Source organism: Lepisosteus oculatus, chromosome 13, assembly GCF_040954835.1.
Source record: "Lepisosteus oculatus isolate fLepOcu1 chromosome 13, fLepOcu1.hap2, whole genome shotgun sequence".
Lineage (NCBI taxonomy): Eukaryota > Metazoa > Chordata > Actinopteri > Semionotiformes > Lepisosteidae > Lepisosteus > Lepisosteus oculatus.
The window spans coordinates 29,420,013-29,492,101 of NC_090708.1; the positions used below are offsets into that span (position 1 = coordinate 29,420,013).

A 72,089-nucleotide genomic window follows, 5' to 3' on the forward strand; every position below is an offset into this window, starting at 1 on the left:
CTCGGCCTCGCGCTTTGAACAAAGTCCAAGTCCTTTTGCAGACAACAGCAGTTGTCACGTGATTGTCTCTGAGGATGCGCGAAAATGGCCAAGGAGAGCCCAGAACTGAGCTTGCGCTCCCTTTTTGATCAAGACCCAGATGTGTGCTGATTGGTTGAGAGTTTGGCGGGCATTGTAGACCCACGTGGTATTACCACGCCCTGCCAGTCCCTGATTGGTTGGTCAAGGTGAGATATGAGTCACTTAGTCCTGACACTTAGGAATGCAATCCAGATGTCCAACTCGCACTCCCTAGACAGATAGGCGCCAATGGCTGACCATTGATCATGATAGCCAGGCTTAGCTAAGTGCATCCCCCTTTGGGAGCTGGTTTCTTATCACAAGAAAACATCTTAAATCAGCTTGCATGAATTCTTTCTCTGTGGCTGCACCACAGAGATGGAGGGTGAGATGGGGCCTCTTTTAGGAGCATACCTACGCTTAATTCTGTCTTATTAACAAGCATTGGCGCTACACTGTATACAGTACAGTTTGCATACGGTAATATGTTTATGTTCCTAAATCAATCTCTTTTATGAGCATGTGAAAGGCATGGTGAATCGATTCTCAAAAATTACTGTACTTTGCACGATTGGAAACAAATGCGTGATTGCGAAATGCTGTGGTGTTACTTTTACAAAGACGGTCAATGAAAAAAAGAATGTGGACCAGGGCAATACTTTGAGTTTACACTTACAGCTTGTCCAAGGTCATTCATTATTAATACTATTAGTAATATCTTCGTTAAAGACTTTGATGGCGACAGCTCAAACATGAGAAGTTGAGCTTTATTAGCTCCACCTTGCGGAAATTCCGGATACTATTATTTTGCTAGCGGAATTTACCGGTAACTCACGGTAGACTGCGTACAGCGTACCGGAAAATAATGCGGTATCGCCCGCGCATTTTGAATGGCTGCATCTGTACATTTTATATTAATGTAGTTTTCTCATTTATAATCACCACATGTATTTCACGCAAAAATGTTCTTAACATCCCATTGCGAAAAAGTAAAACCTCAAAACGTCAAGGTTGGTTTGTGAACACGTTGCTATAAAGAATAGACACATTTTCTTATAGCGATACCATTAATAAAAAAACATTTTTCTTAATAATATTCTTAGTGGTCTGTTGGTGAGTCAAACGCAGACACCGGTGCACATTTTCACCACGTTTTAACAGCTGTGAAATTTAGACACTGTTGTATGTCTTAAAATAATATAGATTTTAACATTTTAACGGTCTAAAACATTATCTAAAAATGTTTCTTAAAATAATTTCTGCAGCTCAGTACGTGCACGCCCCATGATACCTAAGGTTAATTGTTTTATGGGGGGGCCATGTGTGTTTCTTAGAGGAGAATGTTTATAGGAGTGGGGTATAAGAACCAGCAGTGTAACAGGCGAAGTTTTGGCTGAATTCCAATTCTTTCAGTCTCGTGTTATCGACTAACTTGTCAGAATGGATCACACCGATCAATTTCAACAGTCTGAAGATAGTCTATTTACAAATTTAACACTGCTCCATTTGATAGACGAAGACGAGGACTTAACGAATTACAGTTGTATGTATATCTGGCTTATTGTGAGATAAAATTACAATGTCACGGTGCATGTCTCATGTTGACGTGTTGTTAGCTATAGTTGCAAAACGTTGTATAATATTTGTATTCTATGCGGTATTGAATTATTATAATGGAATAACCAGGGCCATGTGCCCGTGACTGTATGTATCCATTCATTTCCATTAGCACCGAAAACAACAACTGTAAAAAGACCAGTTACGGCGCAACCCAACGCTGTGAGTAATTATGACAATGTTTTGAATAACGCTCTACGACCATGTGGGTCTTAAAGACACATGGGTACTTTCTCCACATCAATACACATGTGTGTCTATTTCACAGAAGCGGGTAAAGGGACAAGTCGGTACACTTTTAAAAAACCTCGTTTGGGGTTTACAATACCCCCTCAAAACCTTGTGGAGACACATGCAGATGTTCACGTTATACCAGAGAGTGCGGAGCATATTACTAGATCGCCTGGGAGAAAAAGTCTGTATTAAGGATTGTCTGCGTCGTGTTATAAAACATTCTTTTAGCATGCACATTTAAAGGTGTCTATAATAAAAATTCCCACCGTTTTCTATTTTTGGGTAATTTGTGGTGTTGAGTTCTTTCACTAATGGTATTTTCCCTCTTCATGCAGAACCCAACCCTTCAAAAAATAAACTGCGACACAACGCTAAGACGTTAAATGAAATAACAAACTCAAAATGTCTCAAATCAACAAACAAAGGTTAATATCATTTAAGTGTGGTCAAGATGTGTTATGATCCACTTACTGCAACAGTTACTTCTTTTGTTAGAATGTTAATTTGTTGAAAGATCCTAGTTCAAATAGTTTTCTGTTTGGGGTTATTAAAAAGCCTTATTTTAAAACTGCTTAGCCTTTAAAGTTAAAAGCGACTGATCTGTGCCGTGTGTCTATATGCCGTTAACCATACCGCTTGACCCAGAAGCGCCACCACAGTCTTAAAGGAGACCGGTGTAACAACATGTCCGTGTAACTTATTCCATTTACCCACAGCCCTTTGTGTAAGGATGCGCCACATTTGTGGCGTTTTTTATCCTAGTTATCGTAGTTTTCTGATTTTTGACCATTTAGTTTGCATTGATTGGTGTGTTGAAAAGTCTTTTATTTTTATCAAAGTGTAGTTTTCTGATTTTGAGATATGGTACACTGGCGTCGTATTAAAAAGTGTTTTATTTTTAGCCTTAGATCTGGGGTATAGAGTGGGTAAAATTTACGAATCATTATCACAGACCACCATTGTGAGAAACTCCAATGAATTGTTCAGGTACTTATTTATGCCATATCATGAGGTGTCAGCCTGGGAGTTTATCTATGAAAACACCACCTGTGTTACGTGGAAACACACTAAAGACCACTATACAGGCCATTCAAACACTGACATTTTCATCGCTAGCTTTACAACAGCCTATGCCCGCTTGGAGTTATACAACCTACTAAATGCTTTGCAAGGCCGCTGTCTGTACCACGACACAGATTCCGTTATCTTTGTGAGCCGGGAGGGTACGTGGAATCCGGGGCTGGGTGACTATTTGGGTGAGCTGACCAGCAAAATCAAAGCTGGACAACACATCACCGAGTTTGTATCAACAGGACCCAAGTCATACGGGTACAAGCTGTCTGGTGGGAAAGCCTGTTTAAAGGTGAAAGTTATTATGCTCAATGTGAACAATTGTCAAAAAGTTAACTTTGAGAGTCTGCGGGACTTGGTTTTTGACTATGGCGTTAACCCTTATGCAGAGTGCTGGGAATTTAAACACATTTCTATTCAACAGCCGGTGATTGTGCGAGTTAAAAAGAATTGGCACATTGAGAAAACCCAGAAGGTGGTGGACGACAAGTGGGTGCTGCAAGAAAATTTGACATCGTTGCCCTACGGATATTAACACAATGGATGTCAGGTTAAAACACCATTTTTCATGCATTTTGTCCGGACCCTCGAATTGCAGTAAAAGTTATTTTATAAAACAACTCTTGGAGAATGGTGATACCTTTGTAAGAAAACCGGCTCAGAGACGCCAAATATGTAATCATAGCCACTCAGGGACGCCATAAATGTAACGTTGCCAGAGCCAAAATGTAAATGTAGTGGCTCTCTGAAGGCACCGGTTCTGTAGGGTTTGGGCATTTACTGAGACAATTATTAATTGTAGCAGTAAATCACAAAGTTTATTATTTTGATGGCTTAAGAATCCAACCATGCGATATAACTCAAACAACGCACACACACAGGTACTAATACACGAGATGCATTTATTAATACATAAAATATGCATATAAACTAACAGATCTTATCGAGAGGGTTATCAGAATACAAAAGATATATATTCAGTCAGTTACAAAGTGTTACACATATCAAGAGGACATACGTTCAGTATATCATTCATTAAGACCGTTTCATAAATGAACTTGGTTATAACTTCTACATTAGATACTCAAAACAAGTACATAACTTTTAGGAATTAAATTGATATCAACTGGTTGGGATAACAATTGAATTCTCGAGCTGTAATGCATTGAAGTTGAATACTCATCCAATCTTTGGGGATTCAGATCTCCTGCGGGCACAAAGAAACAGTTGCAGGCTGTTGCTGTCCAATCTGCGCTCTCTGGCTCGGTGCCAGGATGTGCTGTGTGGCTTGTGACGGTGCGCTGCTGATGCTCACTGTTGGCTTTAACTAGCAAAGTTTGTGCACAGGAGAAAAGATGACTGTGGGTCCCAGCAAGTCAGGAAGAGGACCGGTTCGTTCCTGATGAAGAGCTAGTTCTGAATAGTGATTCAGCTGTCCACAGTTCCGACCTGTTCATGGGGCTTGCAGCAGGTGCTAACGTTGGGTGGATCCTCTGGTTACTCTCTGGCAACCTCTGCTCTAGACTCTTAGAACAAAGGAAAGTTCTGGCTCTCGGACACACTGGCCGTTCCGTGGTTATCCGGGCTGAGTCTCAGGATGGTCAGGAGGCGCGCTGTGAGAATGTCCTGCCCTTGGGAGCCTTCTGCTCCTGGGCCGTCCTGCCCTGGAATCCTCCTTTGAATTCCCTTTAGAACAGTCCACAGAATCCTCTCCAGAATCTTACTGAATCTCACTTCTGAATCTTACTGAATCTCTCAGGCTCTCTGTGTTGCCTGTTTTTACCTGGAAGAACTTCAGCTCGTTGATTGGCTGAAAGTTCCATGGGCATCAGAGTCCCACGTGGGTTACTCGGCCCTACCAGTCCCTGATTGGTTGATCAAGGTGAGATATGAGTCACTTACTCCTGACACTTAGGAATGCAGTCCAGATGTCCATCTGTCACTCCCTAGACAGATAGGCGCCAATGGATGACCATTGATCATGATAGCCAGGCTTAGCTTAGTGCATCCCCCTTTGGGAGCTGTCCTTATCAAAGGAACCTTAAATCAGCCTGCATGAATAGTTTCTCTGTGGCTGCACCACAGAGATGAACAGAGAAATGAGGCCTAATTTGGGAAAGCTCAGAAACACTTAATTCTGCCTTACTAATAAGCCTCGCCGCTACACCTTTATGACTTGTAAACCCGAAAACATGGTCTGGTGTTACAGCTGCTGGCAATCTCTATACGCTGAGTTGCTTGTGAAATTTCCATACATTCAGTTTATAGAAGGACTACAGACGTCATTTTCCGACGACCAGCTACTGCCACCGGATAGAGTAAATTTTGATTATAGTTGATGATTTGATGAAGTCTGCGTGTGAAAATAATGAGATCGAAACAGCTTTTACCAAATACGTACACCACCGAAACCTCAGCATCATGTATATCGTCCAAAATGTGTTTTATCAAGGCTGGAAAAGTAGAACCATAGCGTTAAATATAAAGTACATGGTGCTGTTTAAAAAACCTAGAGATAAACTACAGTCTTTTACCCCCCGATGTACCCACCGCTTACTTTCTTCTTCTTCTTTTTCACAGCCTTAGTCCCAGACTGTCCTGGGGTCAGCTGCTTTGGTTGCTCTTCTCCACTTGTCTCTGTCGAGCACATCTTCCTCACTCACTTCACATACCTCCATATCTTTTCTCACACAATCTATCCATCTCTTTCTAGGCCTGCCTCTTCCTCTGTTACCTTCCACCTCAAATTCCATTACCCTCTTTGTTACTTCCTCAACGTCCCTCCTCATGATATGTCCATACCACCGTAACCTCGCCTCTCGCATCTTCTAAACCACATCCACCACCCTACATAGTCTACGGATTTCTTCATTTCTGATCTTATCCTTCATTGAAATCTGCAGAATCCATGTCAACATCCTCATTTCAGTTTGTTTCATCAAGTTCTCTTCCCTCTTTCCAACTGCCAAGCATTCAGCTCCATATAGTAGTACAGGTCTAATCACAGTCTTGTACATTTCGCACTTTAACTTTCTGGGAATTTTCCTGTCACAGATTATTCCAGTTATTTCTCTCCACTTGTTCCATCCAGCTTTCACTCTTTGTTTTACTGCCTCCAGTGTTTCTCCTCCCTTTACCAGTTTTGATCCAAAGTATTTAAAGCCATCAACTTGTTTCAGTTTTCCTCCATTTGTCTCCTCAACATTGGTCATAGTATCTCCTCTTCTCTCCATTACCATTATTTCAGATTTTTCTGCATTCATTTTCAGTCCACCCTTTTCCAGACTCCTCTGCCATTTGAACACTTTCTCCTGTAGTTCTACTTCTGAATCTGCCATCAGTGCCACATCATCAGCAAAGATGAGTTCCCAAGGCACTTCTGTTCTTACCTCCTCTGTCAGTGTGTCAATAATGTTTATGAAAAGGAAAGGACTTAGTGCTGATCCTTGCTGTACTCCAACTGTGATTTCAAACTCTTTTGTCTCTCCCTGTTGTGTTATCATCTTCGTAGTTGCATCTCTGTAGGTTGCTTGAACTAACTTCACCATGCTTTCTGGTACTCTTTTCTTCCTCAAGCACCAATACACCACCTCTCTGGGCACACAGTCATATGTCTTCTCCAAGTCCAGAAAGGCCACATACAGCTTTTTCCCTTTCTCTAGTGTCTTCTCCTGTAACTGTCTCATCACAAAAATGGCATCTGTTGTGCTTTTCCCCACTGAGAATCCAAATTGTGAGTTGTGGATCCTGACTATCTTCCTGAGTCTCTTGTCCAGAATTTTTTCCAGGATTTTCAATCCATGTTCCAGAAGTTTTATTCCTCTATAGTTTTAACACTCCATTGGGTCTCCTTTCTCCTTTTAGATGGTAACCATACTGCTTTTTGTCCATTCTTCTGGAATTCTCTCTTCCTTTGCAATATTGTTTAGCAATCTCGTCAGCCACTGAATCCCCTCTTCATTGAGGTTCTTAAAGTGTTCTGCTGCTATTTCTGATGGTCCAGTTGCTTTGCCCACTTTCATCTCTTTGATAGCTTCTGTCACTTCCTTAACTGAAATTTCTTGGATTGGTCCACACACTACGTCTGCCTCCACTAGGTTCTCCCTCTCATTTTCTACATTTAACAGATTTGTGAAGTACTCCAGCCATCTTTGCTTGATCTGTTCTTCTTTAATCAAGACTCTGCCTACTCCATCCTTGAGTACTGCCACACAGATAATATCTTTTTTCTGTCTTTCTCTATGTTTAGCAATCTTGTAGATTTGGTCCTCTCCTTCATTTGTTTCAAGTTTCTCATACCATTCTTTCCAGGCTCTTTCCTTTGTTCTTGCTATACTTCTTTTTGCTACCTTCTTTAGTCTCTTATATTCTTGTAATTCTCCAGTGCCATCTTTCAGTGCCTTGTATGCTTTTTTCTTTTCCTTCAGTGTTTCCTGAACTTCCATACCCCACCACCACTCTTCATTTTCCCTCGGTCTGCCTCCTCTTGTCTTTCCACAAACCCTGGTAGCAGCCTCTTCTAGGATGTGGCTCATCTCAGTCCACTCTTCTTCAACTGAAGGCTCCTCTGTTTCCTCTGTGTTGTTTTTCATTTCTCTCACCAGCCTGTTGAAATCTACTTTGTTTTCTCTCAGTTTCCACACTTTTGTTCGTGCTGGGTGTTTCCTCTGCCTTATTCTTCGCTCCTTCAATATTGTGATGTCCATCACCAGTAGCCTGTGTTGTCTGGTAACAGCCTCATAGGGCAGGACTTTAGCATCTTGGACTTTCGCTCTATCAATTCTTCTCACTAATATGTAATCTATTTGGGTATCATGGCCTCCACTCCTGTATGTCACCTTTTGCTCATAATCCTTCGTGAACCCTGTGTTCACTGCAAACAATTCAAGAGCTTGGAGTGTTTCTAGTAGCCTTCCTCCTTCTTCATTTCTCTCTCCTAGCCCTCTCTGACCATGTTCATCTGGATAATCTGGGAATTTCTCTCCTAAATGTGCATTGAAGTCTCCTCCAATTACCACCATTTCATTTCCTGGGATTCTGCTAATCACTTCTTCGAGATCTTCCAAAAAGCTATTCTTTTCCTCCTGTGGTCTTCCTACCTGTGGTGCATATACAGAGATGATATTCCATAACCCACTCTCAAAAGCCACCTGTACATTGATCCTGTCTGAGTGTCTAACCACCCTCACTATCTTGTCTGCTAGGTCTTTGCACACTATCACACCCACTCCATTCATTTTGGTACTCTTTCCAGCATATAGAATCTTGTATCCCTCTCCTAGGTGTCTTGAGCTGTTTTCTTTCCACTTGGTTTCTTGCACACACAAGATCTCCACTTTTCTCCTTGCCATAGTTTCAACCAATTCTCTCCCTCTCCCTGTCATGGTGCCAACATTCCAACTCCCCACTCTCATTGACTTAACATTCCTTCCACGCCCCTTCACCTTGTTTCTTTTCTGTAGCCCCCACTCTACAGTTTTCCCCACAGTAGCATAATTTCCATTAGTACCCTGTTGGGGCACAGCACTAATGGCCGACGTTGTTAACCCGGGCCCCGGCCGATCCGGTATGTGCTTTGTGTTCTTTGCAACCATGGTTTTGGCAAGATGGTTTTACGTCAGATGCCCTTCCTGACACAACCCTTTTAGTCGCCTCTTACGATAAGCAGGGATACCCAGGAGGTATTCTGATCCCCCTCCCGAGGGATGATGTACCCACGGCTTATGTATTTAAAAAATCTAAAAGTCGGTGATCTCGCAACCATAGACTCAGTCGAAAAACACTTTCGTCATGTCTTCACGCGTTCAGAGAAACCTGACTCTCTTACATTTTCTGGTAAAAGCCGCCCCCAATCAGTGGAAAGCTATTCTCTGTTGGGCTTCAAATGATCTTGTACAGACCATAGCTGAAATCGCCTTGAATACCTTGAAAGGGAACATACCGTTATCTGCAAAGCAGTTTGGGACACTGAAGAGAAAGCGTAAGCTTATAAAGACTTTGAGTAGAAAGGTTCTTTCTCTTAAAAGAAAGAGACTGTTGGTGATAATAATGGAGCACGCTGAAAAAATGTACCTGGTACCTCAGAAACAGCTCGATCGACTCAGAGAGCAGTCTGGCCTCGAAAGCGATGTAAGAAAAATAACAACTCGCCGGTTGGATGATGAAATGAGAGACACACTTCAGAACTCACATCTGGCCGAATATGAAAAAGTGAAATTGTACAGTCAGGTGTTACAACGGTATTTGACATTAGTACGCCAGGAGACTTCCGAAAAGGGGACTTTAACTGTTGTACCACCAGAAAATGCACCCACCGAGCTATCACGCACGTTAGCAAAACAGCCGTCATCGAGCGACGCTGACATTGGGTATATTTTGGACAGCGTGTCTCAGCGGTTCGAGAGAAATGCTGAGATAATGTTAAAGACTATGGCCCGCAATGAACCATTAATAGCCTGGAATGAAAAAGGGGAATTTTTGTACAAGGGGGCACCCGTTGATGGCTCTCACATGATTGATCTTGTCAGGGCTCTCATGCAGCAGTAAGCAGTTGCGGTTGGTAAGAAGCCAAAAGGTTGGGATGTGTTAATGGAGGCTATGGCAGAAATCAACGTGCCGGGCACCTTGCTAGCCAAAGCTGATAACCGAGAGCTACTTGAAAAACTCAAGGCTGCCCCGCTGGGGTGTGAAGCATCGGTCAAAACTTTAAAACAACCGGTAGAGTTGTCGACGCCTGACCCGGTCTCTAAGATAACCGCAGAAAGGAGATGATCATTAATACCTAGACCCACATGGTTGACTTTGTAAATTTTTTTCTGTGGGTATGTGTGTTTGTGATAAATGACTTGAAATGTATGTTAAAAAGCGTGCGCAATATAGTTAAAAATGTTTGTAAGAAAATGGCTTGGATGTAACGTATTAAAAAAAGCTTGAGCGATATAACCGCGAATGTATAATAAAAATATTGTATTGATTTTAAATCATATTTTGTGTTCTTTTTAAAATAATAACCACACAGACAATGAAATAGTTCGATTTCATTTTTATTTTAGACGGTTGATTAACATTTATGACATGTTTTAAACTGTAAACACCCACATAATCGAACATTCGTATTTTCAAACGGCTTAAAAGGGTACCAGGGTCTCCGTCTCACATGTCGTCGGTTTTTCAGAAACATTTCAACCATCCGGTTATTCTGGATTGCATTCGTAGAATAAAGTTCTAAAATGTTTCTAAAAGATAAGCCTTTACATCTATGGTATAGAAAAAAGACGCAATGTAGTCCGCAGGTCACCGCAAAAGAATCTTGCAATTGTCTGTTGTTGTAAAATATGGAATTAGCATTTCTGTTTAAGAAATCAATAATATTCTTGGGAAAGAAAAGGCTTCGGGTGAAGTCGAAATATTCTGCTCCCTGGTCATCGGGTTAAGTAAATAGCAAGCCAGTGTTCACCGGGGCGGTCGTGTGGGTGAGTATTAACTATTAAACTCAGAGGGCGCCGCGCCAGTCTCTCGCTCGGTAGGGCATCACTGGGGAACACGCCTAGAAAACTGTCTCGGGTGTAGAGGTCTCGAGTTAGAATGTCTTCCAGCTGTTTGGTGTTCATCTTTATGTGCAGGTTGTGTGGCCTCCCGTGCTTTTTAGCTGAAGTCGTAAATGACTCGATGTCTCATATCAAGCTCTATAACGTTGTCGAACAGCGCGTACACATCCATGTTAATTGTAGTGGGTAGGGGTAGCGCAAAGTATTTCAGCTCTCAGATTACCCGTTTGATAAGTGAATAATAACCTGTGCACTCGTCGTCGGGGCTGAGATTGAAAGCGAACAATGTGCAACCGCGCGCATACTCCTCACGGTCCACCAGAAGTGGTTTGTCTTTCAGATGCTTCCTAGATGTTTCCACCAAATTAAAATATTCACGGATGCAATGCCAATTCTGGAAGTCTGGTTGAAGCGGTTTAGTGGGGATTTGTTCACTGTCGGCGTAGAGAGCCAGAACGTTAACATTGTAGTGTTTAAAATTGAAGGGGTTTTGTGTAAAACTGCCGCTGCATGCGGCGTTGTCCACAAACCCCAAAATTACCACTTTGGGTAACTGCCCGAGAAAGAGGTTTTCTTGCTTACACACATGGCTCCCTGCAGGCAGACTGAAGACTTTCATCTGTACGCGGTCTATGGGGTATTTAGTGTTGGCCGTCAGGAGTGCATCGGCGTGTCCCAGTCTGACCCCCGGTGACACTCTGACTCTTTTCACAAACAAAGATGCAGAGAGTACACTCAGTTTGTGTTCTCCGACATTGTTCACTGAGCAGAAAGCATCTCTGTTGCATGTGAGTTTTATTTTCAGGTCAACGCCATTTAGTAGTAGTTTGTCCTGAAAAAACAGGTCTGTGTGAATGTGACCCAGGAGCTCCAGTTTTCGGCTTTGCGTCATGTATGATGCTCTTTTTCGGAACCCCTGATTGGGTCCATCCAAAATTGTGGACTCGTGTTGCCCGCTGTGTCTTTGTAAAAGAGCCCTGTTGAATACTGAAACTTCAGCGTCTCTTCACTGTAGTTCAGGACAGACTCTATAAAGGCTCTGTAAGGATAAGAGTTGTTGCTCTGGCTGATCAACTGGTCTCCTACGGGGATAGCAACCTGGCTGAAGATGGCAGCGATCGGGTAATTCACCAGACTCACACAGGCTGCCGCATCAATGTCCTGACCGTCTGCTTCTGTTATTTTACAGGTCAAATAGAGCAGCGTTGCCTGCGATGTAGAACTCCAGAGGGGCGTTTTCTGTTAGGGCTGTGAGGGGTGGAACTTCTATGTAAAAGCTTTTCTTGATGCTTGTTTGGGCAGGCGCTAATTCAAATATGTCCAGCTCCGACTTTGCGCATTCTGCAGACCCGCCGTAAAATATGTCTTGTTTCGTATCTCATTGATTGTGGTGTGTCACGGCCCTCTTCTTGGTCGACCTGAAGCTTTTATGAGGTTACTGTCTTCTCCTAACCATTCTTTTATCAGGTTTCAGAGGCCCCCGATGGTGTGATGATGATGTCTGTCTTTTTCTCTTACACCTCTGCGGATATATGCTAGACCCGAACCTTCCTGGTGATTTGCAGCCACCTTAGACATGACTGTGCTTGTAACGTTGCTAACCACGTCTTTGACGATGTTTTTAGCCGCCGATGCCATGTGCGGCTTAGCTATTTCAAACCCTTGTTTCAGAAAAGGCACGGCTTTTCTAAATAGTGCTCTGAAATTACCCCCTGTATCCGCGCCGTACTGAACCCGTAGCCCAGAAAATCCTGGTAATCCATAACCAGCCTGTTGTTTGTAGTAGTGCGTATACAAAGAAGGATCCCCGTAGCTCTTGATGACCGTCATCCTTTTAGATGTTTGTCGCTTTCACAGGTCTGAAATGCAGCTTCAATGGTGAAGTTGTTAAAATGATCGATGCTCACCGGCACATAATAGGGTTTGTCGTACAATACTGTGACGAATTCACCATCCACGCCTCTGAAGGGCACACAATGTAAAAGGGGTGCGTAGACGTCGGCTATTAACTGGTGTTCATTGATGTAGGTGTATATATACATGGTGTTAAACCCGCCAGTCATACCGACGGGGTGCGGTGATTTTACACTTCCAACACCCGATTTAAAACCCAACATCCTTGCCAGACGGTTATGCACATGTATAACAAACCGGTTATCACTAACAATCTTTACCGACTGGCTAATGGGGTTGTATTTAAGACTTACAGTTGTTAACTTGGATTTTTCCACAGCCCGTTTCATTTCATGCAAGAGCTGCTCGATGTTGCTATAGTACCCTCTCGGTACAGTACATGTCAATATAGTCTTGAGCTCTTTGCTGATGAACAGAAAAACTTTGTCTTCATCAAATGTGTTTTGCGTATGCGGATAGTGTAGCTTGACCAGGCCCACTTCCCAGCTCCCATCCAGGTCAATCACCTTTGCCAGATGCTCTGTGAAGCAAGCGCTGGTGTTCTTTGGAAACATCTTTGAGGATGAATTACTGGCCAGCATAACATAGAAGCCATTGGGGTTCATTTTTCACCACCTCTATATGTCTCTGACCTCAGAAGCCTTTACCCAACTATTGAATTTATCGCTCCAGCCGCGCCACTTTACCAAAAGCTTTTTGTTTTTGCCACGACCCCTGGCTACTAAAATCTTTTGGATGTGGTAGATGTTCTCAACATTGGGGTTTATCTTCTGTAGCTCTTCTGCATAGAAGGAGCCCTTAATGTCATCGCCTGCATAATCCTCCAGTTTGTAATAGGGTCTCAGAGCCGAGGTCCGCTCTTTGACAATGAAAATTTCATCTGTGAAGGTCTGTTCATATCCCTTCTCAAACACTTCCTTTATTTTGGACACCCATTGACAATATTCACATTTTGCTAGCTTATTCACATTTATTCATGCTATTCATTTATTATTAATATTTTAATACATAACATACTGTGATATACAAAACCAGTAAAAATGGCAATGTGGCATACATATTATTTATTATATTTTACTATTATAGAAAGAGTTTTTATTTGTTAAAGATACAATTGGGCATTGGCCACGAATCAAATCCAAAACCTTTTAGCTCACAGGCAAAAATTCTACCACTGAACAAAATCAGTGAACCAAAACAAAATTGCTTTGGTTATATTTAAATTATTAAATAATAAATTAAACTATAAGTTTTTCATTTCCTATTGCAACAATCACAACAACAAAATATAGTGAAATAACCATAAAATAACCAAAGTGAATGAGTTAAAGAATTGGATACCAGATGTTTACAAAGAAAGTGGAATACCCTACTTCAACAAGCTAAATACATACTTTATATTTACAGTCGTTAATTACTTTTGTTAATGTACAGAAATGTATTTCTATTTCCAGCTACTGTATCTAAATTTGCATTTAATTACATGGTTCTATATTAAGTGGATTTAAGAAACTAAGGCAACAATTAAATTAAGCTTATGTGTCACTAACATCGAATGCACCACAAGTGCCACCTAATGATATTTTCTTTACTTTTGATTTGCAATCTGAGTGGCTACATCTGTAAACCAGAAATTACATATGGAAACTAAGAAGAAGTACGTTTAAGATGCTTTGAGTACAGTGATTCTTTAAAGAGAAGGAAATGGAGGTCTGGAACAAGCTATCCAGCCACACTGTTGAGGCTGATACTATGCCCTCTTTCAACAAAAGGCTGAATGAGATCCTAAGATCATCCTAAACCAGCTAGATGGGTTGTGTATAACCCTTCTTAACCTTACATCTATTTTCTAACCACTTCTTCCAATTTAGGGTCACAGGGGAGTCAGTCTATCTCAGGACAGGTACACAAACACAAACCATCTCACATCTGGGGCCAATTGTCCCAGAAGCCAGTTAATCTACCAGTAGGTTTTCAAGCTGTGGGAGGAAACCAGAGCTCTTGGAGAAAATCCACATGAATATGGGGACAACATACAGACTCTACACATGTAGCACTCAAGATCTTGGGTTGAACCCACTGCCCAAGCACTGGAAGGCAGGCGTACTAACCACTGCAGCATTGTTTCTGAACTTGTTTTCTTATAAGTCATGATTGTGATCACAATAAACTACAACTCTAACAGACTTGTTGAAGTCCACTTACTGTGCATTGATCTATGATTTATATATATAGATTAAAATGAATATATTAAAGTTTGGAGCAATGTTTTTTTTCTAGCAATATAAAAGCCAAATAGATTTCATGCTTTTGTGTTTTATTTTTAATACTTGGTCTCATAGGGAATCAAGAATCATTGTAGAAAAAACAAACAGTGCTTTATTTTAATGTTATGTACTGTATATACAACAACACAATACAGCTTCCAGCCCCATGATGCTAACTCTAATATTTGGCAAGCCAATGACAACAATTTTTACTCATATTGGTCTGCAAGAGGGCATGTCACTTTGTCCTGCAATAGCAAACACCTGCCAAAAGCAAAGCCAGTGATGCAATGATCAACTCTTTCACACAAAGTGCAGATAAATCAGTACCCTTAAGTCTCCCACTACTTTCCACAGAGTGATATTACACATATGTCACACACAACCTGTTTACTGTATTTCAAAGCTGTTTGCACACAGCCATTTGCATGTCCTTCTTGAGACTGGTTGACATCCTCTTATTCCACTGAGACCCAGCATACACAACATGTCCACATGTGGGTGTAGATCTTAGCTGCAGTGAGCTCACATACCGTAGGCTGCTCTGCCAGCATTTCAACATCTTTGAGGTTTCCGTTTACCATCTCTACTTTTTTTTATTTCATTCATAATCCCTTGGCACTGACACTGCTATTTCTGTCCAGTTTTACTTAATTAGAATACAATGACTAAGGTTCACCAAGGTAGGTTGACATGTTAATCAAATAAATCACATTGTACAGTATAGTTATATTATGAAAATAAATGTAAACAGTATATCCTAAATATGGCAGTGAACTTAATTTTGTACTATATGTCTTTATAAGTCACATCTCTAAATATAGGAAGTCAGATGGTTCAGTGCATCAGCCATTGTAAAATTCTAAAGCTTGCAATAATTCTGTTTGTGCAAAATATATGCATATTAACTTCAGGTTTCAAATCACCAGATCATATCTCATACTTTTAAATCAAATCATATTTTTTCAGTGTTGTGCTTTAAAATGATAAAAATAACAATTTTATAATAAGCAAAATAATCAGACTTGCCTCATCCATTCTCCACAGTTTTATGAAAGTGAAGATGATGCCCAGAGTGTTTTATACTTTCAAATTAATTGTTCTTATTAAGAAATGCTGTTCAAAATAGAACAAAATGCACTATGTACAGTACTTTACTGTACTTCAAATCGCTGTCAAAGAAATTTCAGTTGAAACCTACTAGGATTTGTTTAACAGATTTCAACAAGAAAAAGTGAGCTTTAAAAAAATTGCTACCGATGTTTTAGATACAGCATATATCAACAAGTATGTCTTCAATATACAATTTAAAGAATTTTAAGTTGGAAACTGTGTCAATGTGTGAGGTGCATAGAAATACATAGAGGTTAATCATATTTGGAAAGGTAGAAAGACAAATGTCAGTGGTCAGTATCACACCCAAAGAATGGAATTAATCTCAGTTTATTCCTTTACAAGTCATCACTTTAACCTCTGTATAGATGCCTATACATGTTATACATGTATTGGTTTATATCTGCATGTAGAAAATCTTAGTATTAATGTACTGTAGCTTGTAATTTATGTTTAAACCATTTTAGAGAAAATGTAATTCTGAATTTAATGAATGGCTTTTCATCATATTACATCATAATTATGTTGTAACACACTTGCTAATAATATGTTCAGGTGTTGAGGTAAACACAATATTAACTCAGTCTTGCAGTGTGTTAGATTATGTTATTAATGTAAAAGTTAAAAGTAAAACTTTTTAATAAACTTTTATTTACATTTCATGGTAAATGTATATAAAAGCCTGTCTGTCCATATCTTTTCTCTTCTTCTCTGTCTTAGGTTTACTGCCATTGAAATGTAAGGCAGCATAATTCAGCATGTTTGCATCCTCATTCTGAAAAAAAGAATGAAACACTCTGTGACATTATGTGAATTAACAGAAAACTGGTGATGACATATACAGTATGCTAAACTAATTGTCAAAAAAGATACTCTTACAGTACAAAATAAAATATCTATATATATATTGTGCTAAATTATTTAGTAAAAAAAGGGAACTTAAATTCTTATTTATAAATTCATAATTTATAAGTTGTCGTTTTACCTTTGTGTTACTTGATCTTTCTCTCATGTGCTCATTGTGAGACAGGTCAGGCTGGTCATCTACAGACAGAGACAAAATTTGAGATTGAGAGAAATTAGATTCTTTCTGTGGTGATGAGAAGATTAATAGTTAATCAATAACCATCCACTGAAAAATAAGTTTAAATAAAATACAGTAGTTCATTAATGATTCTCTTTATTGTTATTATTATTATTATTGTTACTATTGTTCTTACAACATTTCAATAAAAAGCATCTAACAAAGTAACAAGTAAGTTTTTAAGAAACAAAAATGATTACATTGAAACAAGTGGTTTATTTGAAGTCTCTTAGCTTTGAGAGAAACTAATTACAGTACAGATGCAGCCATTCAAAATGCGCGGTAAAAACCCGCGGTACAGTAACCTACCCACAAGCCACCGCGGGGCACCGGAGGGCACCGCAGGGCAAGTGATTGGCTGGCCAAAATGACCGACAGGGGCACTCGTGGTGCATTGGTTGGTAGTGAAAAGATTTAATCATTTAATGTCTTTACTGTGCACATTTTAATCCGCTTAGTTTTGAATATTTATATGGATTTTACCACTAAAGGGAAATTTTAGTAGCTGAGCATAAAAAGAAGAGGAGCATAACGCATCTGAAGGTCATAAACGATATTAATTTAGGAACATAAACATTACTGTATGTATGTAAACTGTACTGTGTATGGCTGGTCTTGGTAGTTTAAAGAAAAAATACACACCAGTCTTCCATTTCTCCCGAAACATTTTAAGCATGAAAGTTTTATGAAACGGTACCCAAATATGCGATTGCTGTATAGAATGAATTTTAATTAAAAAAATTATTTAACACGAACATTAAGCTGTTTACATCTTCCGCCTGAGAACAGTCACCCGTTGCTACCCAACGCAGAAACACAGCCACTAACTAGCAAAGAGAGGACATTAGCTACCCAATATGATAAAGAAATAAATGATTATTTTGTTTATTTCTTTTGCACATTTATTTGAACATTTCCATCGATTGTACAAGCACTTGGAAACTGTCCAATCGCTAGTTCATCAGGCATTTTCTTTTACGCTGCGGGCATTCTCCCGGTCTGTGTCTTCTAGGATATAATGCCAGTGCTTTTTTGTTAAATTTGTGTTTCCAATAACGCCACAGCAAACTCTTGTTTTTATGTCCACTATAACAGATCTCCTTTGCTTTTAACTGAGCATTTAATAATTTCCTAAAATGAAAATGATTTACTTTATTTCCCTCACGGGATCAATAAAAGTATCTATCATCTGTCTAAACTATGGGACAGAATTCTGGGGTCTCCCCATACCAGAGATTATGGTAGGGCTTCAGAATGGTGATTGGCTGACACCATCTGACACCCCTCTGATTGGAAAAAAAGGACATGCTGGTTTGCTATACATACTGTACCAGGAAGAGGATTTCTTTCTATTCAAAACGTGTATTTTAAAAGTTTAAGAAGTAAAAACCTTACAGCGTACACAGATTTCTAAACTGATCAGGATCGTTTTCTTTGTCTTATGCATAATAATGTTCACCGCTCTGTCCAGCAAATTAATAATAAACTTTATTTTATATAGCGTTTTAAACGAATAAGTAATTAGATTGCTCATAAACCTAATCACTTGCTTTTTCTTTTTATTTAGGCTCAGATTTCAACTATAGATCGTATTATTAATAACCATAATAAAAACCAACCAACAAAAACAACCATATAAACATAATACCAACAAAAAACATAGATAACAACCACAATACAAAATCAAATAATCAAACCATTTTACTCTCGCAAAGTCCTCCAATTATCATAATCCCGCCCCTTATGCAAAACCAAACCTTCCTCCCAACCCGACCACCACTGCATCACACAGCTGCCAGGGCACCTCACCGTGTCAGGCCACCACTGCGTCACAAATATTTCAGCGCCATATATTTCATGGATATTATGGAATATAATGGATGGATATCTTAGTTATGGATATCTTAAAATTAATATGGTTAATAATAGTAAACTGTAACATGCTGTAACAAGATCGGTTAAACTGCGAAGAAAATGCTTTCAGAGAAAATGTTTCAGGTGTGAAGAACATAGATCTCCAATGCAATTTAAACCAAACCTGTTCCCACACACCCTGCCCCCACTACCATTAGAATACCATTATTCTACCATTAGAATATACACAAACATTTTAGCGTTTCATTCTGAGCAGAAGACCCTCACACCTGAAGAGTGCTGGCTGTGACGAATTAAACCGGTTTTACAGGTTTCAATCACAGACCATGTGACATGGGACTCAGTATAGTAACACACAGCGCCACTGGATTTGATAATACCTAACCAAAATCCGCAATATGGAAACAGAACCTGTGTAATTGTTGATAGATGATGTACTCGTAACATTTTTACAAGACGAACTACAACATTTAAAAAATGACTTGTATGTACTTGATATCTCTAATCAATCCACGGGTTCCAGCACAAAACGAAACTAAAACGCATACCGTTTCGCACTTCTTATTAGTTGCTCAAAAGTAATTTGACCGTATCAAATGCATAATATAAACCTAGAAACATATACGTGAGCAGTACTTAAGCACTGTAGTATCGGTTTTAAGACATACCTCTCAAATACTGTAAATCAAGTTAAAAATATCTCAAGCCCGATTCTGGTCGTAATTAAACCATGTTTCGTGTATGTTTTCTTTTTCATCTTGAAATAACTCAATTCTAAATACCTTTTTCACTGTTAACATCTTGCAGCAACTTTGCGACAAAATATACACTCTGACAGTTCATCCTGCTACCAACATTAAATAAAACAAATCTTAAGATTTCTATATTTATGTCTTTATTTAGTGGTTTCATTAGTGACAAAGGCTAAACTTTCTTGGGAAAATGTATTTTATGTGTTGCGGAAAAAACTGACTTGCTTTAACAAAATATGTTTACAAATCCTTTCACCTGCCATTTTCGTAGTTAGAAATTATGGAACGCTCTGTTAAAAGCAAGGGAGTTTTTATGTCCGTTGCAGTTCTTTTTCAACATGAATATAATTATATCGTTATTAATTTCTTGCGATACGCGATTCCATATTATATTCCCTTTTAATCAAATTCTAAAAGTATGCTTGTTGACTCCGGTATCACGTTAGTTAAAGACTTCAAAGCTTACAATGTTTAGGGAGAAATGGAATACTGGTGTGTTTTTTTTTTCTTTAAAGTACCGAGACCAGCCATATACTGTATGTTTATGTTAAGATTTCCCTTCAGTGGTAAAATTAGATATGAATATTCAATACTTAAACGGGCACAGTTAAGACATTAAATATACATATACATATTGTATACAGTACAGTTTGCATACGGTAATATGTTTATGTTACGCGATTAAAAAATAAATAAATATAACTGAAAGGTCCAGCACCAGCTGGGTTCAAACACACAACCTGCCAGTTGGTAGTCACACACCTAGACCAGTAGGCTACAAGACAGCTCGCATGAACAGGTAGGCGAAACAGCCCTACACAGCCCTGCCGCAGTACACGGATATAATCATACCATTATTAAATTCTTGAGATACGCGATTCCATATTATATTCCCTTTTAATCAAATTCTAAAAGTATGCTTGTTGACTCCGGTATCACGTTAGTTAAAGACTTCGAAGCTTACAATGTTTAGGGAGAAATTGAATACTGGTGTATATATTTTTCTTTTCATGATAGGTGTCGCATTTTAAATCATTTTCGTAGTTAGAAATTATGAAACGCCCTGTTAAAAGCAAGGACGTTTTTATGCCCGTTGAAGTAAAACAAAATGCCTGACAAAGTATGGCTTGGACAGATTCCACGTGCTTGTACAAATGTGCTAAAGAAATTATACTTTGAGTATACAGCTTGTCCAAAGTCATCCGTTATTAATACTATTAGTAATATCTTCAGTAAAGGCTTTGATGCATTAATATTTCTGATAAAGGTAGGTTGTGTACTTTTGTCCAACTGAGCAATCTTGCTTTCATAAAATATACCAACATTTTAATGACTGTTGATTAACATCCTGTAATACACACTTCAAAATTAAAGGCTCAAATGCTGTACATGAGAGGTTAAGCTCCCCCTGGCGGTTTTACAAGGCGACGCCGGATAGTTAGTCACGTGACACACGTGAACCGCGTGATACCCCGGTGGGCGTGTCGCGGTATGCCGCGAAATACCTCACCCATTTTGAATGGCTGCATCTGTACATTTATACTGAAGAACAAATATTACAACCACATCCAAGTTCATAATCTCTGGAGAAATCAATTTTTCTGTTGAAGTGTATCTGAAGATTTCATCTAGGAATTTGTATTAAAAGCAAAAGTGAAGACTGACTGATCTTTTCTCTGTTTTTTTATCAAATGGCAAATCAGAAATACAATTACAGTCACAAACACAATACTTGTTGCCATCAAAACAATGGTGATGTACATATTTGTGGACTCATGAACAGATGCTGAAAAAAGGGTGTTGAAATAGGACATAAATAGATTAAGAAGTTTCAGTTAGCTTATATGAAAGTTAATTCTGATTCAAATAAGGAGTATTCTAGTTTACGTATATTATATAATGCACTTCTGGTGTTTTGTTCTGATGGAAAAAAGCTAGACTTTATTTTGCCATATAAATATCAAAATATTCAGTCAAGATTTATGCCATGATGGGAAAAATATATACAACTCACAATTAAGGTTAATAACTACAATTAAACATGTATCTACATATTGTAATAATATGCACTTTCTAATGTTCAAAAATGTTAAAGTGATATTTAGTTTTTTATACAACAGCCTACCTGTAATCTCTAGCGTTGTCCCATTTCCAAACAGGATCTCCCCACATGTGGCCACAGCACAGTAGTGTCCCAATAGTAGTCCCAGAATCAGAGTGCCTGATGTTCTTCTTAGGGAGATAATAGTCACAGCACTGTGTAGGAAGCTGAGCCTCAGAGCTTCTCTCACACTTATCACTCCTGTTTTCATGGGTGAAAATTATTCCTGGAAGGGATTCTTCTGAGCCATGCCTGAAACAATAAACATTTTGCTCTCCTGCACAGATCTCAGTGTGTATTGTACACTGCAGGGTCACATCATCTCCTGTCAGGACTAGAACTGATGCAGGCTTCTGCAAAACACTCCTATTCCTTGACTTTGATCCTAGATCCATGGAAATGACATACTTATGTTGTGTATAAGTTCTGAAGTTAGAAAATCAAAAACAGCATTGCAATCACATGGCTGAACACTAAACCAAAAGACATTTTTAAGTGCAAATAACCTGATGAAAGACATTAGGCATTATACTGTGGGTTATTTAGAAAAGCTGTATCATGCATGAGAAGGAAAGTAAATCAGACTTGGCTTGATTATAAGATGTTGAAAAAAGAATTTAAAAAAATGTTGATAAAACTAAATAATAAAGAATAGCCCAATAGAGTCACCTGTTCTTTTTTGACCTCATCAACAATTTTAGACTTTTAAAATTAAGTTAGATCTGAAATTGAATGAATAATTATTAACCGGGACACTTTATATTAATGCTTTAGAACTTGTAAAAAAAATTAATGTTTTAAGATTAAAAGCTCCCCCAAAATACTGAGATGTGAACATGGACTTTACCCCTTAGAATTAGCACAGTTCCATTCCCGAAAATCATGTGGTTGAAACTGAGTGCTTCACAGTAATATGTCCCAACATCAAGAGGTTCAGTTCTTGAAATAATGAGGCTACATTTGTTTTTTATCTTATTAATCTTGAAATGTGGATCATTCTCTAATTCCTCAAAGAGTCTGACATCATTTTAATTAGAAAAAGCAATAGCTATATGGATAGGGGCTACTCCAAAGGGTTGCTTAAATCAGAAAAGTTAGTACAAAACATTCCAGTGTGACCAAATCTTCAAGTCTTGCTGTCTCTGAGAGATACGGCTGGGTGATGACATTCTCAGACATTGCATCTGTTGTAAAAACATATATGGCAATTACAAAGATCAATTTGGACAAAAAGATAGTTTGTTAAATAATCCTACTTTGCTTGATGTGTAAAAATACTGTATTGCAACATACAGATAATTGTTAATGACAATATTAGTAGTTATAAATTAACATTGTCTCCACTAACGGACTTTGAAGAGAAGCATTAGAGTCTTTTCTTCAGTCAATGAAATATTGAAATAAAGAGAATAATATTTAGAATATTATCAGATCTTAATGTATGTTCGGACCAATATAGAAAGCTCAAATGAAATAATCTAAAGCTCTAATGAAGTAGTTTTTAATCAATTGCATAATACGCCACCACCTAATACAGCAATATATATCAGATAAGAAATGTGTATTTCAGATAAGCAATGATTTGAAAGACTGGAATATAAAATATTGCGGTAATCTAGTAGAGGTGTAATTATTAGGATTAATTATTAATTATTAGTTATTTAGGAGATTTCAAGTTTTATTTTCTAAATATGTTGTAAAGGGATTTTTTCACTCTAAATAGGAAATTCAATGATTTGTTTAAATGCTGGGGGGTTGTGTCTGCCACTGTGGGCATGTAAACAGGCACTTCCAATGCTCCAGACATGTTCTGATAAGCTGATGGGTGTAGTGTGCTTTCACGAGGCACCAGTTCTTAAGGGTTTGGGCATTTACTGGGACAAATATTAATTGTAGCAGTAAATCACAAAATGATTCTTTTAATGGCTTTAGAATCCAACCATGCGATATAACTCAAACAACACACACACACAGGTACTAATACACGAGGATACATTTATTAATAAATAGAATATGCATGTAAACCTAACAGATCTTATCATGAGGGTTATCAGAATACAAAAGATATATAGTCAGTCAGTTACAAAGAGTTACATATATCAAGAGGACATACGTTCGGTATATCATTCATTTAGACCGTTTAGTAAATGAACTTGTTTACAACTTCTACATTAGATACTCAAAACAAGTACATAACTTAGGAATTAAATTGATATCAACTGGTTGGGATAACAATTGAATTCTTGAGCAGTAATGCAGTGAAGTTGAATTCTCATTCAATCTCTGGGGATTCAGATCTCCTGTGGGCTCAAAGAAACAGTTGCAGGCTTCTAAGTTGTCCAATCTGCGCTCTCTGGCTCCATGCCAGGATGTGCTGTGCAGCTTGCGACGGTGCGTTGCTGATGCTCTGTGCTGCTCTCTGAAGACCAGCTAGTTAGTTTTGGCTGAAACTAGCAAAGTTTGTGCACAGGAAAAAAGATGACTGTGTGCCCCAGCAGGTCAGGAAGAGAACCGGTTCGTTCCTGATGAAGCGCTAGTTCTGAATAGTGATCAGCTGTCCACAGTTCCAACCTGTTCACGAGGCTTGCTGCTGATGCTAACCTCGGGTGGATCGTCTGGTTACTCTCTGGCAACCTCCGCTCTCGACTCTTAGAACAAAGGAAAGTTTTGGCACTCGGACACACTGGCCGTTCCGTGGTTGTCCGGGATGAGTCTCAGGATGGTCAAGAGGCGCGCTGCATGAATGTCCTGCCTTTGGGAGCCTTCTGCTCCTGTGCCATCCTGCCCTGGAATTCTCCTTTGAATTCCCTTTAGAATTGTCCGAAATAGTCTCTCAGGCCCTCTGAGTTGCCTGCTTTTACCTGGAGGAACTTCAGCTCGTTGATTGGCTGAAAGTTCCATGGGCATCAGAGTCCCACGTGGGTTACTCGGCCCTACCAGTCCCTGATTGGTTGATCAAGGTGAGATATGAGTCACTTACTCCTGACACTTAGGAATGCAGTCCAGATGTCCATCTGGCACTCCGTAGACAGATAGGTGCCAATGGATGATCATTGATCATGATAGCCAGGCTTAGCTTAGTGCATCCCCATTTGGGAGCTGTCCCTTATCAAAGGAAACCTTAAATCAGCCTGCATGAATAGTTTCTCTGTGGCTGCACCACCGAGATGAAGAGAGAGATGGGGCCTCATTTGGGAAAGCACAGCAACACTTAATTCTGGTGGGTAGCTGCCTCAGCATGTGTAGGCTGCAAAGGAACAAGTAATAGGTTTATTCCATGCTGAAAAAAAGAAGAAAGAGAACACAACGTTTCGGCCGTGGAGCCTTCTTCAGGTGTGAGAGAGACAGGGCAGTAGGCAAAGGTAAAGTAGCGGGAGAACAAAGGTTGGGAGGGAGGAGGAGTGAGAGTCGGGAGCAGGGGACAGAAAGAGAGGCCAATCAAGAGGTGTGAAGTCAGAATGGGTGCAGAGAGGTGTGAAATGAAACTTCCAATGAATGGAGAAAATTTAAAAGAACAGTAGTCTGTCGTTAAGAGAAGGGAGAATGTGTGATCCTAGCTGCAGAATAATTTTAGTTTCGGTGGTCTTTCTGATGTATGAGTTTGGAAAACCGTCTTTGAGAACACAGACAGAGAGATTAGAGTGGTCGTGGCCGTCAGAGGTGAAATGAGAAACAATGGGCTTGGAGAGATCTTTAATCTTCACAGCCCTGACGTGTTCTCTGAAGCGGTCTCCGAGTCTCCTTCCTGTTTCTCCAATGTAGATAGCTGGGCATTTAATGCAAGAGATACAGTAAATAAGGTTGCTGGAGGTACAAGATGCTGTCTGGGTGATCCGGAATTGTCCTGAGGGGCCTTGAATGAGTGTGGTGGTGGCTGTGTACTTGCAGGTGATACAGCAAGCTCTGTTGCAAGGGAAAGTGTCTGGTGTGGATGGTTGTTGAGGGCGGTCAAGGGAGCTGTGAACAAGGAGGTTCACATTGGAGAAAAGAGACAGAGAGATCAGTGTGATCATGGCTGTCTGAGGTTAAAAATAGAAACTATGGTGTAATTAAAAACTATTTCTCCAAGCCCATAGTTTCTCATTTAACCTCAGACGACCATTATCGCACTTATCTCTCTGTCTCTGTTCTCAAAGAAGGGTTTCAACTCCCATAGCAGAAAGGCCCTCTTTCTCCCCTCTCCCAGCTTTTGATCTTCTGTGCTATTTTATCTTTGCTGTCTGCCCTGTCTTTCTAGAGACTAGAGCAAGCACAGGGAAAATCCAAAGGCAAGGTTGAGACAAAGCGAAGCTAGGAATCCAGAGAGTGTAACACAAGGTAGGTTATACAAAGCTTGAAAACTCAACTGAAGCTCCAGGCAAAACTATATAACAGAGCCCCGGGCAAGGTCAAAACAGATTTTAAATGGGCTGATCCACTTGAGAAGAATGTAGTAGCAAATGGCACACAGGTGGAACAGGTTTCCAGTCTGTTTGTGTACCATGGCAACCGGCTGACTGACAGGTGAGTAGAACCATCATCAGTTACCATGGTAAGGCTAGCTTCCTTTGCAGTGCTCCAGTGGAAGAGAATATGGCAGTAATTAATTCATCTTGAAATGGCTCTTTCCTCCCTGGAGACAGGCACAACATCCAGAACACTCAATTACATTGGTTTCACTGGACCTGGGAAAACACTGTCTGTCCATCTCAGTCCTCTTCTTACCAGGCCTAGCATCACTCTCAGTAAAACTCAAGGCAGCGTAAATCAGCACTTCTGTGACCTGTTCTAAAAATGAGAAAAAGGGGTTACACATACTGTAAATCAGATAATGCCTAACTTTATGTAATTTAACTGCACTTAATTTACACATTTAATCTACTAATGTTCTATATTCTTTTTGTTGTTGTTGTCTACTCTATGTTTAATGAAGTTTTGTCCAAGTGGCAGAAAAAAAGAAAGGGAAAACATTTTCAGCTCATTTATGGTTTAGTCACATGTGAAGGGTTTCAAATGATAAATAATTATTCAATAATTCAACTAAAAAACTATTTTGTATGAATTAACACATGTACTTCAAACCTCTTACTGTATGTTAGAAATTGAGTAATTTAATTATTGTTTTCAGAGATTGCTGTTGTACCTGTTTGTAATTTGAGCTTTCTCTCGTGTGCTGATTGAAAAATACAGTGCTAATAAAGCACCTTGAATTGAATTGAATTGGGGGGGGGGGGAGGGTGAGCGAGAGAGAGCACAGCCAGGACAGGCAAATAAGATACACTCCATAGACATTCACAACAGCAACATATCATAAAACATTTGCACATGTTGTTAAATTATTACTTGTTTTTCAGGAAGTTAAAAAAACACTTGAATTACTTATCCAGCCTCTCGAAATAAAATTATTTTTCAAGCAATGCAACTAATGTCGGGCAACGTGTTTTTTTTAATCCAACGCTGACAGCCACATCTTAAATCTTGTCAGTCAGCTCTTTTTTTTCTATTTGAATTGTGGATAACAAATGGTCTCAAAGTCACCGAGCTCACAGAGCTTCAACAACAGATGACAATTTCCTTACTCCTTCCTTAGTCTTCCTGAAATGGTCAGATTATGAGTGAATAAAAGCATTTTATTAAAAACACGTTTGCGCTTGTTTGGGAGCTATATAATGTATTTTTCATATGTAAGATGTAATGATGTGTTCCTGCTTACACATCGCACGACTTTAAAAGCTAGAAAAACAGTTTTCGATTCACATTATCTGGCAAGCCTTGTTTTGTCAAAGGACAGCACACTCTCTCTCGCTTGCCCTAAACAGACAATACACAGGTGGGAGGGCAAGCAAGAGAGAGAGAGAGAGGGGGTGGTGGGTGATATGTGAATATGATAATGTGAATTCCATCAAGTCAGGCACCTGTGAATTTGCAGTATTCCCAGAAAGAGCTGCATCCCATCCACTGCCTCCAGAAAGCTTATGCAAAAGTGAAGGAATTAAATATGGAATTAATATGGAATTAAACCGGTTTCACAGGTATTTTCAAAGTAGAAGGGGGCAAGATTTCCAGTGAAAGACACCCCCCCTCCAAAACCCAGTAAGTACAGTACTTACTAGTTAAGAAAGCTAGGTGTTAGCATAAATTATTAGTAATCAATAATATTAAATTTAGCACTGTAATAAATTGTGCTAATAATAAATTCTATTCTACTCTGAGAATGTAGGGGGAGGAAGAATGCCCGTGGTCTTTTCACTTACTGCAATATTATGGACACTCAATTGACTTTAAAAAAAAAACAGCTTTTTTTGACAGCTTGTACAGCACCCCACCGCGCCCACGCGCCAGCATTATATTCTCATGTACGGGTAGAATATGTTCATTGTCTTCCAATTAAAAAAGGGTTCCTTTCGCCGTAGTCGGGAGACATTAGAAGCTTGCCACGCCCGGACTGTTACACCAACGTATTAGCATGTTAAAGCAATTTCATTGAGGAGCCTAGCTTTCTTAACTAGTAAGTACTGTACTTACTGGGTTTTGGAGGGGGGGGTGTCTTTTGCTGGAAATCTCGCCCCCTTCTACATTGAAAATACCTGTGAAACTGGTTTAATTCGGCACAGCCAGCACTCCCAGAGAGAGGGGGGTTGTACTTACAGTGCATCGGTATAGATGGGAAAGCCAGAGCCGACCGCTACGCTGCCCCCATGTTTGTGGTGCTTATCATTCTCAGTGCATAACAAGGAAAGTTAATAAACAAACATAATCTCATGCTTAAATAGTCAAGTCTAGCCATGTGTGAGTCTAGTCTCACAGAGCTTCAACAGCAGATGACAACTTGTGAGTTAGATTAAGAATGAATAAAAGCATTTAATTAATAACGCGTTTGCGTTTGTCTGGGTGCTGACAAAGTAAAAAACAATTACTTTTTGACAATGAAGAACTGTGTGTGTGTCTCTCTTTCTGCTGGCGTTTGTAATCGTTTTTATTTTTAAATACATTTTAGCAAAGTAATGTACCATAAAAGTATTGTGAGACATATTTGGGTTAACATGTTCAGTGTTCAGTGTGTGGTAATTTGTTTTGTGTTAGTGAATTGTTATTTAATCTCTGACCCAGGGAAAAGTGTGGTCTGGACGGCTGAGGAGAGAATGCGGGCTCGTGCTGTTTCCGTTATTCTTTTTGTCTTCTTCTGGCTTGGTTGGATAGTTTTTGTTTTTGTTTTATCAATAAAGTTTGAAAATCGGCCAGTGAAAGCTTTGTTGTCCTTCACATGAATGCCTGAAACATTGTACCGAACCCAGGATTTTACAGTATTTTTTATTTAAAATTCCAATAACAGCAACATACAGTTTACATAATATGTTGATGTTCCAAAATTAATATCGTTTATGACCTTTATGACCTTAGTTATGCTCTTCGTTAATGTCTAAGCCGGAACACATCATTATATCTCATTTTGTATTTCTTTAAAAAAAAATCGGTGAACATTATTACGCAGAAGACAAAGATAGCGATTTACATTGCATTGTGCATTGTGCTGCTGTAATACAGTTTTATATATTACAAGTATAAACAGTATCAGCTTTATTTATGGGTTTTAAAGGCGATTTAAACATGATTTAAATCAATGTAAATGTTTATATTGCAACGCATAGGTGACTATTCATTGTTATTAAAATGACTTAAATTCAATCATGTTGTGATATTTAGAAATATAAATTTGTTTGGTGCGAGTGAAGATTTATTTAAAATCTGACCCAGGGAAACATTTTATTTTTTTAAAGAAATGTTTGTTAAAAAATGAAGTTATGGCTCCAGCTGGATTCAAACACCCAACGTGTGATGTGGGAGTCAGGAACCTAACCCACAGCGCCACCGGCAAGGTCACAAGAGGAGTGTTGAAAAAGCCCTACAGAAACATTATCAACAGACATCATACAGCATGTACTATTCTTGTGTTGCGGTACATGAATATAATTATATTGTTATTAATTTCTTTAGATACGCGATTCCATATTATATTCCCTTTTAGAATTCCCAAATTCTAAAAGTATGCTTGTTGACTCTGGTATCACGTTAGTTAAAGACTTCGATGCTTAAAATGTTTAGGGAGAAATGGAATACTGGTGTGTATTTTTTCTTTAAAGTACCGGGACCAGCCATATACTGTATGTTTATGTTCCAAAATTAATATCGTTTATGGCCTTTACACGCGTTACAGTATGCTCCTATTCTTTTTAAGCTCAGCTACTAAGATTTCCCTTCAGCTGTAAAATTCCATATAAATATTCAATACTAAAACCGGCACAGTAAAGACATTTAAATCTTTCTGCGACCAACCAACACACCACGAGTGCCTGTAGCCAATCACCTCATGTACGTTACTGTGCCGCGCACTTTGAATGGCTGCATCTGTATCTTTGGAGAAAGCTGAAAACAGAATGAGAAAAATTAGCCTCTATGCACAGTAACAACAGCAAAACGAATTATATACAGTGTCAATTTCCTAATGTAAAATATTATTTTTAATACTGAGTTATTTATGATTCATCTGCGCATTGTTTTCCAACACTAATGAGTCTCGTGACTTGGCACGTGGCTTGCGGTGATGTCAGTAAAGATTCTTGTATTCTTCCAGTACATTTGCATTTAGCCACTGTAGATCTTACAAATGACAAATTGGCTGTGCATGCAGGCATGTTGTAGGAGCAGGACTGGATGTCTCATTCTCTTAGACAAGTCTAAAAATATTTGGAAATTTCAAATTTCTGTGGGGAAACAGTAAAAACTCTATATATATCTATAAATACTGTATGTTAAGAAACCAAAATACCTTGTAGTAAAACATTTAATTGAAACCTCTAAGTACTAAAAGATGGCATAAACTTAAAGTGAAAGATCAAAAGTTACAACAAAAAGATTTATCAGACTTTATTTTGATTACAGATTTTATTCATCATGTGTAGGTAAATTCAAAACTGACCTGTTTTGTGCTTCTTCATCAGGCTGTAGGCTAGGAATGTGATTAAAACCACTAACACAATGTTTGTTGTAAACAAAACTAGGGTGAAATAGTTAAGTGTGACTTCACGACCAACCCCTGCTGTTAAAAAGCCAGTGAGTTATGTAAGAGAAAGAGAGTGTTAAATGATAGAGAAGAAAATATATGGAAGACAGAGAACTGCAAAATGTATTGAAGTCTTGACCAATATTGTAAATATTAATAACAATAGCAGGTCAGTGTAGACTGGATATTTTGTCTTCAGTAAACTGTCTCACTTGTAAACTGAAATCTGAATAGAAACATTTGTATCGTTCCTCATCAACAGTGCAATATTTCATATTATTTAATTCAAAGAGACAATTTACTTTTGTTCTTCAAATATCTTCGAACAGGCAATAAAAATGATTTGGTACAATATCTTCATAAGTTTTTTTTATTATTTCATTTTTTACTGATTTATTAGCTGAATATGATGATAATAATTGCTTTCTTTATTGTATTTTTACCAAGCTACTTTTTAGATTTGTGGAAAGATGTTTCCTGTTTTGTAATTTCATCAGGGTAGAAACTGATGTTTTCAGTGTTTTTTCCATAAGGATCATGTCCCTTTTCTGATTTACTCAACATTAAATTCAGACACTCTTATTTTAGTAATACACATTACATACACAATGAAAAAAAAGAGAAACTATTTCTGAATCTAACCATTTTAATACAGTTAGTTTAATGATCCATTTTCTATTACTATCATTTATATAATGAGAGTTTTAATTATAAATATGAATATTAGTAAATAAGAGTAATAACAAGCTACCTGTTATCTCCAGAACTGTCCCATTCCCAAACACTATCTCTCAGCATGTGACCACAGCACAAAAGTAAATCCCAGCATCAGAGGGGCTGAGGTTTCTCTTGGGGAGGTTACAGACACAGTTCTGTGCTGGAAGCTTAGCTTTAGAGCTCCCCTCACACTGATCACTCCTGTTTCCATGAGTGTAAATTACTCCTGGGAGGGATTCTCCTGAACCAATCTTTAACCAATGAACATCAGGCTCTCCTTCACAGGTCTCAATGTGTACTGTACACTGGATAGTCACTTCATCTCCTGGCCTGACTGGGACAGATACAGGCTGCTGCACAACATTCTAGCTCACTGATTCTGATCCTAAAATAAACATTTATCCATTTGTATTATCAACGGAAAGTTTACTAAACATTTTTCAAATATACAGATGCAGCCATTCAAAATGCGCGGGCGATACCGCATTATTTTGCGGTGCGCTTTACGCAGTCTACCGTGAGTTACCGGTAAATACCGCTAGTTACCGTAAATTCTCCTATAATACCGCAAGCAAAATAATAGTATCCGGAATTTCCGCAAGATGGAGCTAATAAAGCTCAACCTCTCACGTTTGAGCTGTCACCATCAAAGTCTTTAACGAAGATGTTACTAATAGTATTAATAATAAATGACCTTGGACAACCTGTAAACTCAAAGTATTGCCCTGGTCCACATTCTTTTTTTCATTGACCGTCTTTGTAAAAGTAACACCACAGCATTTCGCAATAACGCATTTGTTTCCAATCATGGAAAGTACAGTAATTTTTGAGAATCGATTCACCATCCCTTTCATATGCTCATAAAAGAGATTGATTTAGGAACATAAACATATTACCGTATGCAAACTGTACTGTATACAGTATGTATATGTATATTTAATGTCTTAACTGTGCCCATTTAAGTATTGAATATTTATATGGAATTTAACCACTGAAGGGAAATCTTAGTACCTGAGCATAAAAAGAATAGGAGCATACTGTAACGCATGTGAAGGCCATAAACAATATAAATCTTGGAACTTAAACATACAGTATATGGCTGGTCTCGGTACTTTAAAGAAAACATACACACCAGTATTCCATTCCTCCGTAAACATTTTAAGCATCGAAGTCTTAAACTAACGTGATACCGGAGTCAACAAACATACTTTCAGAATTTGATTAAAAGGGAATATAATGTGGAATCGCGTACCTAAAGAAATTAATAACAATATAATTATATTCATGTTGCAAAAAAACTGCAACGGACATAAAAACTCCCTTGCTTTTAACAGAACGTTCCATAATTTCTAAAATTATTTAAACTGCGACACCTATCATTCAACCAGAGCTCGAAATATCACAAGGATCCCCAAGAGCACAGCAAAGACTGTATTAAAAGAATCGCGTATCTAAAGAAATTAATAAGATATAATTATATTAGTGTACTGCAACAGGGCTGTGTAGGGCTGTTTCGCCTTTCTCTTCACGCGACTTCCCTTGTAGCCCACTGGTCTATGTGCCTGTTTACCAACTCACAGGTTGTGTGTTCAAATCCAGCTGGCGCTGTGACTTTTCATTTAACAAACATTTCTTCTATAAAATAGAATAGCAATATTATGGACAATCAATTGACTTTTATATTTCAAAATATCACAACATGATCGAATCTAAGTCATTTTTGATAACAATGAATAGTCACCTTCTTCCCTAATGACAACGGTCCCTGCTTCTGCTTCCTGCTTCTATTGTGTGTGTGTGTGGGGGGGAATCCCTTCAGATCTCCCTTCAGATTGAAAAGGTTATTAATCATATCTTCGGTGTCGCATCTTACCAGTGCAGCTGATCTTTTGCTGCCTGGGTGGGTCAGCTATCACAAAGCTTTAGAGAACCTAACATTTCTATTATCAACAAATTGTAAATTTTTAATAGAGTGAATTTTTATAGAGAAATGGAGGCTGGACAGTATGCGTTACAATATAAACATTTATATTGATTTAAATCGCGTTTTGATTTAAATCGCAAACACGTGTTTAATTAGATGTGTTTTTTTAATCATAATCAGACAAATGCAACATAAATTGATACAGTATCTTTGTCTTCTAAGTATCTTAATAAACTTTCAGCATAGCTTTCTCCCCGTTTAGATTTATTTTTCTTGGGATTTTGGGATCAAACGTGGAAGGATTAGATTGTAATCGTTTTTATTTTTCAAATTCATTTTAGAAAAGTGTAATCTATACCTGCCCAGACTGTACGTTTACTTCACTGTGGAACAGCTGCACTGGTCGGCGGCCTTCCTAAACCCCATCCTGACCACTTTCATTCCTGTCCTGCTCTTCCCCGCGCACCCCAGCTGGGCGCTCTTCGGCCTCTGTCCCGGAAGAATGTATATTTAGATATTTACACCCGGAGCGACACCAAGGGAGCGTCTGCATTTATAACTTAGTTTTTAAAATTAGTCAAGCAATATGAAGCATCTCCTTTTACTTTAAGTCCCTTAAATACATTGAGCACAGCTTTCTCACCACTTAGATTACTTTTTGATACCATCCTTACACAAAGCAGAAACTTCTTGTATTTTCCGATGACATACAGTACAAGTGGAAAGATTACAGATTTTAATCGTCTTTAATTTTGTTACGTTATAAGTTTTAGGAACGTTTAATCTATACAAACACCACAAAACTATTCTCAATTGTATTTCTGAATGTTATGTTCCACCTACAGTAGTTCACTGCTTTAAATACATCGAATTAAGAAAGTTAGGTGTAGCACTTTAGATCTTTTTTTTCTGAACCAGGGAAAATCTGATCATGTTTCTCTATAACAATAATAAAAAACGTTATTTTACATATCACCTTTAAAAGTGTTATCTCAAAGCAATACAGTAGATGTAAACCACAGATTACAAAGTAAATGCCCAGACAAACACAAACGCGTTTTTAATAAAATGCTTTTATTCATTCAGCAGAGAGAGAGAGAGAAATCCAGCAGAGAGAGAGACACACACACAGGTTTTCATTGACAAAAAGTAATTGTTTTTTTTTACATTCCTCTTGTCTAACAGGAATGTTTTGTTTGTGGACAGACTATCCACAAACGTGAGACGGTCTTTATCAGACTCACAGTCCCAAATGTCCCCAGCCCTGGTCAACAATCCTAGGAAGAACACAAAACAGCATGTTAATAAAATTGTTACAATTTAGTTCGGTCAGTTCTTCCTCCCAGAATTTATAGATCGATCAGTTCCTGCTTTGGGACGGGCTTAGCAGTTTTCCAAATGTAGTCTTTCAGCGAATGCCAAACCATCTCTATTGGATTTAGATCTGGGGATTCGGCTGGAGTTTTCACCCAGTTCACTCTTTCTGCTACAAGCCTCGCCTTTGCTGCTGTGTGTTTCGGATCGTTGTCTTGAAAGAGACGGTGCCTTGATCCAAAGTGCTCCCTGATATATGGGGCGGCATGGTGTGTGACCACGACTTCCTCGAAGATAAGAAGTGGTCCCGGGCCTCTTCTAGATATACCCCCCCAGACGTGAACCTTCAGTGGATGTTTGGGCTTTGGCTTGTCCACATATCTCCCCTTTTTGCAAAATGACATTGTTGAGAACTGTTCCAGAGCCACTGTTGTTTCGTCGGTGAAAAGTACATCCTGAAATGCCTCCCCCTGTTCAATCCATTGGAGCACTTGTTTGAGTCTTTCCTTTTTGTTTTTTAGCCTTATCATGGGGCATGTGTTGGTTTTTCTGTATCTCCATCCAAGCCTCCTGCGCATCTTTCAAAAACGAAAATGTCCATCGAAGCCAAATGCTGTACAATGTCCCGTGTTGACTTCCCATTTCTTTTCATCTTCATTATTTGTTGTGAGAGAGTCTTCATGATTTTGGCCATTGTCCGTCTCCTTACCAAAGCGATACAGTGGTGCAGCTTGAATTCTGTACCTATATACTGTATGGTATGGTACAGATAAAACATACACCATACCGATGAGCTAATACCAGGACACCAGGTATTATGATGCATTAGCAAGTTAAAACATTTGCATCGAAAACATGGGCGTAACAGCTGTCTCTTTTTCTGATCACTAGCTCTCTGGATACACGTCTCACCTGTCCTGTTCTTTGTTTTCCTAATTTGATGATTATGCCTGCTGCGATCCACTCCTACCCTCACATTTAAAGAAGACTATTTTAAATTTCTTGGCGCGGTTCATTGTGCAATTAACCCTTGTATGTGCTGTCCTTAAGTTGATATCACATAAAGGTTATACTGCTATTTCCTTAGATACGCGATTAAAAAAAATACAAAAATTTTTGAATCCCCGGCGGAACACATTCCATAAGAATCAACGCTTTTATATATCACATTTAAAGGTGGCTTCTCAAAACGCTTTACAGGATAAAAACAACAATAACAGCAACAACAACAATATTGTATTTCATTGCACTTTGAAAACCAAGTAATAACTTAACTATATGTGCAAACGTTTTATGATATGTCGCTGTTGTGAATGTCTGTGGAGTGTATCTTATTTGCCTGTCTGTCCTGGCTCTCTCTCTTGCCCTCCCCCCCTCTCTCCCTCAATTCAATTCAATTCAAGGTGCTTTATTAGCATGACAGATGGGTACAATCAGTGTTGGGTATTTACTTTGCTTTGAGATTCCACTTTTAAAGGTGATATATAAAATCAAGGCTTTAACTTGCTTTAACTCCTCAATTCTGAGTTCTCGTGTCTGTCCTATCCGAACCCGAAAGTATTACAATATGTATCTTTATAGCAGGTGGTGTACAACTTTTTAGCATAGATTACACTTTTATAAAATGTTTTTAAAAAATAAAAATGATTACAATCTAATCTTTCCACGTTTGATCCCAAGATCCCAAGAAAAATAAATCTAAACGGGGAGAAAGTTATGCTGAAAGTTTATTAAGATACTTAGAAGACAAAGATATCAATTTATGTTGCATTTGTCTGATTGTGAATCAAAAAACACATATATTTAAACACGCATTTACGATTTAAATCAAAACGCGATTTAAATCAATATAAATGTTTATATTGTAACGCATAGGTGACTATTCATTGTTATTAAAATGACTTAAATTCGATCATGTTGTGATATTTAGAAATATAAATTTGTTTGGTGCGAGTGAGGTTTTATTTAATCTTTGACCAAGGGAAACGTTTCATTTTTTCAAAGAAATGTTTGTTAAAAAAAGATGTCATGGCTCCAGTGGGATTCAATCACAAACCGTGTGACGTGGGAGTCAAGAACCTAACCCACAGCGCCACCGGTAAGGTCACATGCAGAGTGCTGAAAAAGCACTACAGAAACATTATCAATAGACAATGTACAGTGTGTACTATTCTTGTGTTGCGGTACTTGAATATAATTATATCGTTATTAATTTCTTTAAATACGCGATTCCATATTATATTCCCTTTTAATCAAATTCTAAAAGTATGCTTGTTGACTCCGGTATCTCGTTAGTTAAAGACTTCGATGCTTAAAATGTTTAGGGAGAAATAGACTACTGGTGTGTATTTTTTCTTTTAAGTACCGAGACCAGCCATATACTGTATGTTTATTTTCCAAAATTAATATTGTTTATGGCCTTCACACGCGTTACAGTATGCTCCTATTCTTTTTATGCTCAGCTACTAAGATTTCCCTTCAGTGGTAAAATTCCATATAAATATTCAATACTAAAACGGGCACAGTAAAGACGTTTACTGTAAATCTTTCTACGACAGACCAATGGACCACGAGTGCCCCTGTCGGTCAACCAATTACGCATCGCGGTACCACGCGTCATCGTGCATCATAATGCGCGACGCCGTAGCCAATTACCTCCGGTACATGTCTGTACCGCGCACTTTGAATGGCTGCATCTGTAAATACCGAACAAATAACATAATGGATTCACTCCTGTATTATACAGTGTTATTATATTCTATCAGATACTCATGAACATGAAAATATAAACATGTTCTGCCATTCAGTCCTGTGTAGCGGCGAGGCTTAATAATAATGCAGAATTAAGTGTTTCTGAGCTTCCCAAATGAGGCCCCATTTCTCTGTTCATCTCTGTGGTGCAGCCACAGAGAAACTATTCATGCAAGATGTTTTCTTTTGATAAGGACAGGTCCCACAGGGGGATGCACTTAGCTAAGCCTGGCTATCATGATCAATGGTCATCCATCTGTTTAGGGAGTGCCAGTTGGACATCTGGACTGCATTACTAAGTGTCAGGAGTAAGTGACTCATATCTCACCTTGATCAACCAATCAGGGACCGGTAGGGCCGAGTAACCCACGTGGGACTCTGATGCCCATGGAACTTTCAGCCAATCAATGAGCTGAAGTTCCTCCAGGTAAAAACAGGCAAAACAGAGAGCCTGAGAGATTCAGATTCAGATTCAGATTCAACAATTCTAAAGGGAATTCAAAGGAGAATTCCAGGGCAGGACAGCCTAGGAGCAGAAGGCTCCCAAGGGCAGGACATTCTCGCAGCGTGCCTCCCGACCATCCTGAGACTCAGCCCGGACAACCACGGAACGGCCAGTGTGTCCGAGTGCCAAAACTTTCCTTTGTTCTAAGAGTCTAGAGTGGAGGTTGCCAGAGAGTAACCAGCAGCAGGCCTCGTGAACAGGTCGGAACTGTGGACAGCTGAATCACTATTCAGAACTAACTCTTCATCAGGAACGAACCGGTCCTCTTCCTGACTTGCTGCGACCCACAGTCATCTTTTCTCGTGTGCACAAACTGTGCTAGTTAAACAACACCAACTAGCCGGTCAGTGAGCATCAGCAGCGCACCGTCACAAGCCGCACTGCACAGCCTGGCACAGAGCCAGAGAGCGCGGATTGGACAGCAACAGCCTGCAACTGTTTCTTTGTGCCCGCAGGAGATCTGAATCCCCAAAGATTGGATGAGTATTCAACTTCAATGCATTACAGCTCGAGAATTCAATTGTTATCCCAACCAGTTGATATCAATTTAATTCCTAAGAGTTATGTACTTGTTTGAGTATCTAATGTAGAAGTTGTAACCAAGTTCACTTTACGAAACGGTCTTAATGAATGATATACTGAACGTATGTCCTCTTGATATATGTAACACTTTGTAACTGACTGAATATATACCTTTTGTATTCTGATAACCCTATCGATAAGATCTGTTAGGTTTACATGCATATTCTATGTATTAATAAATGTATCCTCGTGTATTAGTACCTGTGTGTGCGCGTTGTTTGAGTTATGTCGCATGGTTGGATTCTAAAGCCACCAAAAGAATCAACTTTGTGATTTACTGCTACAATTAATAATTGTCTCAGTAAATGCCCAAACCCTACAGAACTGGTGCCTTCAGAGAGCCACTATGATTACATATTTGGCGTCCCTGAACCGGTTGTCCCTACACCTGTATGCATAAAACACATTCATATCTGAAACATATCACTGAACATAAAGGAAGAAGTTAAACCATTTCTTTTACCTGTAAGTATCAGAAAAGTTCTATTCCCAAACTGGATTAAGTTTACGTAGATGACTCCACAATAATAAACTGCAACATATCCTGGTTCAATGTTTGAAAGTGTTAGATTGAAGCTGGTCTTACTCTTCTGTGCTGTAAAATGGGGCTTATCTTTAAATTCTTCATGAAACACAGTGCCTTCAGAATTGGAAATGGAATGTACCATGTTCTGAGGAGCTTGTCCGAAGGACTGCTTAAACCAAATCCAGTGAGCCATCTTATCTTGTTGTGGAAAATAGCACTCCGTTGTGACAGAGTCTCCTAGTCGCACTGAAGATTTGAGAGGAGGCTGAGAGATGTCTTCCATCAGAGAGACTACTTTTAAAACATAAAATATTTTTTGTGGCTCACACATAGAACTTAACATAACAGAAAAATTACAATTCACCCACTGCGCAAACATAAACAGACAAATAATATTCTTAAGACCTTAAAGTATATGGTAAATGTACTTCATGTGTTAATACATAGTTTTTATATGTCTCTTTAATTCATGGTAAATTAATGAATAATATTTGGTCATAAAGGTGCCTATAATTCATCATAACCAAAATAAACAATGTCAATTAGTTTTCAATAATATTTTCATTGTGCAATGCCCGTTTCTTTATTTGTCAAACAAATTTTCAATTATAAAGTTTAAAAACAAAATCTTATTTTAAATACATTATTTTTTAATAAAAGTATACTTTTGTTAATTAAAATTTTATAGTTTTGTCCCAGAGAAACAAAACAACTCTAATAATTCAAATTAATAGAAATAAAATCACAACATCCCAAAATCTTTATGTAAAAAATAAAGTTTAAAAAATGTTTGTTACTATTTGACACTAAATAGCTTTTCTCTGTTACAAAACACCAGACTTACAAACTTTTGAGAAAAGCAGAAGAGTTGTGCACAGTCTGTCCATCACAGTGGTTCCTCCGTTTTTGGTTGTTCTTACACTCTGCTTACTGGCAGTATGGGATTGCAGACCACCTGACACACACACTTCTCTGGTAACTGCTTGGGAGGGTAGCACACACGTCGTCTGTGCGGGGATGTATATGGTCAATTACTTAAATGTGTAGGGGTAAGTGGAAACATGCCCACAGATATTTTTGTATGTGTTATATAATACCTTCAGGTATGTCAAAGCAGACACTAAACTCATCCAAAAAAAGCACAGATTTTTTGTCTAAGGTGGGTTACAATTTTAACGATACTGTACATATAATTTAAATTCAAATAGGTATAAAGATTTGAGTTTGTTTTAGATATTTGAATAATGTACTGCAGGAGTTCCTATAATAGAGAAAGTGATAAGTCAAATGTGTCTGACAGTAAGTGTAAGTAACACAAATACAGTATTGCACAGGGAGAGCAACACATCCTTAGATTCTATGTGTGGTATGCTGATGGCTTTTGAAGTTTCTCACTCCTTGTCCTTTGGAGTTTTTACAAGGGTTTGTTTTTGTCATTTAGTTGAATTCCTTCCTGGGTGAGATAGGCCTACCATGTTCAAAAAGCAGTTCAAAGGTATTACAGATGCAGCCATTTAAAGTGCGCGGCACAAACACGTACCGCAGGCATTTGACTGCGTCAAGACGCGTCTTCGCACGTCATAACACGTCATACTGCGGTACGTGATTAGTTGACCGACAGGGGCACTCGTGGTGCATTAGTTGGTCATGGAGAGATTTAAATGTCTTTACTGTGAACATTTTAGTATTGAATATTAATATGGAATTTTACTAGTGAAGGGAAATTTTAGTAGCTGAGCATAAAAAGAATAGGAGCATAACATGTGTGAAGGCCATATACGATATTAATTTTGGAACATAAACATACAGTATTACAGTCTGTAAATTGTATATGGCTGGTCTCTGTACTTTAAAGAAAGAATACACACCAGTATTCCATTTCTCTCTAAACGTTTTAAGCATCAAAGTCTTTAACTAACGTGTGAAATAACATACGTATAAAAAGTGGTAGTTCAAGCTTTCTGCGAATACGCTCGATACCGGAGTAAACAAGCATACTTTTAGAATTTGATTAATAAGGAATATAATATGGAATCGCGTATCTAAAGAAATTAATAACAATATAATTATATTCATGTACTGCAACACCTACAGTAGTACTGCATATGTACACTGTATGCATCAGTGAAAAACAGGAGGTTTAAAAAAAGAGAATTAGCTCACTGATACTGTAGTTTTCTGTGGAGGCTGTGAACATTCTCACAAGTCGTGGTCTGCGCCAAGCACATTTACTGGCCTATTGTGTTTTAAAGAAGATATAAGTTTTTAAAATACATTTCAGAAAAGTGTAATCCATACTGAAAAGCTGTATTTATTCAATTCAAGCATGGTAAAAAAATGGCTTAAAATGACATAGTGAAGGCTGAGATGTGATTGAGATGTCCTTGTCCCATGTCTGCCTCCATGCCTCCATGGCATGATTGCTTAAGTAACTGACTTGAGGTTGAGTCTTTAAACCCAGCTGTTGCCATCAGTTTCCTTTTAACAAATAAAAATGTCTTTGAAAAACTAAAATAGCTAATGTTATTGGCATTATATTGGCATTTTAGTATATATATATTATAGTATATATTTAGTATGTTCTCTCCTTGTTTACGTGGGTTTTATGAATGTGTGCATGTATCTGTTTGTGTCTGTATGCCTGCCCTATGCAAGACAGGTATCTCCCAGAAAATGGATGGATGGATGAAGTATTATGGCAGGAACTGAAACAAGCTGCTCATGCAAAGAAAACTTCCACTGTCTTTGAAATGAAGCAGTTATATAATGAATGGTGGTGCAGAATTTCTAAAAATCAATGTGAAATAATAAACAGTATTTTTGAATTGAGAAGTTAATTGCTGCTCAGATTACAGATTTCAATGAGTTATTGATAATAATAATTTATATAATATAGTGCCTTTAAAAGTAGCTTTGCAAAGCACTTTATAGTAAGAAAAAATAACAAAGATAGGAGATATGCAGTTGAAGATGCAAGGAGAAGATACAGACAACAATTAAATAAAAGCATTCATTAAGTAGATCTGGCTTTTAAAGTGCTCAGGGAACATGACTCTGAAATCCTTGGGGATAGAATTCCTGTCAGCTATAAAATGTAAATGATGTTGGGGGTTAAACATGACACTAGAGTTAAAATGAAGGTTGCAAGGTGGGGAGTAGGAAGACAACATGTGAGAACAGTACTGAGGTTCCAAGCCATCTAGAGACTTACATGAGGATGAGCTGAGCATGAGGATTTGATTTTGAATTTGACAGGAAATCTGATAGGAAGCCAATGCATGGACTTCAGGACTGGAGTAATGTGATCCCTTTCACACAACATGGTCTGGATTCTGCTTGTCAAATTCTGAACATACTGAAGTTTGTTCAGTTTTGCATATGTGGGTCAAACATCAAGCCTGGATCAAATATCACCCCCTAATTCTTCAATTTTGATTGAAATTCAACTACAGTACCATCCACAGATAGGGTTACTGCATCAGCTTTACATAGTCACTCTTTTTTTCGTTGGTGATGCAATCAAGAGGGTGCAGAGACTGTCACCTCAGTGTCAGGTTTAGTATGGATGTACTGTAGATTTGACAATTATCAGCATAGAAAACCAGACCATGTGATCTTTACTAATGACCAAGTGGGAGCATATAAATGGTAAATAGTAGGGATGCAGTATCGAACCCTGAGGGACACTGGACTTAAAGGAACCCAACTTCAGAACTGAAACCCCCAAGAGAGACAAAGTGTCAGCAATCAGTAAGGTAAGAGTGGAGCCATTTAAGAGAAATGTCAGAAACGCAAATTACAGTCTCATTTACTGTTGAATCATTCTGAAAAATTTAATAACTCTTCATCCAATTCAGGGTCATGGAGGAGCTGAAGCCTACCCCAGTAAGCAACAAGTGCAAGGCACAATAAACTCTGGATATCTCAGGGTAGATACACATGTAGCAGCAATGCTTATTAATAAGACAGAATTAAGTGTTGCCATGCCGTGCCGTGCTGGGATGTGCCCAGCCATGATGGCTATCATGATCATTAGCCATTCCTGGCGCCTATCCGCCTGTGAGATTCTTGGGAACATCTGGATTGCAGTACTAGATGTCAGAGGTCATTGTGACTCATCTCTCATCTCGACGAATCACTCAGGAACCTGTAGGGCGTGGTAACCCCACGTGGGTCTGAAATGCCCACTAAACTTTCGACCAGTCACCATCTGTCTTGGTCCTGGTTTAAAAGACATTGCACACTTCAGAAACTTTGCTTCTTCTGCCAATTTTCACACCCTCAGAGACAATCAGGTGATGGCCGGTGTTGTCTGTACAGGGACTGGAACCTTCTTTCTGCAAGGTGTCAGCCTGGGGAATGCCCTACGTAAATCGCTAACCAACGCCAACATGGTCGGTTCCCTTGATCACTGGAGTATACGTTTGGACTCTTGTCGACAACCTGAATAAGTTTTTATTCAGCAGCAGCGCTACACCGGAAGCAAACCGAGTTTCTTTCCCCTAAAAAGTGACTTGCCCGGACCCATGGTCACCCTCTGTGCACAGAGACTTTCTACTAGTCAGCCAGACTACTAGTAGGTCCCTGAAAGAGACACTGTCGGCGTTTAGCCACAGAAGAAATCTCTCCTCCTAATTCGTCTGACTCTGAGCTGCACTCTGACTGGTTGTCCAGGAGCCAAAGGACACCAGGATGATGCCTATTGAATGCCACAGTGATTGGACGCTGCCGCTAGCTGGTTTTTGGTGTCCGTGCCGGGAAATACAAATGCATATCTGGATAAATTAACCCAATGTTCTACATTGCATCTCGAGAATTCAATTGTTACCACAACACAAGTGGATATCAATTCAATTCATATGAGTAATGTATTTTCTTTTGAGTAGCTAATGTAGACTGATTAACGATAGTATAGCTGTATACTGAAGCATATTCTTTGTATCTCTTTGAGTTTTGCATCTCTTCGTGATTATATACCTTGCACTTTGATAACCCTCATAGTAAGATCTGCCACCTGTATCCAGGCTACTGTTATATGTTTTATGCACAATTTATGTATTAATAAATGTATCTTGTTTATTGAATCCGTGTGTGTGAGTCGCTGATCGATTGATTTGCTAAAATCCATAACAGACCACCTCGTGATTGCCTCTACAATTAATAAGTTGTCCCAGTAAATTCACAAAACCCCTACAGACAGATACAGTGCCTTGCGAAAGTATTCGGCCCCCTTGAACTTTTCAACCTTTTGCCAACCTTTTTCAGGCTTCAAACATAAAGATATAAATTTTTTATTTTATGTGAAGAATCACCAACAAGTGGGACACAATTGTGAAGTGGAACGAAATCTATTGGATTTTTGAAACTTTTTTAACTAATAAAAAAATGAAAAGTGGGGCGTGCAAAATTATTCGGCCCCTTTACTTTCAGTGCAGCAAACTCACTCCAGAAGTTCAGCAAGGATCTCTGAATGATCCAATGTTGTCCTAAATGACTGATGGTGATAAATAGAATCCACCTGTGTGTAATCAAGTCTCTGTATAAATGCACCTGCTCTGTGATAGTCTCAAGGTTCTGTTGAAAGCGCAGAGAGCATCATGAAGACCAAGGAACACACCAGGCAGGTCCGTAATACTGTTGTGGAGAAGTTTAAAGCCGGATTTGGATACAAAAAGATTTCCCAAGCTTCAAACATCCCAAGGAGCACTGTGCAAGCGATCATCTTGAAATGGAAGGAGTATCAGACCACTGCAAATCTACCAAGACCTGGCCGTCCCTCTAAACTTTCAGCTCAGACAAGGAGAAGACTGATCAGAGATGCAGCCAAGAGGCCCATGATCACTCTGGATGAACTGCAGAGAACTACAGCTGAGGTGGGAGAGTCTGTCCATAGGACAACAATCAGTCTTACACTGCACAAATCTGGCCTTTATGGAAGAGTGGCAAGAAGAAAGCCATTTCTCAAAGATATCCATAAAAAGTCTCGTCTAAAGTTTGCCACAAGCCACCTGGGAGACACCCCAAACATGTGGAAGAAGGTGCTCTGGTCAGATGAAACCAAAATCGAACTTTTTGGCCACAATGCAAAACGATATGTTTGGCGTAAAAGCAACACAGCTCATCACCCTCAACACACCATCCCAACTGTCAAACATGGTGGTGGCAGCATCATGGTTTGGGCCTACTTTTCTTCAGCAGATACAGGGAAGATGGTTAAAATTGAGGGGAAGATGGATGCAGCCAAATACAGGACCATTCTGGATGAAAACCTGTTGGAGTCTGCAAAAGACCTGAAACTGGGACGGAGATTTATCTTCCAACAAGACAATGATCCCAAACATACAGCAAAATCTAAAAAGGAATGGTTCACAAATAAACGTATCCAGGTGTTTGAATGGCCAAGTCAAAGTCCAGACCTGAATCCAATCGAGAATCTGTGGAAAGAGCTGAAAACTGCTGTTCACAAACGCTCTCCATCCAACCTCACTGAGCTCGAGCTGTTTTGCAAGGAAGAATGGGCAAGAATTTCAGTCTCTCGATGTGCAAAACTGATAGAGACATACCCCAAGCGACTTGCAGCTGTAATCGCAGCAAAAGGTGGCTCTACAAAGTATTAACGCAAGGGGGACGAATAATTTTGCACGCCCCACTTTTCATTTTTTTATTAGTTAAAAAAGTTTCAAAAATCCAATAGATTTCGTTCCACTTCACAATTGTGTCCCACTTGTTGGTGATTCTTCACATAAAATAAAAAATGTATATCTTTATGTTTGAAGCCTGAAATGTGGCAAAAGGTTGAAAAGTTCAAGGGGGCCGAATACTTTCGCAAGGCACTGTACAAACAAAGACATACACTCACATCAGTCAACATCACAGGTCCAGAATTGAACCTAGGACCCCAGCATTGCAAGATAACAAAACTAATGGCTGCTCCACCATGCCATCCATTACAATATATTCTAGATATCATATTTAGCTTCTCTTTAACCCTATATTTAGTTTAAATGAAGATAAATTGATGCAGGTCCAGAGCAGAATTTAGCCAGGAGATGCAGTGTAATGCCCAAGCATTCAGGGCCTTGGTTTAACATCTTTTAACAGCTTAACAAGATCTACTACTGTCCCTTGTCAGCATACCAGGGCTTTTGTTTACAAAATATGTGTCCAAAGGGAAAAGCTCCTCTTACTGCTCCACCAATATTTCAGAAACGTGTTTTAACTTTGAGGTTTTCCATGTAAATTTTAATGATCCCCTTCCCTCCTTTAATAATAATAATAATAATAATTGCTTACACTTATATAGCGCTTTTCTGGACACTCCACTCAAAGCGCTTTACAGGTAATGGGGACTCCCCTCCACCACCACCAATGTGCAGCATCCACCTGGATGATGCGACGGCAGCCATAGTGCGCCAGAACGCTCACCACACATCAGCTATCAGTGGGGAGGAGAGCAGAGTAATGAAGCCAATTCATAGAGGGGGATTATTAGGAGGCCATGATAAGTAAGGGCCAATTGGAAATTTGGCCAGGACACCGGGGTACACCCCTACTCTTTTCGAGAAGAGCCCTGGGATTTTTAATGACCACAGAGAGTCAGGACCTCGGTTTTACGTCTCATCCGAAGGACGGCGCCTGTTTACAGTATAGTGTCCCCATCACTATACTGGGGCATTAGGACCCACATGGACCACAGGGTGAGCGCCCCCTGCTGGCCCCACTAACACCTCTTCCAGCAGCAACCTTAGTTTTTCCCAGGAGGTCTCCCATCCAGGTACTGACCAGGCTCACACCTGCTTAGCTTCAGTGGGTTGCCAGTTGTGAGTTGCAGGGTGATATGGCTGCTGGCTAAGTTCTATATTGTTCTTTAGTTCTATATTGTTCATAGAGTCCGGCTTATGATGACTAAAATTAAATGTAATACTTGCTTAGGTCATATGAATTCTCAGTAACCCCTTAGAACAAGGTAACCTGTATAGTAAGTTCAAATCTCTAAAATAGTGATATATAATAAGCAAGTTATGAGTCATTATGAATTGCTATAAACTCTTTTATTGCAAATTATAAAAAACTTACTACTATCCAAATTATTATCTTATAATATTTTATAATTTGATAAACATATAATTCTGAATTTATTATTTTTAATATTGTGCGAAATGTTTATACTAGCGTTGCATTTATCACCAGAATTAAACTAAATTAAATAAATTGTCAGGAGATAAACAAGAAAAGTCTTAACAGAAGACCACCTTCTCACAAAGTATGATTGTAACACTAAGCTGTAACATTTTTACAAGTACTACATTCACTCTGTGTCATTCATATGCTTCTAAATAAAGTGGTCCTAAATTAGTTGTTTGATTGACCACCTTAACAAACAAAACCCATTGTAGGCCTTGCTCTACTGTAAAAACACTGTAAAAATGACCATGGCTCCATTTTGGACATAAAATATTTTTATTAATATGACATGCATATGACTTATTGAATATATAATACATGTTGGTAAGGCATTACAGTAATTACATTGTAATATACATCTCTACTGAGACAGACAATGAGAAAAGAAGTCTTTATTTCATTAGAAGCACTTTATGTTTATTCAGTGGGTCCCCCTTGGAGTACTGTATATCACATGGCTCTCTTTGAGTTATATTGTGATATATTGGTACATTACCCAGTCTTATAACATTCTCCCATTATATTTTAGCAAACAACCACGAGAGGGCCAGGTTCCTTTTGTAGGTAGTGCATTAATTTGAAGATCCAGCTGCTTCTTGAAAGCCAGTTGTAAAACAGCTCTGGCTGGCCAGTTTGTTCCAGATACCCAACACCATTTAGTGCTTCTTATTGTGAAACCTACAGATGCAGCCATTCAAAGTGTGCGGTACAGACACGTATCGGAGGTAATTGGCTACGGCGTAGCGCATTGTGACGCACGATGACACGTGGTACTAAGTCTTTAACTAACGAGATACCAGAGTCAACAAGCATACTTTTAGAATTTGATTAAAAGGGAATATAATATGGAATAGCGTATTTAAAGAAATTAATAACGATATAATTATATTCAAGTACTGCAACACAAGAATAGTACACGCTGTACATTGTCTATTGATAATGTTTCTGTAGTGCTTTTTCAGCACTCTGCATGTGACCTTACCGGTGGCGCTGTGGGTTAGGTTCCTGACTCCCACGTCACATGGTTTGTGATTGAATCCCACTGGAGCCATGACTTTTTTTAACAAACATTTCTTTGAAAAAATAAAACGTTTCCCTTGGTCAAAGATTAAATAAAACCTCACTCGCACCAAACAAATTTATATTTCTAAATATCACAACATGATCGAATTTAAGTCATTTTAATAACAATGAATAGTCACCTATGCGTTACAATATAAACATTTATATTGATTTAAATCGCGTTTTGATTTAAATCGTAAATGCGTGTTTAAATATATGTGTTTTTTGATTCACAATCAGACAAATGCAACATAAATTGATATCTTTGTCTTCTAAGTATCTTAATAAACTTTCAGCATAGCTTTCTCCAACATAAATTGATATCTTTGTCTTCTATGTATCTTAATAAACTTTCAGCATAACTTTCTCCCCGTTTAGATTTATTTTTCTTGGGATCTTGGGATCAAACGTGGAAAGATTAGATTGTAATCATTTTTATTTTTTAAATACATTTTATAAAAGTGTAATCTATGCTAAAAAGTTGTACACCACCTGCTATAAAGATACATATTGTAATACTTTCGGGTTCGGATAGGACAGACACGAGAACTCAGACTTGAGGAGTTAAAACAAGTTAAAGCCTTGATTTTATATATCACCTTTAAAAGTAGAATCTCAAAGCAAATACCCAACACTGATTGTACCCATCTGTCATGGTAATAAAGCACCCTGAATTGAATTGAATTGAGGGAGAGAGGGGGGGAGGGCGAGCGAGAGAGCCAGGACAGACATGCAAATAAGATACACTCCACAGACATTCACAACAGCGACATATAAAACAATCATAAAACGTTTGCACATATAGTAAAGTTTTGAGAAGCCACCTATATAATATATATAAAAGCGCTGATTCTTATGGAATGTGTTCTGCCGGGGATTCAATTTTTTTAATTTTTTTTTTAATCGCGTATCTAAGGAAATCGCAGTATAACTTTGTTCATGCACAAACAGTGGCATGTTACATTATTAATTTGGGTGTCTCCTCTTGCCAGAAAGCTCTAAATTCCATTTTGAGTGCGGTTTTTGACTTTTTCTAAATTGCAACCCATAAATAAAGCTGATACAGTTTAGACTTACTGTATTTTAAACTGTATTACAGCAGCACAATGGAAAATGCAACATAAATTGCAAAAATGCACTTGGAATCTGTCCAAGCCCTACTTTGTCAGGCATTTTCTTTTACTGCAACGGACATAAAAACTCCCTTGCTTTTAACAGAGCATTTCATAATTTCTGACAACGAAAATTATTTAAACTGCGACACTTATCATGCATTCCATTATCAGTCTTCCATTTCTCCCTAAACATTTTAAGCATGAAAGTTTTATGAAAAGGTACCCAAATATGCGATTGCTGTATAGAATGAATTTTAATTAAAAAAAAATGATTTAACACGAAAATTAAGCTGCTTACATCTTCCGCCTGAGAACAGTCACCCGTTGCTACCCAACGCAGAAACACAACCACTAACCAGCAAAGAGAGGACATTAGCTAGCCAATATGATAAAAAAAACAAATGATTATTTTGTTTATTTCTTTTGCACATTTATTTGAACATTTCCATCGATTGTACAAGCACTTGGAAACTGTCCAATCCCTAGTTCATCAGGCATTTTCTTTTACGCTGCGGGCATTCTCCCGGCCTGGCGCCGGTCTATGTCTTCTAGGAGATAATGCCAGCGAACTCTTGTTTTTATGTCCACTATAACAGACAATCTCCTTTGCTTTTAACCGAGCGTCTAACCCCTCTGATTGGAGAAAAAAGATGTGCTGGTTTGCTATACATACTGTACCAGGAAGATGATTTCTTTCTATTCGAAACGTATATTTTAAAAGTTTAAGAATTAAAAACCTTACAGCGTACACAGATTTCTAAACTGATCAGGATCGTTATCTTTGTCTTATCCATAATAATGTTCACCGCTCTGTCCAGCAAATTAATAATAAACTTTATTTTATATAGCGTTTTAAATGAATAAGTAATTAGATTGCTCATAAACCTAATCACTTTTTCTACATAAACACAGCGTGATTGCTCTCTGAAAATGCCTTTTCTTTTTATTTAGGCTCAGATTTCAACTATAGATCGTATTATTATAAACTTTCTTGGAAAAATTTCTTTTATGTAAACCATGTTTGCTATTAATTCATTTAGGGCTAGAATATGTTCATTGTCTTCCAATCGAGTCTAGTTGACATTAGAAGCTTGCCACGCCCGGACTGTTACACCAACGCATTAGCATGTTAAAGCGATTTCATTGAGGAGCCTAGCTTTCTAAACTAGTAAGTACTGTACTTCCTTGGCTTTGGAGGAGGTGGTGTCTTTCTCTGGAAATCTCGCTCCCTTCTACTTTGAAAATACCTATGAAACCGGTTTATTTCGTCACAGCCATCACTCCCACAGAAAGGGGGGTTGTACTCGTTAATGTCTGAGCCAGAACACATCATTATACCTCATTTTTTAATTTCTATAAATAAAATCGTTTGCCCAGCTTAACACTATTGTTGTTATTGTTTTTATCCTGTAAAGCGCTTTGAGGAGCACAGCTTTCTCACCACTTAGATTACTTTTTGATACCATCCTAACACAAAGCAGAAACTTCTTGTATTTTCCGATGACATACAAGTGGAAAGATTACAGATTTTAATCATCTTTTTTCTGAACCAGGGAAAATCTGATCATGTTTCTCTATAACAATATTAAAAAACTTTATTTTACATATCACCTTTAAAAGTGGCATCTCAAAGCAATACAGTAGATGTAAACCACAGATTACAAAGTAAGTACCCAGACAAACGGAAACGCGTTTTTAATAAAATGCTTTTATTCATTCAGCAGAGAGAGAGCGTAAAACCTGGGCGTAACAGCTGTTCCTTTTTCTGATCACTCGCTCTCTGGATACACGTCTCACCTGTCCTGTTCTTTGTTTTCCTAATTTTCTGATTATGCCTTCTGCGATCCACTCCTGCCCTCACACCTCAAGAAGACTATTTTAAATTTCTTTGCGCGGTCCGTTGTGCAGTTAACCCTTGTATGTGCTGTCCTTAAGATGATATCACATAAAGGTGATATGTAAAATAATGTTTTTTATTATTGTTATAGAGAAACATGATCAGATTTTCCCCGGTTCAGAAAAAAAGATCTAGTTTGTCACTAGTACACTTTTAATACAGTCTTTGCTGTGCTCTTGGGGATCCTCATGATATTTCGAACTCTGGTTGAATGATAAGTGTCGCAGTTTAAATAATTTTCGTAGTTAGAAATTATGGAACGCTCTGTTAAAAGCAAGGGAGTTTTTATGTCCGTTGCAGTTTTTTTGCAACATAAATATAATTATATCGTTATTAATTTCTTTAGGTACGCGATTCCATTTAATATTCCCTTTTAATCAAATTCTAAAAGTATGCTTGTTGACTCCGGTATCACGTTAGTTAAAGACTTCGATGCTTAAAATGTTTAGGGAGAAATGGAATACTGGTGTGTATGTTTTCTTTAAAGTACCGAGACCAGCCATATACTGTATGTTTAAGTTCAAAAATTAATATCGTTTATGGCCTTCACACGCGTTACAGTATGCTCCTATTCTTTTTATGCTCAGGTACTAAGATTTCCCTTCAGTGGTTAAATTCCATATAAATATTCAATACTTAAACGGGCACAGTTAAGACATTAAATATACATATACATACTGTATACAGTACAGTTTGCATACGGTAATATGTTTATGTTCCGCAATCAATCTCTTTTATGAGCATGTGAAAGGCATGGTGAATCGATTGTCAAAAATTACTGTACTTTGCATGATTGGAAACAAATGCGTGATTGCGAAATGCCGTGGTGTTACTTTTACAAAGACCGTCAATGAAAAAAATAATGTGGACCAGGGCAATACTTTGAGTTTACAGCTTGTCCAAGGTCATTCATTATTAATACTATTAGTAATATCTTTGTTAAAGACTTTGATGGCGACAGCTCAAACATGAGAGGTTGAGCTTTATTAGCTCCACCTTGTGGAAATTCCGGATACTATTATTTTGCTTGCGGTAACTAGCGGTGAATTTACGGTAACTAGCAGTATTTACCAGTGACTCGCGGTAGACTGAGTAAAGCGCACTGCAAAATTTATTTTATTCTCGCTCATGTTCATTGGATCAATTCAGAAAATGCATTTTATGCATTTGTGACAATCCCTTTGTAATCTCCAGTGTTTCTACATTTTGTTTTATTTTTTTAGCAATCTAGTTGCTTTGTATTTTATCCAAGAGGGTAATATCCTGAATATTGAAAAATATCTTCTTTCTATAAGTCTTGAATATATAACAATGATGCACATGAAAGAGAATAAATTATTAATTCCTTGATAATGTAATGTGATATCTCCTGTAATAAATAATGAGAGGTATATTGGTAGAGAAATAATAAAATATTTTGCAATAGAAGTTCTTATAAAAACAGTAGGAAGAGTCAAGGTATGTTTTTGAGAGAAGGCTGTGATTTCTCTTTCTTCAGTACATCAGCTCTGCTAACAAAAGGAAATGCAGATTTTAAAATTATGAATGGCTGTACATTATTTTTTAAACTCGGATTCTGAAGGTGTGAAAATGGCTGCTGATCCTTCTTAAAACTCTTATTGAATGATCTATATACCTTTAAACCACAATGTTTATTAAACTTCAGAGAAATCCTTTCTTTCATTTTGAGGATTATTCTGTAACAATTCCACCTGATAACAAGTACAGTATGCAAAAACCTGTCGCTCTGACAATTTAATTCAGTGTATAAAAATGTATGCTCATGTAAGAAATCCTCTAACCATCAGAATGCTCGAACCATCTGCTCTAGCCATCAATAAATAATATAGAAAAAATAAATTAGTAAATATACATAAGTATTTCTTTTTTTTAACCTGTTATATAAGACTTAATTAATAAGTTCTGTCATCTTAAGGATTCTGTTTGAAATTGGGTGTTTGGATTTTTCCTCTTATTTATATGGGTTTTCTCTGGTAACTTAAATTTCTTTATGAATGCCCTATTATGGGTTGAAGTACTATTTATATTGTATATCCACCTTTTGCCCTGCATCTGCCAGGTAAAGCTGGGATCTGCTAAGAATAAAACAGTTGCTGAAGATGGATACATTCTCTCTCTATGAATGCCAGTCAGTTACATTGTTCTCTGTGGTAATAAGTCAAGCTTTCTGTAAAAGTTTACTTTACTTGAATAATAACTTTTGTTGCTTTTGTTCCTAATTGTGTAAAGGTGACATGAGTAATTTCCAGTGATTTGAGCAATGCAGAGCTTAGCAATGATTCATTCAATCTCGATTTTCAAAAGCAAGCTGAAACATAAAATACATTTCAAATTCTGTTTTTCTTAAATTTGTTTTTGCATTTAACTGATCTTTGGAAAATAAGGAATGCTGTTATACATACTGACTACATAAGAAAGGTTGCGATCAAGAAGAGGCATTTCTAGGGTGTTTCCTTCAGATAATGCAGTCAAAGTATCATAATTACTGTACCTTTTTCTCTGCATCTTAGTAAGACCAGAAGTAGCATCACTGTTGTAATACAAAGCCCTCCAGTTCGTGCCCAAGACAGCCAGAAGAAAAGTTTTATCTGTTCATCACACTGCACACAGCCTGCAACACCAGAGACACTATACACATAAGTACTTATGGACATGAAATACAGAAGTACAGATAGACAGAAAGATTAATACAATCCTTTTAAAGCTATCACATTGTTGCCTTACTGAAGTCAGTTTCCTCACCTGTCATGTCTGTTTGTGTTGTATTAGTGGAGCCCAGGCATCTTCCAGTTCCTGCAGTGTGGCAGGGAGCTCCACCAGATATGATGGGATTCTGGGAGACCATCTCCCTGTGTGTCACACACTGCATACACAGCTGCTGTCCTGTGTGCTCAGACACACACACTGCCTCACACACACACTACTCCTGGACTCACCCTCTGAAGCACAGAACAACATGCATTGTTTTTTTCATTATTTACTACTGAAGCATTTTTTTTCCCAAATATCAAAATGTTATGCAAATAATAATGCCAATAAAGCTTCCTACATATTACAATGCATAATCAGCTCAAGCATTGTTTAGAACTGTGACAATTTATGCTACTTGCATTTCCTCTCTTCAGAATATACCTTTTCTCTTCATTAAATGCTGTATAATTATGCAGGATTGTGTGATAATATAATACCTGTCAAAAGAAGTGCAGTTCCATTCCCAAAAAGCACGTCACTGTAGGTCACAGCTCCACAGTAATATGTGGCCATGTCTGAGGGCCTCACCTGGGAAATACTCAAAATGAAGCGACTGCTTTCTTTCCTTACTGTGAAACGGGGATTGTTTTCAAATTCATCATAAAAAGTGACTCTATCTGTATTCCCATAGGCAGTCGCTATGTATCTAGGAGGCTGACCCACAAACTGTTTGAACCAAATCCAGTTTATGAGACGGGTAGTGACAATAGTACACTCCAGGGTGACAAGATCTCCGCTCTGTGTTGTCACTGAGAGATGGGGCTGGACAACCACATCCTGAGGAAATATACCTGAAAAATACACAGCAACATTACAATTAAAAGAAGACAACCTTTTATTTCAATGACCAGCTTAAACAGCATTTTTAGTTCCCAGTAAGAATAATTGTAATAAGTTTACTGCAGTGGGAGAATCCCACATGTGAACTGTAAGGATTACCTGCTGTGAGGTAAAAGATACCCAGCAGGAGAAGAGAGATCATTCTGTCTCCCCCTGTAACTTTGTGGCGATTTGTGACCCTTGAGCAGTAAGAGAAGAGTGACAGGTTTCAGTTTTGAGAGTGGCTGTTGTCCACAAGTTATGTAAGAACCTGAAATCTAACTGGCTGCTGTGCACTGCCCCTTCTCAACCTGACCTTTACCTAATGCCTTGGTGGTTTTCTCAAACGCTTTTTGTTCTGCATTTTAGCAAAACCTTAAATCTCTATTCTATGTTCCATGTTCCACCTAATGGATAATTTATTTTAAAAAGAACTAAAAAGATTTAATTGCATTTATTTCAATATTGCATTTCTAAGCTTTTAAAAAATCAAATATTTTTTTTAACACACAGGCCCACAGCTTTTCACACTTTGTATATTATACAAAGAGGGGCAGCTTTTTCTGTCTTCATAGTGCCAAATGTGAAAAAAAATGTATCACTGACGTCAAACCCCAGACCACTGAAAGCACATTTAGAAAACTGTTTATTAATTAATATACTTCATTAAGATATAAATAATCAGTATTGTCCTGTTATCTTACTGTAATATTCCAATTATGTTAGGGAACTTAATGTAACTGTGCCGAATCTTTGGTATGCATCCTGTTTATATAGGGTAAATGTATATGTAGTTATTGATTTTTTATAAAAGGTATATTATTAAACAACCATAAAATGTATCACAAAAAAAATCAAATTGATGAACATCAAAGTCTTAAAGATTTGTAAAAGGATTTAGATTTTTTACAAAATAAGTTATTTTAAATAGTGCTGTATTTTAAATGCAGTATTTATTATCTAATATCCTTATTATTTGTGGCTGTTTGTCACATCTTGTTTTCTCAAATTTATTGTTGAATCAAGACACAACAGTTAAGACAATATTCCTACAGTTTTTACATGTTTCCCTCAAAATGTTTCTGTTTCTAGGCCATCAAAAATTTTCATGACATTGGTCCTGTGGTGCTTGTGCAGGTAGGTTTGCATAATGTGCTGCTGGTGCAAATTGATTTATTGTGCATTTAATCGGCATGAATTACGTTAACATAAAACACCGGTAAAATACACTCAAATTAATTACAAAAGAATCAGATCTTCTTGTTCTTTCACAGGAAGCTGGCTAGCTACTTCCTGTCTAGTTACTTCCTGTCCACCGCTTGACCCACCACATGATTGAACAGTACACTAGAAACCCTGCAGACTAGGTGGTGAAAGTGGATAAGAAAAAAAAATTCACATTGGCATAATGTTAATTATATTGGGAGACTCTGCAGCTACTGTTAAATGTAAGACATTCTGTGTTTTTACTTATGTCAGTGCAGCTTATAGAAGCCACATAAAAATGATGCGTACTCTGACAACCCTGTATAGAACTGGTGCTATGTATAATCCTTCTGGAAAATCCAGAGGCTCATTGCACCTATCTTATTTTACCTCTGCACTTTATTAGTCAGTTATATTGTCACTGTTCAGCATGGAAACAATAGATTTTCAAGACGTCTGCATGAAAAAAATTCTAGATTAAATTCTACGGTGATTCTCATAAATGTATTGCAACAGAATTGGGAAATGATTTACAATAAGTGCATTTTTCATGTAGGTTCACAGAATGTGATTTGCTGTGAATCCATTATAAGTAGAGATTTATTCTTTTGAGATAAACACAAATTGCTAATAAATTATATTAAAACATGCAAACAGACTGTGGATACCTGAAGCTGAACACTGCTCCCCACTATCTTCTGAAGTATAGCATACTTACTGTGCTTTCTTTTTAGCTTATTTACACCAGCTGAAATCAGAGAAACTAACTTAATTTAAACTAACTAAATATTTCAAAACTTTAACAGATCTGCTCCTTTACAATATCCTTCAATAGTCCTGACCTGTTTAATTTTAGATTGTAAATATGGAATTACTTAAGTAAGATATATTACCTTATTATGCAAAGCCTGTATCATAGCACAGTGCCAATATTTACTGCTACCTGCAGTGTGAGTTGTATTAGCAGAGCCTGGGAGCTGGGACACGCAGTTTGCTTCACAAATACTATTACTGGACTGAAACAGGAGAAAGACCCTAATTACTTCATTCCATAATCCTGGGAAAACCTGGGTGAACAATGGTCTGATTTTCTAGTAATGCAGGATGTTTGTGATGACAAACTCATATGCGAATTTGTAAAAGAAAAAAATATCATACTCTTTCCTTACCATTATTTACATCAAAGACACTCCACATTTCTAACTCTGGTGTCAAAATCTGCAAGCTGTATAACTCTGTTATATCCTTTTGTATTGTACAAAAGAGGCCATCATACATAAATGCTTAGTTTTGTCATCAGAAATCATTGTTAGTTTGGTTTTCATCTAACTAAAGAACAGAGAGTCACGAAGTGTTCATTTGTTTATACTGTACAATGAACTCATGATAATTTCTTTCTTGATGGAAATTTCAAGTTCTGCTTTTACACATTATTTAAGCTGCCTTAAATTAACCCAAGCTCACGTTGCTGACCTAATATTTCAGGAGATCTTGAACCACAAAAATAGTGTGGTGTTTTGGCAGATCATTATTTTAACATTTTTTAGGGGTTTCTGATGGTTCAGGTTAAAAAAAAATGTATTTTCCTGAGGTGCTGTAAATGAAGATGACAAAGAAACTGAATTACTCTGTGTTAGGAATTCCACTTGCAGTAGAATAATTTACCACTCAAACAAGCAGCAGACAAAAGATACAGTCATCGCTGAGGATATGGAATGTATTTGGATCAATTCAATTTAATTCAAGCTTTATTGTCCCCTGGAGGAAATTTGTGTTATGGCACAGTCAAACACAACACATTGACAAATAAACATCACCAAAAGGGAAGAGAATACATTAGTGTTACAGGAGATAAGAAACAAAAGGTAGTTACTTTGCATTATTTGCATTACTTAAGAGTGTAATTAAATTGGGAATGAAAGATTTCCTGAGTATGTTGGTTTTACACCTGGGGGCACAGAGGTGTCTCCCAGATGAGAGAAATGTGAAATCACAATGGAGGGGGTGAGACACACACTCCATAATGTTTTTGGCTTTCTTAGTCACCCTCTGTTTGTAAAGGATACTTAAGTTGATTTAATTATTCTTTATTATTTTGCCACTTATATTCACTTATTTTTCCAGCCTATTACAATTATCGGTACTTATGCTGCCAAACCAGCAAGTGAAGCAGCATGTTAAGACATTTTCAATGAATGATTTGTAGAAAAGTGTAAGAATAGTTTTATCGATCTTAAAGTAGCTGTGTTTCCTAAGAAAGAAGAGTCTCTGTTGGCCTTTTTATAGATAGTATCACAACATTTTTCCCATTTTAGGTTTTTGTCAATGACCAGTCCCAAGTACTCATAGTCATCGACAATTTCAACAGGCTGACCATCAATTATAGTGGATTGAGGGGGTGTGGTATTTTTCCTAAAATCAGTAACCAGTTCCTTTGTTTTTGAAACATTTAACTTTACGAAGGACTTGTTGCACCAGTTAGTAAAATCATTTAGAATGGGACCATGATGGTATTCTGTGTCCTTTTAATAAACTGACCAGGGCTGTGTCATAAGCAAACTTAATGAGATGTCTATCTGTGTGTTTGCTTCATTAAGTGAATATATCTTCAATACACTATAGTATTTCTTACCAAATTCTGTGACATAACTTGTCAGCATGATGTTGAATTAATTGAATAAGCATCAATTATATAAATGTTAAAACACTGTAAGAATAAACTCAAATGAATTACAAAAGAAGCAGAGCTTCTCATTCTTTAATGGGAAACAAACTGGCTACTACTTGTGTGCTGCTTGATCCACCACATGGTTGAACGGTACCCAACTGACTCTGCAGAATTAGTGGTGAAAGTGGAATGGAAAGAAATTATTTCTTATTACCATAATATTGATGATTTTGGGATACCCTGTAGGTGCTTTTAATTGCAAGAAACATTATTTATCTCAGTGCAGCTTCTAAAATCTATGTGTAATTGTTACATATTCTGCCAGTTTTGTCCAGAAGTACTACCTCTGTATAATTCTTCTGGGGAACAGAGACTCATAGTACCTATCTTATTTTACCTGTGCACTTTTTAGTTAGATATATAGTCACTGTTCCGCATGGAATCATATTAACTTTTTGCTTTGCTCTTCCAGAAATATACTTGTTAAATAGATTAATGTTTGTACCTAAATATACTTTGCTTAAAAAGACTGTTTAGTCTCATACAGTAAATGTAAAAAAAAAAATTAAATGGTAACAACATCAATATTTATATCCCGCTTGAGACACTTGAGAGAATTATTACCATAACTGTGTTTTATTCATGAACAGCCAGATTTGGTACTGGAAAAAGTATAATACATTTTATTAGCACTATTATAAACACCATAGAACTCTGCACAACAGTCTACAGATAAAACACAAAACAAAAATTACAATCAATCAAGAAAACTCTAAAATTCTCAAATTAAAAGCTAAAGGAAGGATATAAACAATGTATTAAAGTTTAAAAAGTCTACAGCTACAATGTATCTTATGGATTTAAGCAACTGTACTATGGTATTTTTATATCATATCCTATTCTTTATTGTTTCTTGATGCTTTATAGCTGGTGTCATGATTTTACCACGTTTACAATTTCTGAAGTAATGTACTTTACTTACTGATTTTACTAAAGTTTACCACAGTAAGCATCCATTAACAAATGCATAACCTCAGCCAGTATTTTAATCTAATGGGATTAAGGTTTTTTTCACCACAACATTGGTCCCCTCAAGTTTGGGACTGGAAAAGGCATTTGTCAGAACTATGAAACAGACGTTTCTCGGACATTCCCAAAGTGGAGATAACAACAACGAAACCAGCAAAGAAAGAGATTAGGTGAGATGTATAACAAATTTTAATTGCTTAGTATATATATATAAATCATTGTTTAAAATGAGTAACTATTGTGACTGATATACAAGACTGTACATGAAGAAATGCATAGAAAAGGTCAAAATGCTGAGGTTGTTTCCTGCAGTGGAGAGGGAGCAATGTGATCCCATCTTTCTGCTTTGCTGTTTGATGGCTTTGCCATGATCAAAAGCATTTCTGGAAAACCAATAAATTATTTTTTTTTAATATACAAATTTTAAATTGTTTTTAACCCAGCTGTTATAGACCATAGTTTTGATTAATTGTATGCTATAATTATATTAGAACAAAACAATAAAGACATATCTAAAGAATTGTATATATAAAGCAATTTTAATTTAGTTTGCAGTTGTGAAAGTATTTAGAGTGCCTTGCAAAAATATTCAGACCCTTTTCACATTTTGTTGCTTTAAAGTTTACAATCCTGACACTTTGTAGTAGAATTTTATGTTATATACACAACCTATTACACACATTTTTGAGGAGAAAACAAAATTAATTTCGATTCACAAAGTTTAAATAAGCCACATAATTACAGTGCTTGATTGAACTCTGCACAAATAGTGGATCACATTATTTCAGAATAAATACATCCTCCTCTGTACAATTAAACCATTAAGACAAGGAAGCTTTCAGACCAACTCAGAGATATTGTTGTAGAAAGGTGCAAACTAAGGGTTTTCAAAACACTTAATGTGCTTTTGAGCATGGTGAAGTCAGTCATTAAGAAGTTAATAAAGTAATGTTATATATATATATTATCTCTGAGTCCAAAAGTGATTGGAGATACAGAGCAGAGCTAAATGCATCACACATATACTGTATGTCCGTATAACTATTTTATAACCATTTTGGGTTGTTGTGGAGCTGGAACCTATCCTGGCAAGCAAAGGGTGTAAGGAAGAATATATCCTAGATGCAATGCCAGTCCATCACAGGGCAGACACAGGGCAGAAACACAGATACACACAGTCACATATTGGCCGATTTTCCCAGAAGCCAGTTAAACTACCAGTATGTTTTTGGACAGTGGGAGAGAACCATGCCATGTGGAAGAAACCCATGCAAAAACAGGGAGAACATACAAACTCTATGCAGAAATATTACAACAGGTTTGGAATTAAACCCAGGTCAACAGGACTGAGAAGCAGCAGTACTAACCACTCCACCACCATGCCACTCTGCATCACATACAGTATATAAAGGTCTTAAATTGTTCATTTTAATATATTGATATATGTGAATGTTTCTGTGAATTAAAAAATATTTGCAGCACTATGAAAATTATTTTAACAGTAAAAATAGATATTTTATTGCAGCAGGATCAGAGTCAATGAGTAGGAGTGTTATAGAGCAGACTGTGACTGTCCCAGTTCAGACAGAAGATGATGTGTCTCTGAAGAGTAGAATACACAGGGACACTTATTATTGTGATTATACAGTGTCCTTTGGTTTAGTGTTTAGTCATGGCTTTGGAATGCAATTTTTGATTGTCTAACTTCAGAGCTTATTCACACTATTAGCACATCATTTTCATGAATTTAGGATCAGAGTCAAAGAACAGGAGTGTTTTGCAGAAGCCTGCATCAGTTCCAGTCCAGACAGGAGATGATGTGACTCTGCATTGTACAATACACACCGAGATCTGTGCCGGAGGGCACAGTGTTTATTGGTTCAGACATGGCTCAGGAGAATCCCTTCCAGGAATAATTTTACATCCATGGAAATAAGAGTGATCAGTGTGAGAGAAGCTCTAAGGCTGGGATTCCTACACAGAACTGTGTCTATAACCTCCCCAAGAGAAACCTCAGCCCCTCAGATGCTGGAATGTACTACTGTGCTGTAGTCACATGTGGGGAGATACTGTTTGGAAATGGATCACTGCTGGGCATTGCAGATATTTGTTTTCCTCGAAGATGTTTTGTTAACTTAATTTGTTTTGTTTTTCAAAATATAGTTATTTGTTACTATCAATCCTGTTTGGGTACATAATCTTTTTTTTAAAGTGCATACATATATACATATACATTTCTAATTCTTACTTAAAATTAAAATTGACCATGTATAACATACATTATTATAAATGTTCTTGATATGTGTAAAAATCTATTGTTGAGTTTTGATGTTAATATACTATTTGCATTTTTTTTTTAATACTAGCTTTAAAAGAAAGCCACTCTGTGTTTTTTTCTTATAAACTAAAAGGTTATGTTCTGTAATGTATCTGAATATGCATAAGACTCCTAAACCTAGGAACAAGATATATACTTTTTTTATAACTAGTAATCTTTAAAATTATTTTATATATTTTCAGCCTTTGCCCATACATGTAGAGTGTAGTATGCACCTTTGCTGAAAGAACCCATTTCAAGATGTAGATTTGTTTTCTGAAATTACATTGTAAAAAAACATATCTGAATTCACAGGGAGCATCATGACAGTATAGATGGATTCAGAAAATAATATTATCCAAGACAAAAAGTCAAGCATACTATTTTCAGAAAGTTTATAGTTAAAGATACAGATGCAGCCATTCAAAATGGGTGAGGTATTTCGCGGCATACCCCGGTGGGCGTGTCGCGGTATCACGCGGTATCACGCAGTTCACGTGTGTCACGTGACTAACTATCCTGCGTCGCCTTGTAAAACCGCCAGGGGGAGCTTAACCTCTCATGTACAGCATTTGAGCCTTTAATTTTGAACTGTGTATTACAGCATGTTAATCATCAGTCATTAAAATGTTGGTATATTTTATGAAAGCAAGATTGCTCAGTTGGACAAAAGTACACAACCTACCTTTATCAGAAATATTTATGCATCAAAGCCTTTACTGAAGATATTACTAAAAGTATTAATAATGGATGACTTTGGACAAGCTGTATACTCAAAGTATAATTTCTTTAGCACATTTGTACAAGCACTTGGAATCTGTCCAAGCCATACTTTGTCAGGCATTTTGTTTTACTTCAACGGGCATAAAAACTTCCTTGCTTTTAACAGGGCGTTTCATAATTTCTTACTACGAAAATAATTTAAAATGCGACACCTATCATTCAACTAGAGCTTAAAATATCACAAGGAAAAATACATACCGGTATTCCATTTCTCCCTAAACATTGTAAGCTTCGAAGTCTTTAACGTGATACCGGAGTCAACAAGCATACTTTTAGAATTTGATTAAAAGGGAATATAATATGGAATCGCGTATCTCAAGAATTTAATAACGGTATGATTATATCCGTGTACTGCGGCAGGGCTGTGTAGGGCTGTTTCGCCTGTCTGATCATGCGAGCTGTCTTGTAGCCTACTGGTCTAGGTGCGTGACTGCCAACTGGCAGGTTGTGTGTTCAAATCCAGCTGGTGCTGGACTTTCCATTTTTATTTATTTATTTTTTAATCGCGTAACATAAACATATTACCGTATGCAAACTGTACTGTATACAGTATGTATATGTATATTTAATGTCTTAACTGTGCCCGTTTAATTGAATTTAAAACAAATATTTAAAACACGAACATTAAGCTGTTTACATCTTCCGCCTGAGAACAGTCAACCGTTGCTACCCAATGCAGAATGGTGATTGGCTGACACCATCTGACACCTCTCTGATTGGAGAAAAAAGACGTGCTGGTTTGCTATACATACTGTACCAGGAAGAGGATTTCTTTCTATTCAAAACGTGTATTTTAAAAGTTTAAGAAGTAAAAACCTTACAGATTTCTAAACTGATCAGGATCGTTATCTTTGTCTTATGCATAATAATGTTCACCGCTCTGTCCAGCAAATTAATAATAAACTTTATTTTATATAGCGTCTTAAACGAATAAGTAATTAGATTGCTCATAAACCTAATCACTTGCTTTTTCTTTTTATTTAGGCTAAGATTTCAACTATAGATCGTATTATTAATAACCATAATAACAACCAACCAACAAAAACAACCATATAAACATAATACCAACCAAAAACATAGATAACAACCACAATACAAAATCAAATAATCAAACCATTTTACTCTCACAAAGTCCTCCAATTATCATAATCCCGCCCCTTATGCAAAACAAAACCTTCCTCCCATCCCAGTTTATCCTGTTTATCATAAACAAAATCCACCTCAATTTTCAACATAAAGCATTACACAAAATCAATACCTCAACACTCCATACTCAACGACGATAATTCACAAACAGCCAGAACATGTAACTACACATTCCCAAACAGACCTAATTTCCATAGCCCCGCCCCTTATGCAAAACCAACATCCCTCCCCTGTTCTCTCTCTCCCCTGGCGGTTGTAATTGTTTTTATTTTCAAATAAATTTTAGCGAAGTCATGTCTTTTAAAAATCTTAAGATTTTTATATTTATGTCTTTATTTAGTGGTTTCATTAGTGACAAAGGCTAAACTTTCTTGGAAAAATGTCTTTTATGTAAACCATGATTGCTATTAATTCATTCATGGCTAAAATATGTTCATTGTCTTCTAATGAAAGAAGGGTTCCTTTCGCCGTAGTCGGGAGCCTAGCCTTTAACTAGTAAGTACTGTACTTACTGGGTTTTTGAGGGGGGGGAGGTGTCTTTCGCTGGAAATCTTGCCTCCTACTTTGAAAATACCTGTGAACCCAGTTCAATTCCTCACAGCCAGCACTCCTGCAGAGAGGGGGGTTGTACTTGCAGTGTATACAGTACACGCGTTATGCTCTTCGTTAATGTCTAAGCCGGAACATATCATTATATCTCATTTTGTATTTCTTAAAAAAAAATTGTTTTCCCAGCCTAACAGTATTGTTTTTAACCTGTAAAGCGCTTTGAGGAGCCACCTTTAAAGGCGCCATATACAATAAAATTCATTATTGTTACTATTGTAAATTTGCTGGACAGAGAGGTGAACATTATTACACAGAAGACAAAGATAGCGATTTACGTTGCATTGTGTATCGTGCTGCTTTAATACAGTTTTAAATAATTGAAAGTCTAAACAGTATCAGCTTTATTTATGGGTTTTAAATAAAGGTGATTTAAACGCGATTTAAATCAATATAAATGTTTATATTGTAACGCAAAGGTGACTATTCATTGTTATTAAAATGACTTAAATTCGATCATGTTGTGATATTTAGAAATATACATTTGTTTGGTGCGAGTGAAGTTCTGGAAGCCAGTTTCCGCCAGGGAGTAAAAAAAAAAACACACTATGGTATTCTCTCCAATGCAGTGCAGTTAAAAACATACCTCTGATGCTGCTCCTAAATGAATATCGTTTATGACCATCAGAAGCTTTATGCTCCTTTTCTTTTTTCCAGTGGATTGAACAGGGAGAGGCATTTCATGATGTACTTTTCACTGGTGAAACAACAGTGGCTCTGGAACAGTTTTCAACCATGTCGTTTTATAAAAAGGGGAGATATGTACACGTTACTGAAGCTAAAAGTTTAGCCTTTGTCACTAATGTAACCACTAAATAAAGACATATAGAAATCCCTACGTTAAAGACTGTATATGGCTGGTATTGGTAGTTTAAAGAAAAAATACACACCAGTATTCCACTTTCTCCCTAAACATTTTAAGCATCAGAGTCTTACATGTGGTTATTTATTGCATAATTTAATTTTGAAAGCCACTGAGACATCAGGTACTACTGTTGTATTTATGAAAAAGAAACAAAACAAAAAACATACTAACAACTGTGCCATCCTACTCCTTAGTTAACACATTTTATTATTAATAAACAGTTAACATTGTTAGCAAAATATTTTGAATTATATTTAACCCTATTTTTTCTTTAGTTTTGTATTTAACTTATTATATGATAGTCAGACTTAATGTATATTTGAACAATGAAAATATATTTTTACAAGATTTTACATTAAGCACTTAAAATTAATATGGTTAATAATAGTAAACTGTAACATGCTGTAACAAGATCGGTTAAACTGCGAAGAAAATGCTTTCAGAGAAAATGTTTCAGGTGTGAAGAACATAGATCTCCAATGCAATTTTAACCAAACCTGTTCCCACACACCCTGCCCTCACTACCATTAGAATACACACAAACATTTTAGCGTTTCATTCTGAGCAGAAGACCCTCACACCTGAAGAGTGCTGGGTGTGACGAATTAAACCGGTTTTACAGGTTTCAATCACAGACCATGTGACATGGGACTCAGTAAACTAACAGCGCCACTGAATTTGATAATACCTAACCAAAATCCGCAATATGGAAACAGAACCTGTGTGATTGTTGATAGATGATGTATTCGTAACATTTTTTCAAGACGAACTACAACATTTAAAAAATGACTTGTATGTACTTGATATCTCTTATCAATCCACGGGTCCCAGCACAAAACGAAAGTAAAACGCATACCGTTTCGCGCTTCTTATTAGTTGCTCAAAAGTAATTTGACCGTATGAAATGCATAATATAAACCTAGAAACATATACGTGAGCAGTACTTAAGCACTGTAGTATCGGTGTTAAGACATACCTCTCAAATACTGTAAATCAAGTTAAAAATATCTCAAGACCGATTCTGGTCGTAACGAAACCATGTTTCGTGTATGTTTTCTTTTTCATCTTGAAATAACTCATTTCTAAACCCGTTATCCCGTATTAATAAATAATAAATTTATTTTATTATAAATGTAATAAATTTAATATAACGTTTATGTTTATTTATTTATACCCCGCCAGGGGAGAGAGAGAACAGGGGAGGGATGTTGGTTTTGCATAAGAAGCGGGGCTATGGAAATTAGGTCTGTTTGGGAATGTGTAGTTACATGTTCTGGCTGTTTGTGAATTATCGTTGTTGAGTATGGAGTGTTGAGGTATTGATTTTGTGTAATGCTTTATGTTGAAAATTGAGGTGGATTTTGTTTATGATAAACAGGATAAACTGGGATGGGAGGAAGGTTTTGTTTTGCATAAGGGGCGGGATTATGATAATTGGAGGACTTTGTGAGAGTAAAATGGTTTGATTATTTGATTTTGTATTGTGGTTGTTATCTATGTTTTTGGTTGGTATTATGTTTATATGGTTGTTTTTGTTGGTTGGTTGTTATTATGGTTATTAATAATACGATCTATAGTTGAAATCTGAGCCTAAATAAAAAGAAAAAGCAAGTGATTAGGTTTATGAGCAATCTAATTACTTATTCGTTTAAAACGCTATATAAAATAAAGTTTATTATTAATTTGCTGGACAGAGTGGTGAACATTATTATGCATAAGACAAAGATAACGATCCTGATCAGTTTAGAAATCTGTGTACGCTGTAAGGTTTTTACTTCTTAAACTTTTAAAATACACGTTTTGAATAGAAAGAAATCCTCTTCCTGGTACAGTATGTATAGCAAACCAGCACGTCTTTTTTCTCCAATCAGAGGGGTGTCAGATGGTGTCAGCCAATCACCATTCTGCGTTGGGTAGCAACGGGTGACTGTTCTCAGGCAGAAGATGTAAACAGCTTAATGTTCGTGTTTCAAATATTTGTTTTAAATTCAATTAAACGGGAACAGTTAAGACATTAAATATACATATACATACTGTATACAGTACAGTTTGCATACGGTAATATGTTTATGTTACGCGATTAAAAAATAAATAAATAAAAATGGAAAGTCCAGCACCAGCTGGATTTGAACACACAACCTGTCAGTTGGTAGTCACGCACCTAGACCAGTAGGCTACAAGACAGCTCGCATAAACAGGCAGGCGAAACAGCCCTACACAGCCCTGCCGCAGTACACGGATATAATCATACCGTTATTAAATTCTTGAGATACGTGATTCCATATTATATTCCCTTTTAATCAAATTCTAAAAGTATGCTTGTTGACTCCGGTATCACGTTAGTTAAAGACTTCGAAGTTCATAATGTTTAGGGAGAAATGGAATACTGGTGTGTATTTTTTTCTTTAAAGTACCGAGACCAGCTATATACTGTATGTTTACGTTCCAAAATTAATATCGTTTATGGCCTTCACACGCGTTACAGTATGCTCCTATTCTTTTTATGCTCAGCTACTAAGATTTCCCTTCAGTGGTAAAATTCAATATCTACAACGGGCACAGTAAAGACATTTACAGTAAGTCTTTCTACGACAGACCAACGGATCACGAGTGCCCCTGTCGGTCAACCAATCACGCACCGCGGTACCCCGTGTCATCTTACCTGCGGTACGTGTCTGTACCGCACACTTTGAATGGCTGCATCTGTATATGTCAAAAACAATGTATTTTAAAAAGTGATAATACCATACAGTATTAGAACTCATATATATTTTAACATTGTAGATAAAAGTAAGCTTGATCCTGTTGTTCAGGTCTTGAGAACAACAAACACTGTGTGTGTGATTGTGATTGCTGTCCTTGTATGGGCCAGAAATTTACACTGTGGAGGTGAGTTGTGTCTGTATCTCACTATCATAAGCCGTGTCTGATTCAGACTAAGCTATTAGAAACTTTTTAAAATAAACATGTTCTGACAAAATACTATATTCCAAACAATTCACTAATAAACCTAAATCCTTTTCAAGTTCTATAGCATCAAAAAAAAAGTTTTTAAGATTTAAATATTTTTCTTGATGAAAATGTGTGCATAACTCATGATGTACATATACTGTAGATAATAATTTGTAATCACCGTATAAACTCGAGTGAGAAACAAATGCCACTTATACTTCCAGAAATCTTTTAATATAAAATGGCAAATTATAATTCCTTGGAATACAGAAGTGCGCTGGGAAATGCATTGCATTATTAGAGAAATGTTATTGGATTAATATTGAAAAGCTGGACATACTATTTTATCAATCAAAAACATTCATTAACATATCAATAATCATACATTATATTTAAATACTGATTTTATTTATGTAATGTTTAGGAACTCTTTTATCCTATATACATTTCCTCCCATTTACAATCCTAGTCAAATGTGCAGTTGTTTCATGTTCTAAGTACAAATTATTAGTTATATCCACTACTGTATATGGCTACAGTAATTCAGCTTTCTAAAAGGAAACTGGGAAAAAAATCAGAGGAAGTAATTAATAAAAACAGAGTTAAAATTAAATTTCAAGTAATAATTTACTGTATATGCATACAATGAAACATTGGATTCCTTAGTTCTGATAATTGGATAATAATTCAAGCTCATATTGTGAATTCATCCTGTATTTAGGCTTTGTTTAAAAAAAATGCGTTATGATATCTCGCAATTGCGACAGAATTGTGACTTAAAAACTCAGAATTGCGACTTCATATCTCAGAATTGAGACTTAAAAACTCAGAATTACAACTTAAAAACTCAGAATTGTGACTTCATATCTCAGAATTGCGACTAAAAAACAATTACGACTATATCTCAGAATTGCGACTTCATATCTCAGAATTGCGACTTAAAAACTCAGAATTGTGGCTTCATATCTCAGAATTGAGACTTAAAAACTCAGAATTACAACTTTATATCTCAGAATTGTGACTTCAAAACTCAGAATTGCAACTTTATATCTCAGAACTTAGAAAACAAAGTCTTATTTAGCTCAGCTGGCAAGACCTGGGTTCAAGCCAATGCAGTGAGGCACAAACTAGGGTGGGAGCGGTGAGGGCACAAGCCCTGGAACCCGAATCCATTAAAATAGCAAGAGGACAGACAGTGAAATGTGGGCATTTCAAAGTTGCAAATGTTAGATATAAAGTCATAATTCTGAGATTTTAAGTTTTAATTCTGAGTTTTTAAGTCGCAATTCTGAGATATGAAGTCGCAATTGGGAGATATAAAGTCGCAATTCTGAGAAATAAAGTCGCAATTGCAAGATATAAAGTCGGAATTCTGAGATTTAAAGTCAGAATTCTGAGATACAAAGTCGCAATTGCAAGATACCATAGCGCGTTTTGTTTTACTCCCTGGTGGAAAAGGGCTTCCACAGTGTCTTGTGCTGTGTTCACTTGCATACAAACAGATTGGATTTCTCCAGCAATAACCATTTTTCTCATTCTCATGAATATGACAATCCTTCTATGAAATGCATATAAATGTTTATATTCCTCAGTCATAAAAATGCCTAATGTATGTTCATATTATTTTTTCATCTTCTAACAACTTAGAAGTGTCTTGCACTCATTGATAAATTACAATGTATCAGTATTTTATTTTCAGAATCAAGATTTCTTGAATTATGCAGCCTTGACACTAACTCACAATAAAACCTGTAAAAAGAGTAGAGACATGGACACAGAGGTTGTGTATTCTGTGTGAAACACCAACAGATGAACTGAATCAACACAGACAGACAAGAGTCTGTCTGGGAATGTAATGGAATACCAGCTTACTATTGGAAATACTAACCTGTGTTCTTTTACACAATGTTATTAGTTAACTTTTACATGAAATTGCAAGAGTTTTTTCAAAGCCAAATGGAGGTTAAAATAGCAACTCTTAAAAGCTGTGTGCCTCCCTGTGCTTTAGTTTTAAATATATGAATACTGCATTTATATATGAGAATATGAATACTAATATTCATATATGAGAACTATAGTTTCTTATAAATTGTTTGCTGTCTGTTATACTGTATCCATAAATGTCATATTGTATCAATAAATGCACAAATAGTAATCTAATGCAACATTAAGGCATTTTGGATCACTACTCTTTCATAGATAATTAAGGTCACTAAAGGTATCTCTCTGTATATTTATGTCTTCTTCCTTCACTGAGAGAATACACATACTGTATATAGAGTTTTCTTCAACCACAAGTTGAATCTGAATCCTTTACATCCAGCATATTTTGTTTTCCAAAAGTACTTGAATTGGGATATGTCACAAGGGCTAGATATGTGGGGGGTTATAGAATCAGAAGAAAAAGAAGAGTTCACTGTGGCTGCATATGGTACAGAAATCACTAGAAGACTAGAAATCACAAGAGAAATCACAATCACTAGAAATCATGAAAGACTAGCAATGGGGGAAATTGCATAAGGAATAGAAACTGTGTAGAGCTCACAGAGGCTGGAGACAAAGAAGGGGTAAAATTTGATATGGTTCAATACTGTGTAGAAGTAAGAAACAAAGTGCCAGTATGCAGTGATGGTAAAACATGTATCAATCAGAATTATCCATCTATGCATTTTTTAACCGCTTCTTTCAATTCAGGGTTGTGGAGGAGCCAAAGATTTTCCTACCCAGCAGCAAGGGCAAGACAGTGTATACCCTAGACAGGACCCCAGTCTATTGAAGGGCAGACACAGACACAATGGCCCTGAGAAAACCAAGAGTGTACAAACACCACACAGATATCACCCTGGGTCTTGAGTGAATCCTGGGGACCTAGTTCTGTGAGGCAGCAACGATAACAATTGTGTAACTATGCTGCCAATTTGTTATTTTTACTCTTTATTTTTTTTATTTTGATTTTAATAATTGTGTATATTAAATTGTTGTTTAATACTTCTTTTTTGTGTTTTTTTTTTACAAAAATGACATATAATGCTCATTCATATAAACACAGTAACAAACCTAAGAATTAAAAATAAAATACAAAAAAAATACAAATTCCAAATATTCACAATGTATCCCAGAAAAAACTGGTTGGAGTCTGCTTCTGACCCTGGATCTCCCAGACCCACTGCGACCTGAAGACAAGACTTCCTATCCAATCAGCCTCTCAGGGCCTCTGGCCAGCAACACCCCTTTTATGGGCAAATTATCCTGGCAGAATGCCAGTCAGCATTCAGGTTCTCAGTATCTAGAATCTTGTGGCACTCAAAGCAGCCCTCTAGACAGTGCCTCTCCAGAGGCAGGAAGCACATGAAATAGATCTCAATGTCCAGGTGCTTCTTATAGTTGCAGTCTAGGAACTGGAAGGTCTGGTTGTGAAAGCGATGGTAGTGTTTGGCCAGAGACTGCTGGGCATGGATGTGAAAAGTGCAAGTGTGGCCTTAGTCCAGAAGATTAGGGCTGCACTCAAAGAACACCATCCAGATAGCTGTCTGACTGGAGTATTCTGGTGATGACTCCATATTTGAGGCTTCTTTGTCTGACCAGGGTCTCCACCTCAGCCAGGTAGATGTAAAAAAGTTTTGAAGATGGCCCAATCTGAGATACAGAAGAATTGGGTACATGATTTGTTCCTA

At 37.4% G+C, this 72,089-nt stretch overlaps 1 long non-coding RNA gene and 1 pseudogene across 4 annotated transcripts; both read right to left on the reverse strand.

The window, feature by feature from the left end:
* Positions 1-16,368: 16,368 nt before the first annotated feature.
* On the reverse strand, positions 16,369-22,814 carry LOC138242146 (uncharacterized; annotated as a pseudogene).
* An 812-nt stretch (positions 22,815-23,626) lies between these two features.
* On the reverse strand, positions 23,627-54,134 carry LOC102698521 (uncharacterized). 4 transcript variants are annotated; one of them, XR_011191464.1, is made up of 4 exons: positions 54,016-54,134; positions 53,765-53,884; positions 26,300-26,402; positions 23,627-24,882 (listed from the first exon to the last, which is right to left on the reverse strand). It is a non-coding gene; the product is annotated as an uncharacterized lncRNA (long non-coding RNA). The 4 variants fall into 4 exon arrangements; XR_011191462.1 differs by having other exon boundaries at positions 26,284-26,402; XR_011191461.1 differs by lacking the exon at positions 23,627-24,882 and having other exon boundaries at positions 25,271-26,402.
* Between the last annotated feature and the right edge of the window lie 17,955 nt (positions 54,135-72,089).